General features: G+C 40.8%; 1 protein-coding gene across 1 annotated transcript; it reads left to right on the top strand.

Annotated features, from left to right (window-relative positions):
- Positions 1-7,777: 7,777 nt before the first annotated feature.
- Positions 7,778-26,625, top strand: LOC148017919 (uncharacterized). Its single transcript, XM_087662275.1, has 6 exons — positions 7,778-9,244; positions 9,426-9,862; positions 25,162-25,323; positions 25,400-25,475; positions 25,700-25,858; positions 25,966-26,625. The coding sequence occupies exons 1-6, from the start codon at positions 8,126-8,128 to the stop codon at positions 26,035-26,037; spliced, it is 2,025 nt and encodes a 674-aa protein (XP_087518401.1). The 5' UTR covers positions 7,778-8,125; the 3' UTR covers positions 26,038-26,625.
- The last annotated feature ends 45,464 nt before the right edge of the window (positions 26,626-72,089 follow it).

Consider the following 72,089-nt stretch of genomic DNA (forward strand, 5'->3'; position numbering starts at 1 on the left):
GACATAAAATACTAAGAAACCATAGCCAAGGTGGCTAGGCATGAAATGATATTACCAACGCTGGCAAACGATGAGTGGCTGTAGCATGATATGCACCCCAAGCTATGTTGGCCAAGAGTAGTCACCCTCTTAAATGGTGGGAGGTTGAGACCTCAAATATGTAATGTTGTAAAATGGCAAAAAGATCCTTCACATGTTACATCTCCACATTTTATACTTAACCCTAGCCTACCTTAGACTAAGGCATTTATGCTTTATTACGCCAAGGGTGGTGACTCGTAATATCCCTATGACTCCCAATACAATACTAGTTAAGCAACAACTATACTCGATGAGTCCAACTACGCCAACTACCTTTCAGCACCTCATGTGCGCCATCTTCAAAGACATGCTTAAGAAAGAATTGGAGGTGTTCATTGACAATCTATGTGTCCATCCAATTGGAGGGAATACCTAGATAAACTTCGCACAATCTTTGAGCAGTGTAGACTATATAATTTCTCTTTGAACCCCCTGAAGAGTGTGTTCTTGTGGGTAAAACACATATGTATCCTACGGTACGTAGTATCTAAGAATGGCATTGCCACAAACTTCTCCAAAGTTAGAGTCATTGTCGATTTACCACCACCCACAAACTGTAAGGGAGTTTAGTGCTTCCTGGAACACACATGGTCCTATCAGCGATTCATTCTAAACTATGCATTAATCACTAGATCCCTTTACATATTGTTGATTGTATTTAAGTGGACCGAGAAATGCCAATGTGCCTACGAGGAACTAAAAAAGGCTCTTATGACCGCATCGATCCTAGAGCTCTTGATTGGAACATAACATTTCACGTGCACATTAATGCATCAAAGTTTGTAGCGGGAGTTATTTTGTGCCAAACTGGTGAACATACTCTCGATTATCCTGTGAACTTTGCTAGCTTACAACTCATGAATGGGGAGATGAAATACTCCACAAAGGAAAGGGAAGGCCTAACTATGGTGTTTGTTGTAAAGAATTTCCATCATTATCTTTCGGTTACACCCTTCACCTTCTTCATTGAGCATCAAGCTTTACTTTATTTGATGATCAAACCTTGTGCTATAGGACACATAGCTAGATGGTTACTTCTACTTCTAGAATTTGACTTCTCTATGGTTGTGCACAAGATTAAGCAGCATTACATGGTAGACCATGTCCCACATACCCATGGGAGAAGTGACTCAATAGGGCATTGTAGATGACTACCCTGCTGTCTAGGAGCCAACCTGCACAAATTCATGATCCTAGAACCTCACGCCCTAAGTCTAGGAGGCAGTGAATAGATGGCTCTCACCATTAGATTGTCACTTGAGCAACCCTCCCGATCAGAAGAGTTGATAAGGAGGAGCTTAGAAGATGCACCGAGCACCCACTCTGCAATGGTAGAAGCAGTCTAAGGACTAGTTGGAAAAGAAGGAAAAGGCTCCACCATTACACCCACCATTGCCTATCATGGTTGCCACACCTACCACCACACATGAAACTATAGAAGCCACAGTGAACCAAAGTAATGTGATGGCTTGGGTGCACTACCTAATCAACACTATGTAGCAGTTTAGTTGCATGCCAAGTGGAGAAGCCCCAATACCAGGAACGAAGAGGATGACGACCGTAGATGCATAGTCAAGGAAATCCCGATGAAACCCAAAATAGAAGCCTCAATGAAATCCATACCCTCGGCCATGCCAATTCCAATGAGTTATGACAAATATGTAAAAGAGCTGCTAGCCCAACTGGAAAAGGTAAAGGAAGAGAGAAAGGCATTGTTGGTAGAGCTTGAGGTGGAAAGAGAGGCATTCTTAGCTTATCAACTAGAGAAGATGAAGCAAATAACCACCCAATAGAGATAGATAAACATCTTGAAGAAGGAATTGGAAGCAAAGGAGGAAGAAGGGAGCACAAAAGAGCCCCATGATGCAAAGATAAGGGAGGAGATAGGGCTAGAGATGGATTTCTTAGCCCTCTTACAACAAAATAAGAACATGCATAGGAGCACCTTGAGCAAGTGAGGAAAATTGGAGATGGGCTCATCGAGGAGCTGGAAAGAGTGAAGACCTATCCCTATGCAGAGTTCCACAAGAAGAAATGGCAAAAAGGAATGACTGCTGAAGGAACTACACAATGCCAAGGCATAGAAAGATGAGGTGTCATCTAAAAGGCTAGCAAAGGTGGGAATTTGACTCCACGTGTCCCTCCTAGAGCAAGAACCACTAGAAGAGCAGCTGAACTATCATAGATAGTATAAGGAAGAGATACTTGAGATTCGGAAGGAGTTGGAGCAGATAGTAATGATGTTGTCTCAATGCTAGACTCAGGACATAGGAAGGATGGGCAAGAAGGCCATGTTTTGGGAAGAAAAGATGATTGGAAGGCTTATGGACCTTGCCGAACACATTGCCTTGGCAAAAAGTGAACGAATCATGGCATTAGCAAGGGTAGAAGCAATGGAAGCAGGTATAGAAGTCCAGCAAACAAGCCTTTTTGAATACTATGCTGCATGTGACCGAGGCTAAAGGCAAAGACATAGCAGAAGGGTTAAAAAGAAAGTTGAAATTTGCAAGAAGAGCTATAAGCTATGGTCTCTAGGAGTGCACCCCTGCAGCTAGCTCTAGCCTAAGCACCAAGCAACAACAACGCTACTTAAGACAAGTTGGGTTCTTAGGGTTTGGAGAGCACGAACAACAAGTGCAGTGCCCCACTAAAGAGCCAAGAGAGCCGATGCAATAAGAGGGGCCAGACTTTGAGCAAGGTCAAGATGAGGAAGGGCAACTACGTGAACCTAGCCCATCATGGTAGGAGGTGCTACTCAAAGATCTTGAGGAAAGTGTCATTCTAGAACTTGGGTGATGGAAGCAAAAAGGAAGAGAAGAGAGATGGTGGAGCGAGCACAGAGGATACTGAGGGCTCAACCACAACAAGTTTTTGAAACCTAGATCCCGCAAACAGAAGAATGTTATCTTGTAAATGGGACCCAAGAACTAGTTGTCTAAGAGCATTGGGAGAACAAATCTAGACTACTGGCAAGACAACGTTTGGGAGATCCCAAAGACCGTCAAAAGATATGAAGCCCAAACAAAATGGCGGCAATGTGTTTGGGACTCCAACCTTGATGCTTGGATGGAGTTCTATAGCATCATATTGGAGGAGTGCAATGATCCCATCTACATGCCATATTCGTGGAGAATAGGGATAGAGTATAAATCAGATATGCATGGTAGGTATGATTTTCCCAAGATCTATAATGTGAACATAGGGAGTCCAAAGGAGTGCTTAATCTTCACTGAACAAGAAATCCACCCATCCATCACACACTTCCTCAATGAGTTAGTTTCCATCCTGCCTCAACCTCGCATTCATCACTACATGCAAATATCTCAGGGTACTCATGATTTTGCTCAAGCAAAAGCCCACATGGCTGAGGAGGCCACACTACAGCTACTCTTTTTTAATCTCAATGCAAGAATCAATAGCTGTACGATGGCTCATCTCATGATGAGGACCATGCTTCTACCTTCCTTTTGTATGGTGGCCCTTGAAGATATGAACGACAACCAATTCACCAAGTGTCATCACCCCTTTTTATCAACAACACCCCTAAACATATGTATAAACATCAAAGGCTACTTGCAAATCCAACCCTTCCTTACCAAGTCTCTTAGGCCTCCTCACAATGTAGCTCCTAAAGAGCATCAAGATGATGTCTAGCATGCTCCCCCCTAATGTATTAAATAATGGAGAGCATCAAGTCACAATGTGCTCAAGGTCCCTCCTTTTTACACATCTGAATACAAAATAATGAAGAATAGAGATTGAGCCAAAAGAAAAAATTATACAAATGAGATAGGTTATAGGAGTACTCACCTTGTAGGAGTTCCTGATCTAATTGTTTTAAGTCACGTAGGCAGGTTAGACCACCACTTTAGATGACTTCTTTGATAGTTCTTTTGGCCGATCTGTGTTGGAGTAGTTAGTTAGCAACTAACTTTTGACTTCTTTGTCTGATTGTGCTTGGTGTATTCCTTGTGGAGTTCAGACCTTGATTTTTTCAGGGAATAGGTTGAGAGTTGTGTTGTGTTATATTGTGTATTTTATTTCAAGCACCTTATGATTTATGTGTGTGGAGATTAATTTGTGGATTTGATAGGCTAAGTCACCCTATCCTGCGGTCACCAATGAGAGCAAGATTTTGAGCTAGGAATATATTAAAAATGTGCTAAATTTTGTCATTTTGAAGGAAAAATGTGATCCCACTATAAGCGGCAAATGTAGATAAAGCCATTTTAAATAGCGGTAAAAGATAGATTTCAAAAGCACTTTTGAAAACAAACCTCCTAAGAGTTGTAGATTTTAATAATTTTTTTGAGAAATAGGTTTGATGAAGACAAGTGCCAAGTAGCATGGGAGTTGCAGACGAGTAGGTAGAAATTTTCAGACTTTAAATAGGGCGCTAGTTATGTGAAAGATGGGTGCCCAAGTGGAGGGGGAAAAAAGGATGTGTAAAAGGGCTTTTTGGGAAGGAGGGGGCATGACTCTTGGGAGTCCCCCCCACCCCCCACCCAAAAAAAAAAACATGTGATGGGTGAGGGGGTTTTTTTAAATGGGAGGTGAAAAAAAAACAAAGGGAAGGGGCGCAACGATCAAAGAGAGAGGGAAAGAGAGGCCATGGAGAGCCAAAAAACAATCCACATGATGATTCTCCAACTTTTTTTCACTTACAATTTCCACTCTTCGCCCCCACAATGTTGCCCTAGTTGAAGAGCTACAAATCTAGTATTTCTCTCTCCTCCCTCTCTCTCCTTCTATAGAGCATTCATGCGGCAATTATAAAGAGAAGATCGGGATGAGATATGACTACCCGACCTTGAACCGAATAAAGATATGATGATGCTCATGCTGTATGGCAATGACCAGCATCATTTAGAACCAAATTTGGACTCATTTGCGAGTTGTGCATTCAAATATAAAAACCTGAAACATGCAAGATCGCGGTAAGCCTCATTTTGAATAGAAATTTGGTTCTTTTTGTTGTTTAATGATGCAATCGATGTTCATGTGGTATAAGAATTGATATGTGAATAGAATATGATGTACTTAAGGGTTGTCATAAATAAAATTCAAAAAGTGGCATCATCTTAATGAGTTGCTAATTATTCAAAACTTAAGAAACACTCAAAATAAGCCGTTTTTATAATAAATGAGAGAAACGATAGCAAGAAATGTTATAAATGGATGAAATTTTGTATACTAATTGCCATGATTGATCTTTGAGGCTGTGTGATAAAAAAATACATAGTAATGGGTATTTATAATAGAAATAATTAAGGATAATTAGAGACAAATAGTAAAAAATCACGAAAAAATAGTTTTTAACTTCTAAAAAATGAGAAAAAATCGTAGAATACATCTTGATGTATGGTGGGATGTAGGGCATGAGGTTAGTCTCAGTCTACACCCATTTGTGTGCTAAAGTGTCAGTTTAGGGAGTGTTTCTATGAAAAAATGACACTTAATATAAATAACCCTTTTCATAATGAATAAATGTCAAACAATGACTTAAATGCTAAGTTTTTGTATAAAGAATAATATATGATTGTGCATTGAGATGCAACATATAGGTTTCATTGAATACATATATGAATGAAAGCACGGGTTAGCCTCATTCTGCCTCTTTATTGCAACACTACATTAGGGAAAAACATGAATGAAAGCACGGGTTAGCCTCGTTATGCCTCTTTATTGCAATAGTACATTAGGGAAAAACATAAAAAGAATGTCTTTACATAATACATGGTTGGTTTTTATTTAAAAATTGTTTGATTATGCTAGGACATTCCACACTGCATATGCATTAAACATGATATCAATGTTCAACTCTTGGAGGCATAATACATGTCTTTCGAAAGATTGACCTACGATTTTGAGCGAAAGAGGTTTCCCTCGCTGTAGGCTCGATTGGTTATCTGGGGAACAATTGGGGGAGAAAATAAATCTATCTCTTGGATCGTGCGATATCAAAAGAGTGGACTATGTTTCATTGTTCGTTATGTGTGAAAGACTGCATCCCAAGGCCAATCCCTAAGGTGTAGGAGAGCCGTAGGGGCCATAGAATTCAACTTTTGGGGGGGGGGGGGGGGGGGGGGGTTTTACCTTTTATATGTGTAAATTGAGGTGAAGTCGTCACCTATGTATGGGAAGCTCCTTGTGCTTGGAGTTGGAATGGGCAAAATGTTGGACTATAGTTTGAAACTCATGTTTACAAATGTACTATATAGATAAATCAGTTTTTGTAGCATCTAGACACTCCTGGCTGTGAGGCCATGTGGTTTGTTCGGTGTGTGTAGGAGCCCCGTTAGAGCCTCAGAGCCAGTGTCGGCCCCGTTTTTGGTCATGACATCTTCTCAATGTGCGTTTTTGATTAGGGAGCATATATTCACAAAATTAGATTCACATTTTCAAAATAGTTTTGCGTGTCCATGTTTTAAGTTTTGATGCTCTTGTGCATGTCCTTGAGTTAGAGTGTGTGAATATTTAATTCATTTAACTTATCCAACCAAACATTTAAGAGCTAGAGAGAAGGATAGAGGGTACCTCTCATACTTGACGATGTTAGATTCTTGTTGTTAGTGGATGCCATTTGAGCTTTTGAACTCCTTCTTTCTTCTTGCCTCGCTTTGTTGTAGATGGTATTTGTTGCAATCCTCTTTTAGGTCTTGCACTCTCTCACTTGTCTTCTTTTTAATGCACTTTTAGCTCCCTCACAAAAACTTTTTCTCTCTTCATTTTCATCTCCTCTTCCCTTTTTCCCCAATCTACATGTGCAAGCTCTCTTGTCCCCTTCTCTTCCTCTTCTTTCACCCAACTCTATCTAGTTGGTTGTTTTAATAGACATGACAATTAGGTAGAGATGGGGAAAACAATGTTTTCTGTATAACAATAAGGGGATAAGTGTGTGCAGTTGATTGTGAAGGAAAGAAAGAGGAAGAGTCTCCAAAGATTGTGGGGGGGTAGGTGGAGTAAGCTATGGAGGTGTAGGGAGCGCCATGTAGATCATGGTAAGAAGTTGGAGGGTGGAAAGAGAGAAGAGGGGAAAGTGAGGAGGAGAGGCAAATGAGGATGAGAAGGTGTATTTGTGGTGATGGAGGAGTCACATGGAGAGAGGCTATTAAGGTGTGGCGAGGTGGGTGTCAATGGTGAGAAAAAGATGGGTGGTATCAATGAGGATGGGCAAAGAGAGGTGAAGAGGGAAGGATGCTTGAGGGGGGCCTAGAAGAAGGAGTAAGAAAGCAATTTATGTAATAGAAAGCAAGGGATAAGGTTTTCTCAAACACTTGGTGTTGCTTTCTTTCTTTTTAAAATTTATTTATTTTTGTTCATCCTAAAGTCAAAAATAGGCCAAGTTACCTCATATACCACGATCCAATGCTCTTTCTAGAAGTTGTTCATCATGGAGGGTCTCTGTGTGGAATGGGAATGCTAGATGATCTGTAGCAACACATAACACGAAAGCGCATCGAAGTTGGCTTACACTTGCACGTGTGAAAGAGATGGAATTTGTAGTTGGTAAAGAGAAGAGACAATTTAGAGTGCGAGTGTCTCGCAGAGAGTTTAATGGAAGCGTAAAATAAGAAAACAGTCAGCATTATGCATCTTGTTTATGGGCATGGGCTGCCGAACATTTGTCAGAAGGTAGCAGCCTAAACATGCATGCCTTCTAACACGCCGCCTAAACACCTTAAAGCTTTGACGACGACATCATACGTCGCACCCTCTCATCACCGCATCATGCATGCATGCACCAGGTCCTTCTTTTAAAAAAACCATGTGGGTCAAGCCTCGAGAGAGAGCGCCTCTCACTATCTCTCTCTCTCTCCACTGTCGGACACACGCACTGTGGCCGACTGATTGTAACACTCAATCTCGATGGATTTAAGCCCCGAGCAAAATGCCATGGCAGCCACCACAGGGACGATCCACGCGAAGAAGAAGCAGAGCAAGAAGAAGAGGAGGAGGAGAAGAAGAAGAATACTAACGCAGCAATCCCACAACAGAACGTTCTTGAGCGGATCAGCAGAGTCTTTTTGCTTACTCACCTACCATGGAGTATCGTGCAAGCCACCACGATGACCCTGCAACATCGACAAACAACAAGGGGAAGAGAGCCCTGCCATTGCCATCGACACAGGGCGATGAAGATTTTAAGCGAAGAAAGGAAGTGAAAAGCGAAACGGAGGAACAGGCATTCCTAAAGGCCGAACTCGAGGACCACTCACCCCCTCTCCAGCTATCAACACTTGATTTTTTTCAGAATCGGGAGGTTGACAGGCCGGAATACAGGTTAGTCCTGCAGAAGAACGCGATGAATAATATTGATCCACTTGCTTCCCCCCATGGGATGCGCATGCAGGGAGTACAAACGCAGCAAAACACAAGGGGGCCTTTTCTGGAACATGGATCAATGCCATTAGAGGAGGTTCAGCAAATAGAAACAGCTCCATTGCAGAATGTTGTTGTGAGTGATCATCACGCATGCCTGCACGGAGTGCGCCAAGCAGAGGTGGAGGCTACAGGACGACTGGCACCATCAGAAAATACAGATCACGTGGGTCGCAATATTGCTGAAGGGATTGGCGGTGGTGATAGGAATTCCCAACATTTGGATTGGGAAAGCGCAGTGAGGCAAAATGCCCGGTGCCACAGATGGCGAAGATATTATTTTCAGCAGTCCGCTAAGAAAAATGCTCATCGACTAGCAGCCCGTGCCAAGAGTAGTGATCCAGCAGCTGTTGATCAAGGCCCTCAGCTGGCTCAGCCTCCTCACTGGCAGCCAGGAGCTGGTGCCATAATATCTCCCGCGGGCTCTGCAGCAAGCCAAACAACAGGGAAGGCTCCCATCTACATAGATGTGAACTCACTGATCGGCATCGCGGGTAGTGCCGTCTCTATTAAGAGGCCTTTATGTCCCTCCCTAGGGGACCTTTGTGCGGATCTCATTGCGGACAATGTAAATGCTATTGTGTCTCTTGCAAGTGTACCTGATATCCCTAAGGCACGCATCTGCAAAGCCCTTTGTGATAAAGGGAGAATGACATCGAAAATGCTTTCTCTAGCTTTTGCAGGGAGCAAACCTGCCCTCATTGAGATCCCTGATTGTAGTCTCATTACAGAGGCAGAATTGGCAGAATTTTTTTGCAACTTCGACCCTTGCGATTTGAGGGTGGGTCATTAACAACCTTCTCTATTTTAAGCAACCATTGGACAACTTCTCAGTGAATAACCAAGCTTGGCTGAGCATTTGCATCTTCCTACCACTGTTTTTACTTGTCTGGTTCTCAAATTTAACTCTTTTACAATTTGTGTTGCTTGGAAGGCTCATTTAGCTCCATGAAAATTTTCAGGTTTTGCACTTGCGCTTTTGTGGAGTATCTGTGAGCAAACAATCTTTATCTGTACTTAATGCCAGCTGTCGGCGCTCCCAAAAGCATCTTCTCACATCTCTCACACTTTCAGGAGCATGGAAGCTTGCTGATGACTGTCTGGCAGATCTGTTGTTGGTGTATCCTGAACTCAAACGCCTTGATTTGAGCCAATGCATGGGCCTCACTGATGCTGCAGTGGAGTTTATATCTTGTCTTGTTGGAAATACCTTGGAAAGTCTTGTTCTGGATGATTGTAACATTCTGGATGCTACATTGCTCATCTCCTCTTTAATATCATTAAAGAGGCTGCACAAACTCTCTCTTGCTGGGATAACGTGTGTTACAGATGAAGTCGTGGAACAAGTAAGCATCCATTTAGGCCCAAACCTGAAGGAGCTGATATTGGCAAACTGTGGGTAAGTAATTCACTTGCCTCATAGACTGATACTATTGGTGTTTATAGTGCTCTTCTATCTTCAGCACCTTGATTGTTTGTGTGAATGTTGAGGGGTTGAAATGCTGTGGCAAGATGCATGTTTGAATGCATGTGTCCCTCATCGTTTCCAAGGAATCTTCAGTTTGTTGAGCTCGTTACCTAAGGGCCAAGGGTAACATAGAAAAGAGGGGGAAAAAAAGAAACAAAAGCTTGTTTTACTAAAGAATAGGCAGTTGGAAGCATGAAAGGGAATCTTTCATGAAATTTCAACTTTTCTAGAGGTATACATTGAGCAGTCATTGGCATTAAATAATATTTCCTAGATGAAAGAGGGCAATAAGATAGGCATGCATGATGCACACATGTATTGGTGCACTCTGAAGAATGCATACACATGTGAATCATGAGCATCGGTGAGAGTATACCAATGCTTCTTCAGTAACATGCTTTGTCGTGCTTGGTGCAAGAGATGCTGTTGTGAATAATTCGGAGTAGGATTTTGTGATTTATGGTTAATTTGGCATATTGCATCTGCATTTCTTTATCTAAAGTCTATACAAAGGCAGCCCTCCTTGGCACGCACACATGTAATATGCTTTCTTTCTCTTCTTGTGGGGAGATCTTGGTAGCTGGCTTGGGGTGAATGTTTGTGTATTCCATACTTATTACTAGCATTGGATAGCTCTTGTGTATCCCTTACTTAGTAAGTTGCTCCTCCATTATCGTGCTTTCATTTTTTGTGCTTGTTGTCTTGTCTACTAACTATTATATACATTTTGCGCTGATGTTGCTACTTACTCTTTCTTCATTTTACTTTCCATTATGAGTTTGCCATACTATTATATATAACTTCTGTTGATGTTGCTACTCACTCTTTCTGCCTCTCATTTTTCATTTTGATTCTGCCATATATTTAACATGGTATCGGAGCACGATGTTTTTGGTCCTACTCGGGTAAGTACATTGATAAAAAGGGGTGGGCAGTGGCTTTATCATTGATCATGGTCATGCATATCTATGCTTGTAGGACATTAATGGCATAATCTAGGCATTACTCCAGCTTTTCATCTCGAGTTTATATTCGTGTGTGTTTTGCATCCACCAAAGTGTGGCTCTTGCATATTGGGCTTTTGGAATTGAGAGCCTCATGTATACATTTCTTAGTCCCTTGCAGGGAAAGTGCAAGAATAGAGGCTCAATTGCTTGATTCAGCATTTCTGAGTGCTCTTGAAAGATACCTTTAGCTCTTTGACATCGCTAGCCAAATGAAGTATTTGTGACAAACATCTAGGTCGTGCCTTTTTGCCACAAACTACGCTATAACAATGAGCCTTTATTCCAACACAAAATATACTTCACGATTACATTTTACATGAATTTGATAAGGAGAAATGCTAAGGTATACACAAAGAACTGCAAACAATACAACAACTTGATGAACACAATTTGATGAATGCTTAATGGATACAAGATTGTGTAGAGGTCTAGATGATACAAAAGGGTCTCAAACCTTCGTGTGTCAAGGATTGGGATAGAGACCAAGTAAGGGTGGTGTCAGAGGCACTGAATATAGCTTTAAGAGTGTGCTGCCCTTGAGATGGACCCCAAAATGCAGCAGTAGTAGTCCATCATGGCTAAAGATGATACGGGTAGTGATGGAGAGTGTGAAACACATTCTTCAGGATATGGGATGTTGATGAAGACCGCAGCAGCAAAACACAGGTATGCTGGCCGAAAACGTGGTCTCACAAATAATAGGAGAGGTCCATGATTACGATGTTAGCTTGTTGTTAACTAGGGGTAGCTGGTGATGATGTAGGTAGGCTTTATGGCAGCTGGGAATGTCCTTCAAGAAAGGGTGGCAACATCTAGCAAGTAGGTGGGAGGGTAGACAATAGGGTTTCACTTTTTGGAAGTAGGGAAACACCTTAGGTTTGGTGACAGCTCCTCAAATGGGTATTGGTATAGTAGAAGAGTGGGTGATGGCTGTTGGTTGTGTTGTAATGATGATGGATATCATGGATAATGGAAGATTATACAGTCATATGGGATGGAGATGGGAATAGGAAAAATTAGGGGAACGGAATGGAGGGGATGAGACGTCATACATACATATCATTTTATATTCACCAAATGTCTATCTTATCATGTGGTGGTAATGATGTGTATGGATGTGGACATGGAAAATATGTGTGGATGTGCAGGTGAGTATACATCAGTGGGTGTATCATTATGATGCAGGCTATTAGAGATTATAATGTTCTGTCGTGTATATATCTACCATTAATTGATGCAATACTACTGTCTCATTCCAAAATCAAGTGCCTACACTGATACTTCCTTCTTCACACACCTTTGAATCGTTGTTGTTGTGTTTCAAGATGCGGAGACAACGACCTGTTCTTAGAGCTATTATTACTGTCTTTGACTCCTCCTTCAACTCACCTCATTCCTGATCCTTGACACGAAGGTTTGAGGCCCATTGTACCATGTTCAGCATACAATTTGATTGATTGATTCATTCACATTTTGAGTTATCTACTTTCTGTATTTGTCATACGCTTTGAGTTCTCTATCTATGTTTAAGCATTTCTTTAATGAAGCTCTTCAAAGTCCATAGTGACACCATGTGTTCGCTACCATCATCTCTTTGGCCAGGGACCTTTTGGGTGAAAAGAGGGTAGAGTACAACTCTCTCCCCTCTTGGACCCTTTTGGGCTCTAGAGAGCGGGAATTGAGATACTAAAATGAAGGCATGCATTAATATTAAAATAGTGTGTGAATCATATTTTTTCTCAAAAATAAAAAAGTTTCGGTTTTTTGTCGGTCTTTCATACACATGCTTACTCAAGACACATCCATACAAATTTAGCTAGCATTTTACACTAGTATTACACAAACAAAATATAATCCTTAGCCGAAATCTCTCTTGAGAGAAAAAAATACTCTCTTCTGTTGGTGAAAAATTGGGTGGCTTGCCAGGCAGTAAACACAGATGATGATAATTGATCAGGGTAAGTGGTAGTAGACCCAGGTGCTTGAGGTGATGATAACATTTGCTTGACGAAGATTGGACGCTGGTGTAAAGACATGCTCAAACAAAGAATGAGAAATAAAAGTGCATGACGAGAATGCAATGAACACAATAGAACTCAAGATGAAGAGAACTTAGGAGTGGAGAATGAATGAACGAATAGACTTAAGCTGATTATGAATACAATGAGCCTCAAACTCCCATGTCTGAGGTTGACCAGAATGAGGTGAGTTAGAAGAGAAGTCGGATATATTGATGATAGCTCTAAGAGTTTGTCATATCTTGAGGCTTGAATGGGTCCCAAAACACAACAGATAGATTCTGATAATGTTGATGAATAGGGGGCAGAAGAGTGTTAGCCCAAATTGCTGAAATGCAAGTCTGGTTGGTTGGATGATAATGTCAGTTGATCATGACAAGAGTAGGAGATGACATAGTAGCAAGGTGGCGGCCTGCCTGGCCATTAAAACACAGTGATCAGTAGCTTCAGAGGAGTGCTAGAAGCAAAATGCAGGCTGCAAAAGGATGGTGACCACTGCAGGAGCTAAAAATATAGCATGCATAGTAGACGATAGCTGTTGGAAACTTGGGGAAGGGTGGTGGCTGGGCACAATCAACAAGCTCAACTAACAAAACATAGTGGATAAGTTGCCTAATTTATGGAACATTGGGGAGTACACCTAAACTGAGATATCTGCCAAATGGGGTGTGGAAAGCAGTGAGAAGTGGGCGGTACAATAGATTAACAGCAGATTAATCCAAATGGCAATGGATTATATAGCCCATCAATTCATAGATGAGGAATCGGGAAAAGTTTGTGGATTTGTGAATGGGAAACAAAAGTTTGTGGATTCGAGTTTTTGGGTGTTTAAATTTAAGGTTTTAATGTATAATGGACCTTTTTAGAGCTTAACAGACCCTCTAGCATCCAAGGCATCCGTCAATAGGTTCACACGCTTCCTAGCCTTAATTTTAAATTCCTAACCTCTTTGAACCTAAGAGCGTTGAAACCTTTCAAAAACCTTATCGAAGACATTAAATCATTTATTTTCTAATCCCCATGACACCAAAAGTCATTTCCAGATGGCTTTCTTTTTGGAGAAAAGAAAATTTGATTGATAATACCTTGGAGAGAGAACTTCAAGCAAAATATATCCAAGGAGCTATTCAATGTCCTTGACCAAGATCTGATCTAGGTATTTCTCTTTCACTTGTCCACCACAACTTTTGCCATTGTTCACCATTGCCAAAGCTAGGATTATTTGTCATGTAACTTACATTCAATTGACACATGTATACAATACTTGTGTACAACTTAAGTATCCCAAGAGCATTAAGTTAAAAATCATGACCCCTTGATAGACCTTCATGTTAAAACCTTGCAATCGCCCTTGATTGCATAGGAATGATAAAAATGCATGAGTTACCACTAGAAATGCATGTGACTTGTAGTCAAACTACCATATAGATGTCTTGTGTATGCTTAAAATTCCATCCACTGAAACCAATTACAATCCACACGCATGCATCATAATCACTATTAGAACTGAAGGTAGTATATCAACAAGCTAAAAACCAACCTTTGAACAAACTAAGGCAGAGTAATGCTAGCACCCAACATAAACAATGCTACATTCTCGGAGTCATGGTGGCTTGCCTTGTTGAGGCCACCCATCTTACGGGCCTAACAAGCCCAAACTAAAGAGCCACCACTTGAGATACTCCTTCGGGAGACAAGTGACGAGGTTGAATGATGACTAGGACTCCATCGGGTCACTTTTGAGGCGAGTGAGGAAGCAGGTGGTGTTGTGTAGCCCAGGTCTCATGCCCTAATGCCAATTGCACAAGGGAACTCTCTTGCCGCGCGAAAGAGTTTGGTGAGCAATGAGGTTGCTCTTCCCTCCAAAATTGGTCTCAACTAGTGTAATTGCGAGGTGGGTTTAAAATACAATGACGCCATGGTGCACTCTTTCAAGAAATGGCGTAGCGCGTGTGGTGACATGTACGATGCCCACACTTACTCTATCGCAAGGGAGTATGCGGTGATGCGTCTGGTACCCGGGTACACTTGCCGCAGAGGAGTGTATTGTTGGGTTTCATTCACGCTTATGCTCATAGAGGAGTGTCGGTGGATCAGTAGGACATTGGGGCACTTTTTACTCTTGGTACAAGAGGTTTTTTCCCCCAGACTTATTCTCTTCTTTTGTATGTGCCTATGTTACACACTTATGGACACTTATCATGTTTGGGTGTGAACACCCCCTACAACCCTAAGGTTTTAAGGGTTGTACTTTGTACTTTCAGCTTACACTCTTTCAGTCTATTGCATTGGGTGTTGTGCTTCACTCCCCACACTGTCTACTGCACTCTCAATTGAGCTTCGATCCTCTCAGCCTCTCACATTTAGTATCAGAGCTGAGTTCAACTCAATTCAGCTCTGCTCAATTCAGCCTTTAAGAGTGCCCATGAGCTCCTGAGGTTTGCAGCTCGACCTGCTCTACTCTCAACACCTGCAGAGTGCCGCCTTGTGGTGCTCTTCCTAGAGCCTCCCAACGATCGCCAACAGTCTTGCCCACTCCGCCCGCCTGGACTGCGTGCGCCCCCCTAGACTGCTTGCGCCACCGGTCAGCCAAGGAGGCCGCCTGCCAGCCTGCCCGTATGTGCGGTTGTTCTGCGTAGCGCTGCCCTGCGCTGCCTGTCCGCTTGGGAGCCCACCTGACTGTCCTGCGCCCTCACCAGTTTGCTGCGCTGCTCTAGCCACCTGCGCCCCCTCACTTGTTTTCCAATGCCCTTGTGGCGTTGCACTGCTCTAGCGCCAACACCCCGTCCTGTCTGCCATGCCCACTACTCCCCCTACAACTTGGAAGCTGCCATTTGTGCCCACTGACGATGCAATAGCTTGAACATGTGCCACCAACAACTGGGACAGCTCCCGACTGTCAAGTTTAGGGTGAAAAGACATTTTTTAATCAAATTTTTATTTCAAATCTTATTCATAGGAAAGCTTTGTGCTTGGGCAGCATATCTCTGCATTTGCAAGTGTTTGGGACACATTTAACGCAGAGATTTTGTGAAATTTTGGGGCTTTTGGGCTTTGTGAAGACATTGGCAAAGGTATTACAATCTCAGTTTGAATTAGACTGTTTTTGATAATTTTGGGGCTTTTGCTCATACAGTGTTGGGCTTTTGCTCATACAGTGTTATTGAGCATTGAATGCACCTTGGACTGCATGCATTACAGACAATTTTGACAGAGTGTATCTTAGTGTACTAATTGTAGCAAGCTATTTGCTGTAATTTTTGGAAATTTTGGAGATTTCTAGGTTGGTCCAGCTTGGATATTGCTCTTTTGTTTCTTTTGGCATTGATTATCATGGCAAATCCAAGGAGGATAGATTAGATGGTAACAACAACTCACTTTGGTCCTTCATGATGAAGAATGTGCTGGTTGCGAAAAATCTTTGGAACTTTGTCAGCGGAGAAGAAGTTAGGCCCATAGTTGTGGCTCCTGCTACTCCTTTTCCAGGAGGATGTGGACAACAGGCACCTCAGCCTGTTTAGCCTGCTCCACTTCAGCCATTTCCCAAAGATCAGCAGCTCAAAAAGCATGGGATATACGAGATGCATAGGCTTTGTCGCTGATTGCTTTGGTAGTTCAACATCCATCATCCCTCACATTCAGTCTGTAGCTTCTTCATGAGAAGCTTGATTAACTTTGGAGTAGATGTTTGCTGGTAAGAATGAGACTTGCATCTCTTTCTTAAAGAAAGAGCTTGAGACATTGAAGATGGATGAGGGTGATTCTATGCAAGATCACTTGAACAAAATTCAAGACTTCTGTGAGAAACTTATGAATGTCAATGAGTACTACTTAGATGCATAGCTGATATCTACTACATTGAACTCATTATCTCCTTCGTACTTGGCTTTTCATACAACCCTAAATCTCACCATCAGGATTGCTCCACAACGGATTACTTTTCTTCAGTTAGTCAGTTTGCTTCTAGAGGAGGAGTAAACAAGAAGAAATAGTGGTGTGGATGTCATAGCCTTTGAGCGAGCTTTTATGGCAAGATAGAAGGCAAAAGCAGCCAAGTAAAGAATGCTCTGTAAAGCTCTGGGACTTCAGGTACTTCATAGGGTAATTAAAAAACAAGGAGGCACGCAAGCCAAGAAGAGCAAATGAATGCCCTTATTACAAGAAGCTAGGCCTTTACTGTTGAGATATTAGCAATCACACCTAATGTAGCCTCTTTGTATGAGGTAGTTTGGGATGAAGACATGCAGGCTGCAGGAATCCCATGTGCACAGAAATGGAAAATTGTACCCATTCAACAACTATAAAGCATTGTACTTGACTATCACTTTTCATGTGGAATGAATACATGATGATGATTTTCTTTATTAGTTAGTGTCAATCTTGTACTTGTCAGTCCTACACAAGATTGTGTTTATGAGTCCAAGCTTCCATCTTGGAACCTAATTCACTTGTGTAACAGTTGTGGTCTTCAGTCAATGTCATCATGAGTTTAGTCTATGCTTACAAGCCGCCATAGCTATGCTCTAGATCCTGTGTATTTTAACATGGTATCAGAGCCCAGTCGGGCATGGCACTGCTTCTCCAGCTCCATTCTACTCTCATCTAGCTCAGCTTGAGCTTAGTCCAGCTCAGGTTAAGTCTAGGAGCTCATCTCCTTCTCCTTCTCCATTTGACCTTGTGGTAGCCATAGCCACCTTGCACCTATCTTGCTTCAAGCTCTTATATCTCTTCAAACAGACAAGATCTTGACAAGCTTTCTTCTGGAGAACTGTAGCCTTGCTCCTGGAGCTCTTGTTTATCACGTCAGAGCTCAACATTAGGCCATTTCAAGCTCAGCATTGTGATTCTACATAGTTGTTGCCCCGTGTGTCTGCCATAGCGAGAGAGACCCTGGCAACTTTGAGGAGATAGATCTTGCAATAGAGGGCATAACTCTTCACGCTGTCTTCTACAAAGTTGTTCTTCTACTTGAGGCGCTTCAGGTGGCATAGAAATCAACGTGATCAATGCAGAATAAGCCCAACATTTTGAAAATTCGACGTCGTTGATAGATCTGTGCTTGGTTCCAATCGTACAGTTTGTTCAGTCCGTACACGCAATAATGTTTGATCATTATCATAGGGCTTTTGAAGCTATATATCTGAACTCTCTCTCTCTTAGAGGGTTTCTCAAATTACTACCTCTCTGAGCAGCAATAAACAAAATACCAATCACTTGTTTTGAAAACCCTAATCTGCCATAGCTCACTTTCACTGAAGCTCCTTTTTTACTTCATCTACTCACGGATTCCACTACATTGAAGGCTCTGTCACTCAGGTTTGAAGGTACCAGCATAAAATCAAGGAAGGGAAGATTGGGTTTGGAAGATCTTGAAGGCTTGGAAGTTTTTTTGAAGATCATCAAGTCAAACTCAAGCAACAAACATCAAAGTTCAAACTAGTATCTTTTGATACCACACTGCCATTGCTTGTGTCTTTTGACACATACAAAGATCAACTCATTGCTGGTTATTCTCTGTCATTTGAAGCTGATTCTTTAACACGAGAATGCCAAGCATGAAGTTTTTTATATGGATGCCACTCATGGAAAGTAACATGATTATTGTTACTCATTTATACTACATTGGAAAAATGTCTATTCTACTTACAGGAACACATGAAGTTGCTTACATCAAAGAGAAATTAATGAATCCATTTGAAGATTTTGAAGTCATTTTCGCTGTGGTGAAAACAAGTTGGTGCCATGGAAACTCACCTCCATGTAAGTGAAAGACATGAACTAATGTGACTACGAAGAAAACTTACATGACTTTCAAGTTCATAATGACAAAAGACTCCTAACTTTGGCTAGGGTCTTATTTATAGCAAACCCTAAGCCCTAGACCTCTAATCTTATTACAAAGGCTTTTAGCCTGCCATTGGCCTTATTTACTTCATTACAGCTTGATACCTTGTCCCATGAGCCGCCTGCTATTGATGATCATTTGGAACACACTAGGAATGAAATTCAACATCCTAAAAGAGTTTCCCCTTGGATCCTCAACACTCTTCGGGGCAGCGAGAAGCCTCTTTCTTTGGCTACTTGCACACGAGTCGCTGCTTGCCCAAAACAAGGTAATCTTCTTACATGTGTATTGGTGGCTACAACATACAACAAAGAACCCTCATGCTATAGCCACGCTTTTTGAAATAATCATTCGGTGAAAGCCATGAACATAGAAATTGATTCCATCCATTAGAATGATACTTGGGAGCTATGTGACTTGACCTCCAAAGTGTGCAACATGTACCAAATGGGTTTATAAAATTAAAAGAAAGTCAAATGGTTTTATTAATAGGTACAAAGCCCACCTAGTTGCTAAGGGCTATGCCCAGTAGCAAGGAATTAGCTTTGAGGAGATCTTTGCTCCTACCATCAAGAGTATTATTGCCCTTCTTGCTCACTTCTATTGGAATGTACATCATTTGGACATCAAGACAACATTTTGCCATGAGCATCTCACTAGAGAGATATATGTTTCAAAGCCTCCATGATTTAAGATTAAAGACTTCGAGCACAAAGTTCGTTCTCTCAAGAAGGCTTTGTATGGTTTAAATTGAGCTCGATGGGCTTGGTATGCCTGAAAACATTCTCATCTATTGTGTCTTGGCTTCTAGAATAGCCCTAGGGAGTCTACTCTTTGCATTCGACATTAGGGATCTAATTTTATTATTCTCCTACTTTATGTTGATGACATGCTATTCACTAGGACCAATGGTGGTCAAATTGCAACATTCAAGGCTGATTTATAGTAGAGATTTGCCACGATAGCTCTTGGTCTACTCTATTACTACTTGGGTATCCAATTTATCAACATTTAGGGGCATTATCATGACACAGTCCAAGTATATTAGACAACTTCTTTAGTCCTATCATTTTGAGGGTTTCAATCCCGTGTCTACTCCCTTAGACTATTTATGCACAGGAGGCCCGATGTTCAGTTTACTGCCTCATAGTTGAGCATGTTTATGCATAGCCCTTCAATACTTCTTTGGTAGGTAGTGAAGCATGTCTTTCAATATCTTAAAGGCACCAAGGATATTGACCTTTTCTAGTAGGTTGATTCTTCACTCTCTTTGCATGGATATTTGGATAATAGTGATTGGGTTGGATGTTGAGAATTCTTTCTCTCTCATAGTGACATATGCTTCTTCTTAGGTATATATCTTATTTATTGGTTTAGTAAGAAGAGAAATACAATTGTTACTTCTAGTTCTGAGGTTTAGAGTAGCGTTGACAACTACAGTGGAGTGTATTTGACTTTGCAAGTTACTTGTAGGTTTATGCGCAGTGTTCTTAGATATTACCATTCCATGGAGGGGAGCTTGTAGGCCATCACTTGGGATCCACATTGATGCTCTTTAGTCCATCATCCAGCCTAGGCATTTAAACTATCATTAAATGTAGTTGTTTCCCCTAGTATCCTAGACACTAAGTGACACTCGGTTGGGTTTTCCTATGACAGTTAACCCATTTAGGATTAGGTTTTATTATAAAAAGACACTTTATATGTTACTAGCACATGAGTGTGGCATTATTCATTGTGATTGCTGAAACCAGCCTTCCTTCTCGGATAGGGTGGTTTAACCTGATTAAGCACTTAATTACAGCAATGAGCAAATGAACATAAATTGAAATGCTCACTTTACCTTTATAAACTTGGACAGTGGACACCCTGTTGGCCCCAAAACTGGCGTCCCTTTCGGTATTTCTTTAATTTCAATTGTTGATGGATAAATTACAAGCCGAGATTTCACAATCTCCTTGGCTGATTCAAAAGCCCTTTGCTGTTCCAATAATCAGCAAAGCATTCAGGCGAATTGCCCCTTGATTTTCACCTAGGACTCGCTCTAATGGAACCCCAACTGGTCAAATGCTGCCCCAAATTCACAATAGATGGGCTGGCATCTGAAATCCTCACAATTCCACGAATTTTCGGCGCTCATTTCAGTGTACAATGCCTTTGACTGATGGCACGAGTCCCAAGGTGGCTGCTAAACCCTAATTATTGCTGTAATTTAGGGTTTACAGCAGTAAACTCTCTGTTGTCCACCAAATTTGGCTGTACTTTGCTACTAATGGTTGAGAATTGCTGAGAATGCTTGAGCATAGATTGGAGGAGATGAGAGAATGCTGTAGAAAGAGAGAAAATCAGCTGAAATGTATCTTTTGATTCGTAGCTCTGATGACAAATCTGATGGCACCAATAGCTTCGAAAGGGGGGTTAAATGCTAGCTCGGCTGGCCACAAGCTCGGTTGGTGAGCACTTCTCTTCTACTGCCGCCTCTCTTGAGGCGGAAGAGAAATCTTGCTGCCCTCTGTCCTGTTGCGGCGGGCAATCAGTCCGTCGTCGCCTGTCAGAGCCAAATCTGATCACCTCCTCTCCCTCTACCAAGCTTCGAATGGCTGTACTTCAGCTTTCACCACCCTCCAACAGCAATTTCAGCCCTTTTGACCCTGCCCAAAATTGAACATGCCTATCTGTAGTGAAATTGGCTAGGCCATTTGCAACTTGGAGTGGTTCCCAACCTCTGTTGAGCCTTAGATTAGCATTAATTAATTAATTAACGCTAGTCCCTAGTGTCACCACAGACACTTAGTGGCCAAACAATTGTCCTAGGGTCCAACCTGGCACCAAACTGACCACCAAAACCCAGTTGGCATAACTTAACACAACTTTTGCCTTTAAGACCCACTGCATCCTTCGGGTCCTTGGCCCATTTGCATGAAATAACAGCCATGTGCATCACATGTGCTAAATAACCTTGCACATTTGATTAATAACTTAATCAAATGTTACTAGCAAAATTAAAGCATCTCAAAATTTCACGTCCCCGTGACAATTGCCTTGAGCCTTGTACTCATTCTAACTCATTGCCTCTCATTTTATGATTGGGTTATTGTGCATTGATTAATTCTTAAATTATATTTAATTCTTTATCAATTAATCGTGCAATTACTTCACACCTCAGCCAACAATTCCAACACTTCCTTTCTTGTTGTACATTGTTCACACTATGTGTATGTGTAGTTGAGTATTGATCCAACACCCGTGAGGATGCATTTTACCTAGAATGACCTCTCAAATTGTAATTCTGATGTCAAATCTAACATTGCCAATAGCTTTAAAAGATGGGCAAAGCCCTAATGTGCATGTGAGCTGTCCTCTTGTGCCTTCACATGTCAGGCATATAAAATATCTGCTCTCTCTCTTCTGCCACGTGGAAGATTATGTCAGCTGCACATTGGCTAGAGATATCCTCTCTCTCTCTCTCAACGAGGGCTTTGGATCATTGAGGCAGGTGATGGACTATGAGGACCAGAGATGTCCGGGCCTTTTCTTATTGGAGCTCCAACGGCAGAGAGTAGCATTGTCACGGGATCCGAGGCAACCCCATCCACATCCACCCCTCTAGAGAGTAGTTACAGGCTTTTTCAATATAGTTGACCCCCCGGCCACTGCCACCCTTACACACTACATCTCCTATTGACAAGCGCCATGGAGGGACATCATCAAGTGGCATCATAGTAGACAGAGCTACAACGTTATGTATATCAAGATGCCATAGGGTACTTGCTCGGCAACTTAGGTATGCTCTTATGCAACACATTTGCATCATGATTGCTTGTTACAAACAAAGATTACCACGATGACTTAGTCGGAGGTAGTTTGCAAAGCCTTGGTGGATTTTGTACATTGAGAGGAAGATACTCTATACTCTTTTCAGTTTTCCATATTTTTCATTTTCCATTTCAATTTATCATGTAGACCTAGATATAATTCTGTTTTCTTCTTTGATGAGAGATGATGAACGAGTTTTATTAGTTATCGTCTCATAGGCCGTTCTGGCCTTCTAGAGATATTATAGATCGTTCTTTCTTTCTAAAATGAGTGTATATGTGACACCTCCAAAAACAAACAAAAAATCGAAGATGTGGAGTGTCTAAAGAAAAGAAGTCTTTCCACAAACTGTTTTATCACTTTTATGGGGTAGAATGATTAGTGGAAGAGTTTATATAAAATTCAAGTTGAGTCCTCCATGGTTCAAAACATAGATTGTGGGACATCTCTTAAGGCAGGTTGGGATTACTCTCTCTCTCTCTCTCTCTCTCTCTCTCTATTTCTCTGAGGACAAAGCAAAAAGGTTTGTAGCCAAGCTCTCTGATTTTCATCAACCATCAATGGCATTTGCTACACAAGCAAGTGGGCTAGGCAAAGCATACCTATAAATTAGTCACGGTGGGATGAAGTCAATACCGAACACCCTGCCCGTAGGCCATAGATGGACATGCAAGGCATGCCTTTATGGGTGCATGAGCATAGTTGACAAGGTGCATGCACATTTCTTTGAGGAGTCAGGAAAAGAGGTGAGGTTTCACACAAGAATGACATCCAAATGTGGAATGGGAATGGCACAAGAATCGGGAACAAAGTAGGAACAGGAAGGCCTCATTTTGGGAATGAATACTTCAAAACAGGTAAAATTAAGATATTCTCATATGTTTGGAATACAAATTTGACAAGTTTACAAAGACACTTGAAAGCATCACTTCAAAGACCAAATTGCACTACTGCAAAACCACAATGATTCAGCCCTAAGATCTGAATAGTGCTCCAGTTCAGCCAAAATGATTCAGCCCCAAGATCCAAATTGTACTCCAATTCATACAGATGATTCAGCCCTAAGGCTTGACTTGGAGTCCAATCATATTTCCATACTTGTCTGCACTTGCGGTGTGGAAAATTGGTCTTGAGAACCTTGTCCAGTTTGGACAGATTGTGGTAGTTTGTCTGACTGGGGATCCAGAAGTCTGTCTCATCATACCATTAGAGTTGGAAGATAGACAATTTTCCCTCCTTGTCATGTGATCCCATTGCTCTGTGCTAACATCTGTACCTAATGTGTGCATGTCATGATTATCATGTCTAATTTACACATGCAAGTACCTTAATCCTGACTGATATATCAGTCCTTTTTTTGTCATTTGTATGTCGGTTTTGTTTTTTGAAACAGCCTCGTGCACTGGAGAGCTCCTGGACAATGCATGTAGAATCGCATTCTTTCACCTTGGAAAGTCATCAGTTTAAAACTAAGATACCAACAAGAAGTTTGCCATCAGAGGTGTTGTTCTACTATTATAAGTGAAGATTGGATTGATGCTTTTCCCATTTCTTAGTCAAGATGTTCCTACAGTAACGTCGCAATGGTTAGTGTGTGCAAATACAGAATTAAGAGGATCCCTTACTCCTTGTGGACTCTCAGTTTGCAATGGTAGGAGTGAAGGGAAAGGAGCCTTCACATTATGCAGCCCCTGGCCTTGCTTTCAAACCCATATGGACAAGAAGTCTCCCATCATAGCCGTTATTCTACCACAATGCAAAAAGGTTGCATTCATATTTTCCCCCTTTCTCAGTCAAGATGTTCCTACAATGACATCGCAACGGTTCGAGTATGTTAATACGACATCAAGAGGATTCATAACTCCCCATTGTGGAGTAATAGGAGGAAAGAGGAACAATCCTTCACAGTATGCATCACAATCTCAAATAGCCTCTAGCCTGGTTGTCATAGGAAAGAGGAACCATCCTTCACAGTTTGCATCACAATCACACAAACAGCCTCTGGCCCTGTTGTCAAAACCCGTATCCTTGCCATGTTTGGAAATATGAGGTCCTCTCATCTTTAGATCCGTTTCCAAGAAATTTCAAGGATGGCGTGGTTGGCCAATGCCTGCACGTTTTTGGGTCACCTTCAATTGTGGTTAGTGTTTGCTTATGATGTAAAGGCACCCTAATATATATACTTCTGACTTCAGTTAGTACAATACTTGTCTATTGCTTGTTTTGCTTTCTTAGGCAAGTCTGTGAGTGCCTAAACCATTTTATTTGAGTTTTTGTGTGTTCCATGGCTATCTGTGTCCTTACCAGTGATCAAGCCCTGTCAAGATTTAAGTATGGCAAAAATTCAGTTTCCTTTTTGATTGATAGGAACAATGCAATGTTTGACTTTCGGCGCACGTAGAGCATATGACCATATCTCATTAGCACCATATTTGACATTGTTGAATGAGAATCAAGTGTCATTCTCATCCTGTATCTGTAAGCGAGCTTGCAGGCGATGCTTTTGCATTCAAGAGTCCTGATTTCTCTATTGTGTTATGGCAGCTCCCTGTCCGATAAAGCAATGGTTGCTATTGGTACCTGTTGCCCTAGTCTGGAGGTATTGAGTTTGAAGGATAATATTTCACTCACTGATGTCGGCCTTGCTTCCGTAAGGAATGGTTGCCAGACACTCGAAGTTCTGCTCTTGATGCGCTGTCGGTTCAGGTTTGGAATCCTTTCCCACGCCATATTACCACTGGTTTTCACTCGTAGTTCTAAATTTGGATCATTCTGTTTGCAGTGGTGAAGCAGTTGCTTCATTTATAGCTGCTTCAGGTCATAGATTACGGAGGCTTTCCTTGAATGGTTTGACAGAGGTAAGGTCAGAACAAGGGTCTCCCACAACCAGTGCACCACCCCACCACACTTCAAAGTTCACATTACAAGGCAGTACATGTTCTGGTGCGGAATTCTATGGTTTCCAATACTTTTCCAGCTTGAAGCTTACGGAGTATACCGAGTGCAAGAGAGACATTGAGAATGTGTGCACCATTGTGTATGGTTCCAATTTCTGTCCAGCGCCTAACAGATGTGTTTGCAGGTTACCGACGAAGTTCTATTGGCCTTGGCAAGACATAGCAATGGATTCCTGGAGCAACTAGATGCATCTTGGTGCAGACAGCTATCTGATAAAGGTCTAAGCACTCTAGCCGACTGCTGTCCGAGGCTTTCCAGCTTGAAGCTCTTTGGCTGTACCCAGGTACACACAGCATATTCTATTCTACATGTTCGAAACCTTGGCGCAAAGAAGTGTTTCTGTATCAACGTATGAAAACTTATGGAGGCCTGGTGGGCTTCTGTCGTCAGGTGACACGGAGCTTCATCAGAGGGTATCAAAGCAACCGCAGCAACTCGAGATCTTTGAAGATTTATATTTGACGATGGCTGGTGAGGAGGCAATGGCAGCGCATGTCCTCGTGCATGGGCAGTGCGAGGCTCGCATCAGAGTCTCTCTTGAACTCAGAACTTGGAAGCGTAGGAAAGTTTTGCTTGTTTGATGGGTTTTCATCGTTTTGTAGTCATTTTCAACGCACTGACAAATTCTTTCGAGAACTGGCAATTTTGCACTCCCACATTCATTGACGGGCCAGATGCCCATCTTGATTATTGCATAGTAAACATGGGTCTAGAAGGGCGAAATGATAAATATACTTGTTTAGGGAAATCACCATTTAGAACTCGTGTACTGGTGTTGGTACGAGAGAAATCCATAATGTAGCCCTCAAATAAAATTTTAAGAGGAATGCCTTACGAGCAAGGGCAAAGAAGAGGTATCAACAATATCATCTTGTAAGGATCCATTGTCACCTTAAGGATCTAGAAACCACAAACCAACACATTTTCTCTTGTTGGTTTCTGGTTTCTTTTAAGAATACCCTTCAGGGTCATAATCTCCTTCTAAGGATCCATTATTGTATGACGATCTCTTAGATTTTCCTAGCCTTATTGAAGATCACATTTGCATGATTAGACATTTATGACAATTGTTGAATTTTCTCAAAGACTCTTGGAAGTTGCCTTTGATGGAGGAACCTATTTAAGCATTTATTTTGAACTTCCATCTCCTTGTCATAATCTACCAAACTTGATTTAATGGAGAATTTTATGCTTTATTTTTCCTTCACAGTGTGGGGATTATGAAGGAGAGTTAGTGAGTACTTGCATAGTAAACCCTAGGTGAAACGTTTACGTGCCACTTCAAGGCCCGACTCCTAAATGCCAAGAAAGTGCCTAGGGGCATTTATATCAACGCTACACTTTCTCTCTTGCAAAATTGTTTAAAGAGCATTGTATAGGAGAGCACATTGCCAATACATATGGATTTCTTGTACTTTTTTTTTGTCTTCAAGAGTGTGGATCCTTCCCTAGAACCATTACAACCATACCCAGATACCATGAGCAATGCAGATCCACATACCCCATGATACTCGAGCAAGATCTTGCCATGGTAGTAGCCTTGGTGAGCGTGGGGAAGTTGCTTCAAAGGGGGCTACTCCTAGGTAAATCTTTATGCGTGTATATGTGTACATGCGCATGTTTGTGCGTGTGCTTGTGTGCATGTATGCATGCATATGTGGGAGTTGCTTTATGTTTGTGTTTGGATGTCCGAAGCCAAATGAAGATTGGGGCAGTTGGGGTTTACTTTTGCGGCACACCAAACATAGTAGTTGGCAAAAAGAGATTACAATATATTAAGCAACAATCCTACTCAAAGTAGACGACCTGTTGGATAGGTTGCATTCCTTACCAAGAGTGACCTCCAACATTGTTTTCATTTTTATATAATTAATTGCTACTTATAAAGTTGAAATCTACCACATATCTTGTTTTCTGTTACCTTTTGGGCTTATGAATAGTGCATTCACCTCCAAGAGATAATGACCTATCATTTGAAAGAAATCATTGTGATATTGCATGGCCATACTATGTGCATGGCCAAATTCTTGCACAAGAACATCTTTGGATCCTCTTGGGAATTCTAAGATGAGAGAAGGTTATGCCGATCAAACTGTGATTTCTAACAAGGATTCTTGGTCAAGACATTGGATTGAAGAGAGAGAGAGAGAGAGAGAGAGGGCTCTTGTAAGACACACAAGACACAGAGAATGCACACATAATAGGAAGTTGAAAACCCGAGGCTTTCTTCTTCTTCTTCTTCTTCTTCTTCTCTAGAATAGACTCAAAGTGTCCACAACTAGTGCATGTGTGTGCTTGCCTCAAGCACTCCAAAGAGAGGGGTTCTCCACTATGATAAATTCATTGTGTATTTTTATAGGGTAAGGTTGGGATAGTTTTAGGGTCTCTACCATTACTAAGAGCTCTTGCTTCCGTTTTTTCACATCAACCATAAGGTGTAGGTCATCAATATGGATTGCTTCATTGAGTACATTGTTGATGCTAGAGCTATTTGGGCATGAGTTTCTTGCCATGGTTTCATAAGTATTTCCATCACAGAGTCCCTTGATGAATGCTTTGGTCACAGCCTTGGCAATATGCCTTTTAGCAAGTGGTATACATTAAAAGAGGCTTCTTACTTTGGAGATGTAGTCTCATATGCTGTTCTCTTTCTGATGCTCAATGTTCATTAAGTGGATAGTGAGGTCATCACCATATCCAACCTCTACAAAACTCTTGATAAACAGATCTTTGAGTAGGATAAATAAGGATTTCTTGATGGCATTGGGCCCGGGTTTGAATTCTATTGCTTAGTTGCTAGATTCTCTCGATTTATTTGGTTAAATGTGTATGTGTGCACGTCGTGCAGTGATATGTGGAATTTTGTGAAGTATGTGCCTATTGTGGAATGCGTGGTTGTGCGCAGATGGGCTGTGTGTGTTAATCTAATAGCAATACACTATGTGCATGATGAACATGGAAAGTATGCTACGTTAAATGTGCATGCTGAATTACAATTTATTTAATGATGTAAGAAGATTGAAAACACTCATATGCCCTAATAGTGTTTATGGAATGCATGAATGATAATGTGAAAAGAAAAATGTGGACAATGAATGTACATGTGTATGTGTGCATTGTGCACGTGCATACATTTGTTGGATGCACGTATGTGATTGCATGCAATGTTCTATGTGTGACTATGGCCTAAGGGTTCCATAGGTTGGTCTAAGGTGGGTTGTATTAGGTGAATAGACCTAGGTGTGGTGTGTTGTGCATGTGTACCATGCATCGTACACTATGCATTATATGCTAGTCTGTGAGCACATATGCATTGTGCACTGAGGTGATGAATTAGCAAGCTAGGATGCACTATATGTAGATGGGTGACAGGATGTGGTTGTGCGCGAGGTAGGTTGGGTATGAGGTCTTTGTGCATCCATGTGTACGTGTACTAAATGGAGGGTACTAGTGCACTACGCACTGTGCACTATGTGGCCTGCTCTATGCATGTGTATAAGGTTGGGTGTGAGCTGCTAAACGATATTAGTATGAGGTGTGGTGCACAATGTGTATACTAGGTGAGGGTGATGGTTGTAAATGGGAGTGCTTAATGGGCATCTGTAGTGTGTGCCCTTTGCACGTGCAATATACATCATGTGTCGTACAACTGTACACTGTCCATTGATTCGTGTACTAGTGCACTTTGTAGTGTATTGATATAAGACGAAGGTGGTACAACAGTGAGATGTAGGTTAATCAGTGATAATGTTTTAAGCTATATGCAAGAGACTAATGTAGTGGGTTACATATGTGCTATGTGGGCATACACGATGCACTAGTACACATATCAATGCAAAGTGTATACTAGGTGAGGGTGATGGGTATAAATGGGAGTGCCTAATGGGCATGTGCGGTGTGTGCCCTTTGCACATGTGCAATGTACATCATGCACCATACACTGTACACTATGCACTGGGCATTGATCCCTGTACTAATGCACTTTGTAATGCATTGGTATAAGACCAAGCTGGGACAACAGTGAGACGTAGGTTAATTAGTGATAGTATTCTAAGCTATATGCAAGAGACTAATGTAGTGGGTTACCTACACGCTATGTGAGCATACTTAGTGCATTGCAAGGTGTCCATTCTTCCTTCCTCGCTTCCCTTGGCTCCCCCTCGCAAACAAGATGAGTGTCTCTCGAGTGTGAGAGAAAAAATGAGACCACTAGTAGGTTTGTAATCATGTGCCTTTTTTCTATTCACTATAGTGATGTGCAATAGTGCACGTATATGTGTACATTGTGTATTGTGCGCCATACATTGTGCACTATACACTATGCATTCGGTGGGGGCACAGGGGTGCTATATAAGTAAGTTGATGTCCTCATAGGCTAGGGTATGGGTGTATTATATAGTGGGTAATCTAGGTGGAGCTAGGTAGGTACACTAATGTTTATTTGTGTGTGGATGCACTAGTGCACATGTGCACTAGTATGTGCATGCCAATGTACATTCATTGTGTACGTGTCCATTGTGCTCTGTGCATTGACGGGTACACTAGTGCATTGTGTATTGATGGATGCAGTATTGCAGTGGTGAATAATTATGTGATGCAATAGTGGGGCTTTTGCATTAGGTCTAGGAATGTAGTGTTTACTTGTAGAAGTGAATGATGTGCATATGGTCGTGCAGAGATGTAGTACACTAGGGTGGCATGCACCTTAATGGGTTTGCTGTACAGGTTGTGCACATTGGGATGGAATCTTTATGTAAGTGACTAAGTGCTAGATTCTAGGATGGTACACATGGCACTATGGGTTGCCTCATCCTCTCTTTCTCCTACCCATCCAACCCTCCTTGTAAATAGGGTGGGCGTTGGATAAGAGACAAAAGAAAACATAAGACATGACAAGCATACTAGTGTATGTGTGCAAGATTGTGTATGCGTGGCTAGGTAAATTAATACATTACAAGATAGTAAAATCCCTTGCTAGGAAAATACAACTACATGAGTTCAATACTTTGAACAAACTCTCAAGAAGCCCTTACCTCTTAACCAATGATCAATTAAAGCTCTCCTTGTGGCTCTAGTGGCTCCGCTTCCTTCTCCTAGTGATTTCCTCCTTTGTGGTGGTTCTTCTTCTCTTTCAACTATTCCTCCCCTTGTCTAGTGGTATTGTATGTGTAATGAATGATGTTGAGAGGAAAGAGAAGAATGAGCAGAAGAGAGAGAAATATTAGAAGAGGAGAGAGAAAGATATGAAAAGGAGGAGGAAGGAAGCCATGGAAGCTAAAGGAGAAGGTGAAGAGTCAATTCTCAACTATATTTGGATCCCTAAACTGGGTCTCTTACACCTTACTTACCCCCCTCAGTGTGATTGGGTATATAACCCCTAGTTCCCTTGTATCCCGCTCGTTACATTTCATTCTGACCTTGAAAGTTTTTACCCTAAAAAACAAAAGACAACTACAGATACTGGTTGATAGAGGGGCTAGGGAGTGGGGATACAAAGTAATACTCTAATCCTCATTATAATGAGAAGATTGGGTGAAAACTATGGATACCATGTTGTCCACTACAAGCATGCTAAGGTAAATCTGCCATACCTTTTGATTTTGGCTACTGCAAATGGGGCATGCCATATGTCAAAACGGAGCTTATGATGAGTACTTTCAGTACATCTTGGAAACACATGGTTGTAATTGAGGCACGTACAAAATTTTTCTAAAACAATGTGTAGCCAGTAGGTAGTATGTGGTCAAAGGGGGTATAACTAGCTAGTCTTTAGCTCCTTTGGCCTCTTAGACGTGAGTAAATTCATCCACACTGGTGCCTAGGCACTAGGCGGCTTCTTCCAGGGGTAGGAATTGCCATTTGATGAGGTATTACTCCTTGATGGATCAAGATTGCAAGTGTTTATCTTGTCGCCTAATGATTGTCTCAGGGATATATGAATGATGCCTTCTTCATCTATGGGGGATAGCTCTTCCATATACTCTATTGAGGTGCCAATGAAAGGATTTAGCACCTGGCTGATATGAAACACATTGTGAATCTTGGTGGTGGGGGGAATTTGTAATCGGTAAGCCAAGCCACCAACTCTCTTGAGGATTCCATAGGGGCCATAGAAACGGTGGACTAGCTTGTTATTGTTGCCCTACTACTTGAGAGTGGAGTAATGGGACTTAGGCACTTTTAAGAGGACAAGCTCTCCCTCTTGGAATTCCAAATGTCTTCTTTTCTTATTAGCATAAAGCTTCATGTGGTCTTGTGCCTTTTGAAGATTCACTTTGCATTATTGAAGCAGGACCTCCTTATGCTCCAACTCCGCGTTACTCTAGGGATTGATCTTATCATTGAACAAGATCGTAGGGTGAGGATCCTTATACTTGTATACTGTCTCAAAAGGAGAAACCCCATGCTAGAGTGGGTGGAGTTGTTATATGAAAATTTAGCCAAGAGGAGCTACATATCCCAACTGTGTTGTACATCATGGCAAAAATGCCATAGGTAGGTCTCAAGCCATTCACTTACCCTTTCGGTCTGGCCATGAGTTTGTGGGTGGTATGCAGTGGATGGAGCAAGCTTGATGCCAATAGACATGAAAACTTCTTACCAAAATTTATGCATATACTTGACATATGGATCATGCACTATGACTTGCGGTAACCCATACAACTCAAATATATGCTCCATAAACTGAGTGGCTATCTAAGAGGCAATGTATTGGGTCTTAGTTGGGAAGAAGTGGGCAGCCTTGGTGAGGCACTAGACTACCACATATATACTGTTCCATCCTTTGTTGGTAATAGGAGACCAGTGATGAAGTCCATAGTGATATGTGACCATTTCCTTTTAGGAATAGTAGGGGTTGTAAAAGGTCAGTGGGTCTAAGCATGCTATTCTTGTTTTGAACACATTTAATCACAAAATTCTTGACATCCCTCCATAAGACTTTCTAGTGAAAGAAGCATCTCTTCCACAATCCTCCATATGAAGGGAGACGTGTGGGGGATGTCAATCTTGTCATGGGACTAAATAAGGCCATGTTTGAGCTGCTATTCGGAGTTTTCATCCATTACCCATGTAATTTTTGAAATATGTGGATGAAGTCCTCATCTAACAAATAAGCTTCTTGAAGTTTCTCAATCCAATCACTATGCAACTTTGAAATGGAAGACACTCTCCATGCCCACATTCGCGAGAGTGAATGAGCCATTATGTTATCTTTGCCCCTAGTGTGAGAGATATCAAAATCATAGTTTTACAAGGTTGCCACCCATCTCCTCTACTTAGGAATCAAAGTAGACTGAGTTAGGAAGTACTGGAGGAATCGATGGTCACGTTTCACTCTAAAGTGGCTAGCATATAGGTAGTGGTGGCATTTCTTGATAGCCTAGAGGATGGCCATCTCCTAGTCATAAACATTCATTTGCATCTCCTTTTCATCAAGCTTACGACTCTCAAAAGAAATCACACCATGCTCTTCTAGTAATAAAACACCAATTCCTCAGCTATCGCACTGAATGGCAAACTTCTTGGAGAAGTCAGGGCATACGAGGATGGGGACTGAAGTAAGCATTTCCTTTATCAGTGTAAAGATATGATCAGTAGTAGCATCCTAAAAGAATGATGCCTTCTTTAACCGATTAGCCAAAGGTGCTGCAATGGTGGTATTGTGCTAGATGATGCATCTATAAAATGAAGACAGACCAAGATAAACCACATAATGAGGTAGTGGTGGATGGTGTGGCGAGTCCTTTATACATTGCACCTTTTTAGGGTCAGCCTCCTGTATGCCATTCTTACTAACAATGTACCACAAGTACTCCACTGATGTCTACATGAAGATACACTTACTTTCCTTAGCAAATAGCCAATGCTCTCTCAAAATATCAAACACCCTTTCAACATGTGCCAAGTTCTCCTCTTGTGATTCACTATAAATGAGAATTTCATCAAAGAAAATGAGCACAAACTTCAATGAGAAGGGTTGGATGATTTTCTTTATGTGAGGCTCTAAAATGTGGTGGGGGTATTAGTCAAACAAAAAGGCATCACTAGAAAATGATAAAGCCCATGATCAGTCCTGAAAGATGTTTTGATCTTATCACCATCTCTCATACATATTTGATGGTAGCTGGAGCGAAAATCAATATTACTGAAGAACCGTGCCCGATTCAACTTGTCCAACAAGTCATCGATTCGTGGGATGGGATACCGGTTCTTAACTATGATCTTGTTCAAGTCTCTATAGCAAATGCACATGTGAAAAGAGCCAACTCTCTTCTTGACTAGCAGGACTAGATATACATAAGGAGAGGAACTCAATTCAATAAATCCCATCTCAAGTAACTCTTTTGCTTGCTTTGGAACTTCTTCACATTCACACTTGGAGAGTCTATAAGGTTGCTTGTTCACTGGCTTGGAATGGGACTCTAAATCAAGTGGATGGTCTACTTGCCTCAAATTTTTTACCCAAGACAACATCAATGGGTTCCATGTCTAATGCGATTAGATCAACTAATGCCACATGATTTTTAGCCAAGCATAGGGGAACTTTGGAGTATATATTTCAACCGATCAATGTTCAACTTATTGACAAAACCGTATGTACTACCACTATCCACAATGATAATACCTCATAAATACATGCTTTCCATTAATACTGCTTTGAATGTGTAGATTGCTAGGGCTCCTGGAACCAATCCAAGCATCCTGGGAGATAGAGCAAAGGGAGATGGTAGTTGAATGGGGTGTAGTAGGGGTAGTCAAATCAAGAGTGGCGGATGGGCAACTACTCGGGTAAAAGGAAACTCATCCTCACGATCATAGAAGTGCTCCTGGTCCAAATCCTCACCATACTCCTCATTCTTAGCATGGGCAAGTGCTTGGGTCAAAGGAAAACCCATCCTTTGAATCATAGAAGTAATATTGGTCCAAATCTTGAGCATACTCCTCATTTTCAGCATGTAATTCCTCATTGTTTCAATCTTCCATCACATACATGCTATGAACTTTGAACTTGGTTGTTTTGTAAGGGAATTTTGAGGCATGGTCAGCTGTGTACTTGCCACCACATTTAAAGCATAGGCCTTTTTCTTTCCACTCCTTTATATCATCTTGGGGAATGAACTTTTGACCACTTGCACCATTTGAGGGCTGATGGAGTTGGGGTCTATTTTAAATATATTTACTCTCAACATTAGAGCTAAATTTTGTACCAAAGGTATCCTATTTTCTTTCAACATGGAAGGGGGGGGGGAGGTTATTAGGTATTTTGGGGTTGCTACATACTACCATGGGGTTGCCTCGAAAAATACCTCCATATGGGGCCGATCTCAATGGGACGTGGGGCTACTTATAACCTTGTTGAAAATTCTCATTTTTATGATACTTTCTTGTGTATCTTTAACCAATTAAATTGCCTTAAATAAGGTAGAAGGCTTTTGAGCCATGACATCCGTGGATACACATAGCTGTACTTGTGCGATTTTGCATCATCACTAATGCTTTCAATATACATGGTCAAGTTCATAAATTGATTTGTGTACTCTTGCACAATGAGGTTGTGTTGGTCAAAGAGTGTACCATTGTCGTGCAAACCCCTCTTTTTTCACGGGGGATACAAATACTTGAACCATGTGCACTTTAAAGCCTTCCCAATTATTAAATTAATGATTCTCTCGATTAATATAGCACCACCATGTGTGGGCAAACCCTTCCAAGTGGAGAGATACAAATATACATTTTCGATAATCCGTGTAGGGGTAGATATTGAAAAAGAAATCCAATTTGGGAGTCCATTATTCCAAGTTTGATGGGGATGGGGACTACCCATTGTACTTGATAAGAAGGATTTTGTCATTGACATCATTAAGGCCTTACTATCCATACATACCATGATGCCTGTACATACCATGTTTTCTATATATACCATGTTGTGCATTTGTCCCATGTCACCCATTTTAACCATACTGTCAATCATTGCCATGCTGTCCATTATTTCCATGTTATCCATGATTGGGCTGAGCCATATAAGCCATTGGGGCTCCTAGGGAGAGTGGGGGATCTTCTACCAATGGTGGGTGGGGGTGCACTAGAGGGTTGGCTGCATGGATGATGGGAGATTTGAAGAGAGGCTCAGCATTGGTATTAGAGGGCATTTGGAATTTGAGGAAGGGGAATTGGTCCTCTTGAAAGTGCCTAAGTCTTGCTACACCACTCCCAAAGAGGGGACCAATAGTAATAAGATGGCCCACCACTTCTATGGCCCCTACGAGATCCTAAAGAGAGTTAATGACTTGGTCTACCGATTGGAGCTTCTCCCTACCATCAAAATCCACAATGTGTTTCATGTCAACTAGCTGAAACCCTTCATGGGCGAGCATCATTCAATTTTTCCTTGAGGCAATCATTAGGTAATGAGATAAGCACTTAAGGTCTCGATCCATCAAGGAGTACCTCATCACAAATGGCAAGGCCTACCCTTGGAAGAAGCCTCCTAGCACCCAGCCACCATTGTCAATGAATTTCCTCACCTCCAAGAGGCCCAATGGAATAAAGACTAGCTAGTTATGCCCCCATTTGACCATCCTCTGCCTGTAGATTGCACAATGTTTTGGAATAGTTTTGTAGTTTCCCAAATCTTAGGCATGTGCATCCTACCTAAGCTGAAAGTACTCGTCATAAGCTCCATTTTGACATGCAGCACACCCCATTTGGAGAAACCTATGAAACGTTATGATAAATTTACCTTAACAGGCCGGTCATGGGACATCATGTTGTTCCTAATCTTTACCTACCCACTTTCATTGTAATGTAGCTCAGAATAGTACTTTGCACCCCTCCCTAGGCCTACCCATCACTCCCCTCCAGTTCTGTTTATAGAAACTAGGGGTTAGACACCCAGTCACACTGACTATGGTATATAAGTGTGCATCCTACCTAGGCTGAAAGTAATCATCATAAGCTCTTTTTTGACATGCAACACGTCCCATTTGGAGCAACCTACGAAAAGTTATGATAAATTTACCTTAGCAGGTTGGTCATGGATAGCATGTTGTCCCTAGTCTTTACCTACCCACTTTCATTGTAATGTGGCTCATAGTAGTACTTTGCACCCCTCCTTAAGCCTACCCATCACTCCCCTCCCATTCTCTTTATTTTTTAGGGCAAAAACCTTTAGGGTGGGGGATGGACTGTAACAAGTGAGATACAGAGAAACTAAGGGTTAGACACCCAGTCACACTGACCGAGGTATATAAGTGTAAGAGTCCTAGATTAGGGCAACTAGTTATTATCAAGAACATACTCTTCATCTTCATATTCAGCTTCCATGGCTTCCTCCTTTCTTCTCCCCTCTTTTCTGTCTTTATCTCTCCTCTTCTAGTCTTCTTTTCTCTTCTTCTTGTTCTCTTTCTCTCTCTTCAGCTCTTCTCCTCTCTCCTCTTAGCTTCATTCATTACATCATCGTCCCAAAGGAGGGCACATCAATGGACCCTGTGAAGGTCAAGGATGTTCAGGATTGGCAGCCACCCTAGAGTGTTAGAGAAATTTGAGGATTTCTAGGTCTCATAGTATCGTACAAGATTTTCATCAAACGTTTCTCCTTAATAGCATCACCCTTCACTAAATTTCTTAAAAAGCAAGAAAAAATCACATGGATGTTCTGAGAATAGGAGATCTTTGATAAACTAAAGAAATGTCTCGCTACTAACCTTGTCCTATGACTATTGCCAGATTTTATGAAGAAATTTGAGGTTATTATTGATTTTAGTATCTTGGCAGTTGGATGTGTTCTTACTCAAGAAGGGCATCTACCCCTACAAGAAGAAATACCCTACATATGACCTTGAGCATTTAGTAGTCATTTACCCCTAAAATTGTGGCATCACTACTTGCTCAAAAAAAGATTTACTCTTATGATAGACCACAAAAGCCTCTAGTGGATTTTCACCCACCAACTTAATCTCAGTATGAGGCAAAGGAGATGGATTGAGGTCCTCTAGGCTTCAACTTTGAAATAAAATTTTGACTTGGAAAGGACAATGTGGTTGCTAATGACCTAAGTAGCAAGTCCTTCCTTAATCTCTTACTAATGGAGGAACTAGTGAGCAGAGGATTTATTGTAAGTTTGATTTCTATGCCTAGCAATCCTATTTTAGAGTTTGTATCTATGGGAGTTCTTAAGGACCCTGATTGCCTTGAGCTAAAGAGGCCCATCCAATCTAGGTGATAGATAAAATGTAAAGGAAAAATTCAAGCATTATCACATTTAAGGGAAAGATTATATACTACCAACATAGATTTTGTGTGCCCAATAGTTAAAACCTCAAGAAAAAGAACCTATGAAAGGCCAAATGTTTGATAGCTACATCTCGACTACAAAAAGGCTATAAATGTAGTAATAAGATGTTATCATTTTCCCAGGAATGGAAGGTGTGCTAAGATATGTCACTCAATGCTTGACTATCACTTATCATCCTCAAACTAATGAGCAGACTGAAAGAGTCAATCAAGTGTTGGAAGATATTCTAAGAGCATACTATACCAGGAAACCCAAGAAGTGGATAGAGTAGTTGCCTTTAGTGGAGTTTGCCTACAATGCCTCGTATCAACAAAGTATTAGGTATGACTCCTTTACAAGCAATGTATAGGCAAGTGTGCTTGTTCCCTCTCAATGTTTTTGATCCAACCTTGAGGATTAAAGCATCCAAAAAATACTAGAAGAGACGGAGGATCATAGAACAAGGCCATCCAACATGGCATTGAAGAAGCATAAGACTAACAAAAGGCCTTTAGGCTGACCTCAAGAGAACTCCTTAGACTTTCAAGGACGAAGACGTGGTGTTCTTAAGATTCGACCAAAGAAGAGTTCTTTATATCTAGAAATTTCAAAAAACCTAGTCCAACTTATTGTGGACCCTATAAGATCGACAAATGCATTCATAGAAATGCAAATCTCTTGGTAGAAATGTTTATAGACTAGAACTTCTATCTTGTCTCAAAATTCATGTAAGCCTTCTCAAACCTAATGTCCCCAATCCTAATCATGTCTTAGATGATGGATGAATTTGCAATCCCAACTCAAATATTACAATTTTTAGTTGGAAGTGATTTTGTATACGTGTGTGGTTAGTTTTTCTCTTTTTAATTGTTGGGATTTTTTTGTCTTTTAAAAATCAAATGAGGATAAAAATAAGTATAATGACCAAACACAGATTTGTCATGGTGCATGTGAAGGAAAAGAAAAACAATGTAGTGTCGTGTGGGACACCCACCACAAGGTCTGATTGCAGATAGAAAACTAGATGGCAAATATATCTATAAAAGATATCATAGTGACAGTCAAGAGAATTTATCCAATGAGAAGATTAAAAAAATATGAATACTTGCCAAAAGGAGAAAAATAATGGTATTTAGTTGAGAGTGATTTTGTATGTGCATGTGGTTAGTTTTCCTCTATTTAATTATTGGATTTTTTATATTTTTAAAAAATAAAATAAAAATAAAAATAAGTGTAATGGCTAAACAAAGGGTGATGTCATCATGGAGGTTTTTGTTTTATGTTTTAAAAATGGTGTGCTATTGTTTTTCATAATATTGTGTGGCCATGATGTTGATTGTTTTTGTTTTTGTTTCATTTATATGCGTGCTATTTATTTATTTTAAAAGATGTTTCAAGATATATTCTTTGTGGATTTTTGCAAGTTTTCTTTGTTGAATAAAGTTTTGTTATTTTTATTTTTTTGTGTTATTTTTTTGGTTAATATAGATATCTGTTTGAAATTTCTTGGTCTATGGTAATGTTATTTCTTTTTCTTTTGGTTTTTTATTTGAAAAAAATAGCGGGTTTTTATTCCCCTTATTTTTTCTCTTTTTTGATTTTATGTTTTTGAGTATCAATTTATAATTTTTATGTTTTTTTCCTTTTTGAAAATACATGTGAATTATGGGGATAAGGGTAACTACTACTGAGACTATAAATGCATGTGAACATCAACTTTGTGTAACAATTTAGTCCATAGTTGCATGGTTAGCAAGAGAAATTAGCATACGAATAGTGGTTAACATGTCCATCATGCACGCACATTGACTTGTGACACGCGTGAATATCAATAATGAGGGACACCAAGGAAATGATAACCACATGTGGGTGAACATCCACTAGCCTCGATAGTGTTCTTGCATGGGAATGGGAGCTAAGGGGAGCTCTACAAGTTGGGTTGGGGATGCATCTTTTGGGTGTTTGTTGATAAGGGCAACATAGAGAATAGGCACCTTGTGGGGGGTTTTTATGATGAGGACGGGGAAAAGGGGGGTTTGTAAGTGGGAATGGGGCTTATGGGGGAGATGTGGGGATAGGTTAGGTGGGGTAAAGAGGTTTGGTGAGGAGTGGTGGGAGGGTGGGAAATAGGTTCATCGAGGGAATGTTCAGTGTAGGGTTGGGGGAGGTGGATTTACTGATAGGATCCGAGGACTATGATGATTGGCAGGTGGGAAAAGTAGGAGTGAGGAAGAGGAGAAGGGAGAAGGAGGAAAATGTGGTGGAGAAGAAGTGTGGGAAGAATGAAGGGTTGCAATTAGACGGGGTGGGCATCAATGGGACAAAGAGGTTGCAAGGCATCGACCTAGAGAAGGAGGGTGTTAATAGCCATTGGAAACTCCACTAGGGTAGGTAGTCGGTGAGCCGCCAAGAAAAGGTGATGACCAAGTGGCATGGTGGGGTAGTTGGGTTCACGAGGAAATGCTGCAGCACGTTACAAGTGAGAGAAGGGTGAATACGCAATGATACATCTAACATTAGCGACAATGAGCATATAGGGCAATTGAGATTGTGAGTGATGATGGCGCTCTGGGAATGGAGAGGAAAAGGAGAAGAGACAAGCATGGAGGAAAAGGAGATTGTGGGTGATGATGGCGCTATGGGAATGGAGAGAAAAAGGAGAAGAGACAAGCATGGAGGGAATTTGTAATGAAATTATATTTATTATTGTCGATTTTTGCCTATGTACTACATAATTTGTGACTTATCGTGCGAACATGTACATTGTCGGAGGGGTTTTAGTTGTGAATCAAAGCACTACGTAACTGATAAAACTTGACAAGATAAACAAAATCCTTCTTTGGGACTACTTGGAAGAAATCTCTAAGCATTACATATCTTGGAGCTCTCTAGTAGACAAAAAATGTGCACAAAACATTAGCTTCTTCTTTGCTGCTCAAATTGCAAATTTGATGGCTCCGTTGGCTTCGAAAGGGGGTAAAACTCTAGGACACCTGCTTAGAATTCTTCCAAATCACTCCTTCTCCCAGTTTAGAGTGCTATTTGTTGCCCATAAACTGCGATCATGTGCCGTGGCGCTTTTGAATGCCCTTCTTTTTACATGAAATCTCCAAAACTGGTTGAAAAAGCAACTTACTTTTTACATGTCACCCTATTTTAGAAGTTTTCTACAGCTTTTTTGGATATTTACAATAAATCATATCAAATTTATAAAAAATAGGCTAAACTTGTCCAAAAATCTAGTATTTTTAAACCTCCATACTATGGAAACTGACACTAATGATTAGTAAAGCATTGACTCTCTAGATCAATAAGAAAGTTGGATGATGATGCACTCTAGAGTTTTTCACAGTGTGTGCACGTAGTGGCACTACATCTACCCCCTCTAAATTGTTGGGACTTCAAGCTCAACTACTCATATGTATGTGTGTGTGACCGACATTACCTATAGCTGTGTCGAGTTGTACTCATATGTGGGATATTAAATAAGTCGGTGTTGACCTAACCACAATTAGTCATGGTTGGTAACCTAGTTGTACTATCTCTTTCAGGTTAGTAGAGATTGAATAATAAAGATGAATGAGATGAGCTGACTGCTCACTCTTTGGCTCCACTCTATCTCTCTTATCTTTGAACATGGTATCAGAGCCAACATGAATAGACTCTTTGGAGCATGGCATTGAATGAGTCTAGATGTGGAGCTTGAAGATAAGAGTCTCTACTTGAAGAAGAAAGGCTGCCATTGTTCCTATCAAGGCATGCATCAGGGTTTATGATTTGTGCCTGTGCAAAAGCTTGTTATGGCTTATTTGGGAGCTTCATAAGGCTTCATTGAACATTTGTGAGTGGCCATTTGACATTAAAAGACATTAGATCTGAAAAAACGTCATCAAAGGAGATTATGCCTGCAACCCATTTTTTTGCAGAAGCCATATCTTGCTACAGAAATGGATTTTAGAGAAATGGCATGTAATTCCTTATGGTTTTGACATGGTCTACAACCATACAAAAGAAAGTTTTTTCAAATTCTTCATAGATTTGAGATATTTAGCACAGACATGTGCAGACTAGCTATTTACTGTAGTAAATAAGAGATGGTTTTGGAGGAAGTTACTATATGTATATCCTCTACATCACGTGCATTCAAGGCCTATTTATAAATATCCTTATCTGTCAAAATTTTTTGAATAAAAAATAACATTTTTCTATTCAATTTGTAGATAATCCCTTTATATTATATCCTTCTATATGTAAAAAATGATATTTCTAAATACCTTTTTTTAAACCCACATGATGCACACATATATTCATAAGTAACTTACACGAGAGGTGGTTCTAGGGCATTGGTGGCTTTTACCCTAATAATGTATATACCCTTATTCTCATGTATTTGAGCATGGTTCTAGAGTATCAAATACTCAGCTTTGGAAGGTTTTAACAGGCTGGAAATCTGTCCTGAATTGTGGACATCAAGCATTTATTACTTCTTAAAGCAATCTATGATATTGGATAGTATTTGTGGACCCTGATTAGGGGCATATGTATGTTGGATGTTGTATAATCTGAAAAGAGAATTGAATGACGACTTGTGGAGCTGAAAAACAACTGTATTGACATGATTATTGGCTATGCATGAATAGTACATGAGTTATATGACATTGGTTCTTGAAGGCATGGTATGTATGCATGTCAGTATGATCATGTCTTGGTCTCTACATGTGTTGGCATATGTATGCTATGATTCGGGAAGCTTTTGAGCTTGGATTGCTCTTGTTTTGGCTATGTATTGGTTGACTCTTATCAGCCAGAAAGATATTTTGCATTTGTAATCCTTGTACATGTACTACAGTGTTCCGCTTGAAAGATCATGTATGGACTCCCATATATAGTGACAAATGTCTAGGATATTTTGGGGCATGTTTGATACATAAATATCTCTATTTTGACTGAGAAAAGGCTATTGATCATTTACTGGTTGCTAATTGCAGACTATATGTTTCACTACTGTCAATAAGATTGAATGTACATAGGGTATGCATCAACTACATGCTCTATGAACTGGTTGATGTACCTACATGTTGTGCCACTTGACTGTGGGTGTATCTGATATGTTTGTGGGCTGAAATATTGTGATTTGAGCAAGGATGTTGTTGCAAAAAATTGTCATAAAATTTGAAGAATGAAATTGGTTAGTAAGACATCTTGGTTTGCGAGGAGTCGTGCATTGATTAAAAACTGTCTCCTGCAATATGGAAAATGCTCAAGGCACTAATAACATCACCCAAATTGTTGCCTGATAACAAAAAATTCGCACTATTAGAAGTTTAGGATGTAGAATTTTCTGATTGGCAGAAGATACTGGGATTTATGCACGGGGTTTGAATTTGAACGCGAATTACTTGAACGGAATCCAACATAAGATCAGCAAAGAGTTCATCGATAGTGGTTAGAAAGAGCTAGCAAAGTACTACATTGGTTCTCTTTGTGCATTTCTGATTCAATGGCTATGCAAATTACCAATTGTCATTCCCCGAAAGATGCTTGGGATACACTCCTGAAAAATTATGGTAATGTGATGCATGCAAGGAAGATACAGCTTAAGCGACAATTTAATAATATATCTAGGAATGGTAGGAGCATTTAAGCATACACGACAAAGATAAAGACCATAGCCAACCCGTAGGCTACTATTGGGTCTAGTGTTTCAAAGGATGATATGATCACAATGACATTGAATGGGCTTGGCCAAGAGTACAATGCATTTGATACTTCTATTTTTGTAAGAGCTGAACCCCTTGATTGGGATGAACTACTTGCATTACTGCTACATGAAGAAGTAAAGCTTGGTCTTAACAGAGGTTCTAGTTCATCTCAAGACAAAGACATTGTTCTCTACTCTAGAAAAGGTGGCAAAGGTGGTAGAGGCCGTGGTTCTTTTTGAGGTAGAGGAGACACTCGAAATACCTATGGACAACAATAATAGAATGCATGGAATAGCTCAAATGGGCAGTCAAGTGAGTAATCTAATAGGGACAAAGACTGTCATTATTGTGGCAAATATGGGCATATTGCCAAAGATTTTCATAATAAGCAAGTAGACATGAAAGAAAAAGGTAGACAACATGGAAATTATGCATCTTCTAGTGGTTCTAAGAATGATTAGGGAGACAAGTTGTTTGCTATACAGAATGTATCAAAGAATGTGCCTAAGCAAGGCAAAGATGAGAAATGGTATATAGATTCACGGGCCTCTAATCATATAATACCCCACAGAGAATGGTTTGATGTGTTGGTTGTAGGTTCTCATGGATATGTTTACACTCGAAATGATACCTAGCATGATATTTAGCATATAGGTGTGGTCCCATTTCTTATGCCTGCTGACGGCAAGAAAAAGAATCTACATGATGTTCTTCATGTGCCATCAATCACTAAAAATCTTTAGTCGGTTGAACATATGGCAAAGCAGAATTTGCAAGTCAAATTCAATAAGGATGGATGCTTAATTGAGAAATATGGTAATGGCTGCAAATTGATTGCTAAAGGCAGAATGAATAGCAGGATGTTTATATTGGATGCATCTATTCCAAAATTGAAGGCAGCCATGTTTGTCCTTGGTGATGGAGTTGTATGCGATGTTGAAATTTAACATCAACATATTGGCCATGTAAATGTTCAGAAGGTGAAATCTATGCAGCAAAAATATGTTGTACTTGGATTACCTAAGTTCAAATACAATGATCTTGGACATGTATGCTCTGCTTGTCAGTTTGAGAAACAAGCAAGGTTTCCTTTTATGAGACATGTCAAGAACCGTTCTCATCCATTAGAGTTAGTACAGTTGGATGTATGGGGTTTGTCTCATAATGCTTCTTTTGATGGTGCTCGATATCATGTTGATCTGGGTTTTTTACAACCCGGATTACTACCACAAAATTTGGCCAAAGCCCCTATGAAAAGCTTACCATATCACTTTGGATTTACTCTTCAAGTACTAGGTATGCTACATTGCTTCTCGAATATGATAACTCTAGCAAATGGGCGGAATAAGTTCTTAGGAGGCATGTCAATGTAAAGGGTAAAAGGGATGGTTATCTTAGTGAAGATGAAAATGGATTACACCTAGGAGTTGAGTGAGTGCATAGATTTTTCAAAGGACTAGCCTCCAACTACACATGGGCTCCATCCGCATCACTAAGATTTGGAATCTATCACCATCATTAGAGGACACCTTTCACCACACCAACTTTCCACTCTATCCTTCTTGTAATTATATTATAATAATGTGCTTTGGGCACCCACCTCTTGTAATCTAGCTCCATTTCTCTATTTTGTCTATAACCACCATTGGCTTCTTGCATGATGACCAAGGTGGGGACTTGTCCCATCCACTATTCTCCATATTTTCAAAGATGCCATACATAATCTAGGATTATGTTAATCAAGAAGATTAGCTTAATCTAATCCCTCATGGAGGCTATATAAAGAGCCCATGGAGAATGAAGAAGAGGAAAAGGAGAACAATGACAAGCCCATGAGAGTACTCTAGAATACCCTCATCTCTTTGAGGTGAGCTATGAGTGAGTTCTCATTCCATGTAGCATAATGGCAAGCTTCCTCTACCTCTTCTCCTATTATCTCCCTCTCTTCTCATCTTCTCATTCCATGTAGCATAATGGCAAGCTTCCTCTATCTCTTCTCCTATTATTTCCCTCTCCTCTCATCTCTCTCTCATATTCTAATATGGTGTCTAGTACATATATTCTCTCTTGTAAATTTGTGTCTTGGTTCTCTTGATTCTCTTTGAGAAAAAGGATGTCCTAGCCCATCCTCCCTTTGGCTAGGTGGTGCCCCTCTTTAGTTCTCTTAGTGAGGATTGGAGGTTGGATGGGTAAGAGGCAACTCGTTCATCATTTCAGCCCTCATTTTTTGTGCCCCCACTGAGGACATTCTCAACCACAATTCTCTACCTCCTTATGTGGGACGATACAACACATGGTGGTGCATCCTCTACAACAAGTGCCCCAAGTGGCTCTTCTCCAACGTCTTCACCCAAATTTTTTTGAAGCTGGTCAAATTCCACGACTCCCACAATGGTCTCCCAAAGAAGCCTAAGAAAGGAAGTATGCCTATCGGATGACGGCACGTATGCGGGTAAAAGGTATTCACCTTAGAAATTCCATTCTCTCACAACCAAAAAAATCATGTTGCCATCAATTTCTAGGTTCTCATAATTGTGGTGAGTGTTTTGCAAACAAAGTGAAGGCCCTTCCGAGAGGTCCTCGTCTCCAAATCATCAAATCCCTCTCTCTCTGGCCTAATCCACATCAAAGGAGGACAACTATGCATGAACATTGTGGAGTTTTGTAGAAGTGCAAAGTATGAAGACTGCCTTCAATTGTTGTTAGCTCGAAGATTGGGTGTGGTTGAAAAGGTGGCCATAACACCTTATGAAATATATGTCGCTGAGGATGGACACACTAAGGCAAGAATAATCATTGGTGAGCAAATTCTCTGTATAGCAAAGTTGGTGGGTTCCAGAAAGAAACACTTTGGGAAAAATCCTTCATAATTCAAGAAAGTACATTCCCTCTACTCCCTTAAGTAGTCTCCACTCATGAATAATAATAATGGCCCAAATTTCTACACCTTCCACTCTATACAAAACATCCGAGTTAATGTATGTATCAGTAGGAAGATATTCTTCCAGCAGCGCCTTGTCATGTACTTTGGGGCTGAAAGATTAAGGGAGATTCTTGTATCACCAGAACCTATAATCTTCCCAATGCTAGACTACAATGCATCATTCAATGTACATGCCTTTATCTTATTATAATAGTTTCTCATGAATCACCACGAGTTGTATGGACCTATCCATCCACTTGCTATGCAAACTGTGCATATTGTAGCCAGCACAAAGCTTAGATTCCAAGGCATTATTAGAAGCATACTGGGGCCTAGACATCTTGCTGAAATCAATGCATCTGTGAACCCATTCATACTTTCCCTCATAAAATAAAACTTAAGTCTAGACGTGTTCGTCTTCATACTCTACTAAGGCAACATGGCATTTCCAAGTTTTTTTGGGCACAAAGGGGAGAAAGCTCTAGACTTTTTGGATGACTTAGAAATGGCCTTCCTAGTCACAAGCCAAGATGATGAAGCAACCAAAGTATGGGCCTTCCCTTTAGTTCTAAAGGGTGATGCTTGAGTGTGGTATCAAGCTCTCTCGGAGGCTACAAGGGGTAATTGGGAGGATCTCAAGACCGCATTCATGCACAAGTACCAAGATACAGAGCCACCTGAAGATATTTGGAGACAACTCTTAGATCTTCGCCAAAACTTACTCGGGGAGTGCCAAGCATATGAAGGCATGTTTATAAAATTCTGGGATAAATGGACAACCTTCTTAGCTGAGGGAGAAAGAGTACCTGATTGCCTTAAGAAAGATTGTTTTCTAGTCGGACTCCATCCTCTACTAAAGGAGAAGGTCAAAGGAAAGTTTCCCACATCCTATGAAGAATCAGTCACTTATGCGAGGGAGAAAGATAGAAAATTGAAGTATCAAGCCCAATTGAAGGGGGGAGTTGAGCCCATGCAGGTTTTACCAACCATGCCAAGGCCTAGAGAAATAGCAGAGGCCCCACTTGAACTGGAGATGCCATAGCAAGAGCTCCTACAACGCATTACTAATCAACTTGAAAGCCTTTCGTTAAATTTGATGCAAGGATACGACCCCCTCCCCTCATAAATGAAGGCAATTGAGGTCCAAGGAGACAAGAAAGAGAGTATGTTTGCTATAATTGTGGAGAGACTGGCCATGGTATGTACTTTTGCCCTCATCCTAGGCGTTTTCCAGGAAATGGGTTCCAACCAAGAAGGAGAGGACAACAAATGACACCACCTAGGGAAAGGTTTTTTCCACCGAATTTAGGACCTCCACCACCAGTTCAAGTTCTCCTGCATCCTCGACCACTTGCAGAGGTGCCGCCCTTGCCTATCCAGCCGCCAGAGAATCATGATGTCAGGATAATTAGTTTAGATGAGAGTGATGTCAAAGGGAAGGCCAAAGTAGTAGAGGTTGAAGCAATGCCAGTGAAGAAAGTCCGTAAAATTGAGAGAATGGAGCCTACACCACCAAAGGAGGTTGAAAATATGGAAGAGGAGGCAGAGTCATCAATGGCTGCAAAGACACACAACAGTAAAAAGAGGAGGGCTTGCTCACACCGACACATTGAGCCAGATGATTTTTGCCTAGGTAAAGGTACTAGAGCTTATGATTTGCTTGCTGATGTGAGGAATCAAGGGCCAAAAATTTCATGGTCACAATTACTACATCTATCTCCAACAGTGCGGCAACAATGGTCCAAGATGGTAAGCATTAGACCCATGAAGAATAGACATGTGAATGCAATCCAGACTAGAAAGATGAAAGATATTGTGCCTCTAGTGGAAGCCGAAATCAATGGGCAGAGAGTATCAAAGACATATGTGGATGGAGGTGCAGAGATTTGTGTCATGACGGAAAAGTTGATGCATCGTTTGGGATTAGAGGTATATGAAACTACTAAATTTGGGGCCAAAATGGCTAACAATGTAGTAGTAAATTGTTTGGGAGTTATAAAGAAAGTCAAGGTAAAGGTGTGTGGAGTGCAATTGGAGCTTGACATGTATGTGATGCTAGTGAAGGGGGACGGCTATCCACTCATTCTCGGGCGACCATGGCTAATGGGAATGAAAGCCAGACAAGATTGGGAGACAGGGGCTTTAGAGCTAAGGCCACAAAAGGGGCTGCAGAAAAAATGGAAGAGCACTATCTACAACATGAAGGAGGGTCGACAGGAGGATCTTGTGTTAGAGACCACCGTTGATGAATGGAGTTCCAGCGAGGGTTGGTCATCTATGATGACAGAGGGAGAGTCTTCTAATGAGGAGGAAGAAAGCTCTCTAGAAGTGATGGGGATTACATTAAAAGGGCCTTCTAGTAGTGAAATTCTGCAGCAGCTTCCAAAGGTCGAGAAGGAGGGTTTAGAAAAAATGTTGGCTAAGGATCTATCAGTTGAGAAGAAGACGGTCTACATGGAAGTGGTGATAAAACACTCTGCACTTTTTATTTCTGGTTATGAACACATCACAGGTATGACAGCAGTACAACATCACATAATCTAAAAGAGGGAGCATGGCCAGTGGTGCAGCGACTACGACGATTGGGAGACATTTCCATCTAGATGTACTCTACCACCTTTTTAATATATATATATATATATATATATTCATTAGAAATGCATGTTGAAAGCCTAAGTCATTTAAACTATGCAAATATTTTGTTTTTTTATTGCTTTGAGTCATATGTAAAAGGCTAAAAATTTTATATTCCTTTACATACATGATGATTAGTTTTGGTATACTAGCATTTTATATTATATAGATCATTTTAGGCCGAAAGCTAAAAGCATTATGTTGAGATAAATGCTCGAGAAATGTGTTGAATATTTGACCCATATGATCATGTGTATAACCCACCATCAAAAATCCACTTTCACTTTTTGAAATGCCCCCATGTGTGTAACCATACTAATCCAGTGTTTCATGCACACACCAAACATATAGAGATCCAGTATCACTATGTGTGTGATTTGATTGAGGATGGGATAGTGGAACTAGTCTATTGTCCAATAGAGGAGAATGGAGTGGATATCTTCAACAAAGCACTTACGAAGGATCTACTTCAAGTTCATCTTTAGAGACTCACCGAGGAGATAGTTCACCTGAGCGTGGAAATTGAGGGGGGGTTTTAGATATGCTCAATGCCCCACCCTCATAAGGTGCCACCAATAATCCATAGTGCTCAAAGTTTTAAGGTCCCCATTATGAGGACAAGTCATATGTGAGCTCGGATATTGGTTAAGTCTTGATTTGTATGTCAGATGAGGTCTATGTGACCAGATGGTAAAAAGGTAACCATTGTGGGTCTAATCTTTGGGTTAGACGCAGTAGTTAAGCTTGTAGCAACTCAAGGCACATTTCATCGAGTTGTGGGGTAAGGAAGTTAAAAGGAACCCCTATTTTGGGGTCTGGGGGCCACGGAAGCGGCCCCAGGCTGGCGCCCCCAGCTGATGAAGGGAATATTCCCTGGCCGACTAGTGGAGGCTCATATGGTAGGTCAACAGGCCGACCTAATCGCCTTCGCATGCTATAAAAGTAAAACCCCTTTACAACGCCCATCCATCATCTATCTTTCGCTTAGTCAGAGTTGTTTCAACTAGCCTTAAGCCCTTCACCTATCTTCTGTCTACATCGCCATCTAAGCTTCATAGGGGAAGTGCACGGGTGGAGAGAGCCATCTTTTTATTAGTTGTTTTGAGCTAAAGAATTTTGTATTCTCCCCTTATTTTTTGTGTGCTCTCTATCTCTTTCTTAGATTCTGTTCGCTGCACCATGTAATTTTTTACAAGATGCTGGTAGAACTTTAGAATGACCATCTATCCTTATCCAAGTTTAATACGAGTGTCCAAGCAGTTGTACTTAATCATCTTTCATGTGATTTTTTCTAGCACTATAGTAATCATGATGAGAATTAATTGGGGATTAAGATGAAAGGAGGAGTAAACTTTGTAATTGCTAGCTTTATTCCTAATAAGATTTGCTATTGCAGTGCAATCAAGGATTTCATGTGGCCTTATTTCTTCTATTTGTCTTGTAGCCACATTAGATTTGGTTCTTAACAGTTCTCAGCAAATACTATAGTTAGTCTTATGTAGAGTCTCCCATAGGTCATCATAAAATAAAATTCAAAAGCGGTCATTAGGTTGCAGCTCATGTGAGTGGCTCAAGCAAGTGGCGATGATCTCAAAACCACTTCATCAATGGAGCTAGAAACCTAAATTATGACATCACATGCCGCAAGTATACAACAAACTTTATGCTTTAGGAACACAATATGTAACTCATTTGGATGACAAGATTCTTGCTCTTATTGAATACAAACAATTCTCTATAATTAGTCCAAACTTCTTGCCAACCCTTCCCAAGACTCAAGGTCTAAACCCTAAAGCACCCAAGATTCTCTTCCCTTCCTACCCAAACCAAGTACTCTCTTACAGTGCACACCATCCTGTCTCATCATGCCATCCCTTTCCTCCATCACCACCATAAACCACTTGGACCCTCCAAGAACATCCTTTCATGTGCTACTTATTTATTTCTCACCTTACCTTTTTAGCTACTGTTCACCTCTTGTTTTCCTCTCATGCAACATCATCCTTAATCCCATAAAGGTGATAAAATAAACATGCTCTATAGCGTGCTTTAATCTCCTTTACCACATCTACAAAACCTAGAAATCCTAAGATTTTCCACGTCTCCTTTGATCAATGATGACCTAAGTATCCTCCAGTCAACCAGTGGAATAATTGTATTGTGCCCTTCATTGTGAGGTTGTCCCAATTCATGTAACATCAAAGATTTCTTACAAAGAATGATAGTCCCCATGACATCCACCCTCTCCAAATATGCACATTCTCTAAATGTGCCACCTATGCAACCACCCATGTGAAACACCCAAATAATGAGCTCTTCTCTAATTATGTAGATAAGTAACGATCCACCTAGATCATGGATCAAAATGGTAAGCATCTACTTCACTATATATCCAATTCAAGTATCCCCTCCAAGATCATAAGGCCTCACATGGATCTTATATACTTGAGGCTTTGGAACCTCCATATGCATTCTTGCAATGCACCCAATAACAAATACATACCAATATCTCTGCTCTTGTTTAATCCATCATGTGGGATGCTACTCCTTTGACCACTTTCTTCCCATATCCAACATAATTCGAGCATTACTTGCATTTAGCACACTTAGAGAATCACTCAAAGCATATAAACATTCAATGTCATGAAGCATCTCTAAATTTCATGTCAAGGCATCTATCATAGCATACAAAACATTCTCAAATTGTATAGCGTTACATTCATGAGCTCTGCATAAATATCCTCCTACACTTGAACCTTTCTATAGTCTACAAGTGTATCTTGTGAGAGTGTGCAATAGAAAGGAATGGAAACACAAAGACAATGGAACACAGAGAGGATACAAGGAAAGAAGAAAGAAATTTGAACTAAATAATATAAAAGGAAAGTAGAAGGAGACTACTTGTTCATTGCACAGATCCCATCAATTTTAAGTGAGGACAACTAATCAGGCTAATGATGATGGTAGCACTAGAGATGGCGGAAGATGATGGATTCGAAACATTGTATTAACCTATCAAAACAACATATGTATGACAAAGACTCACCAATCAATTTCAGCCACCTATTTTGGTGCCAATACAAAATTGAACCGTTGCAAAGATATTTTCCCTACCCTATGTTGAATACACAAGACCCATTCAAACATCACAAAAATCTAGCCGACAACCTATAGTTTCACTTTTTCACGCAGTAAAGTTAAAATACATTTGGGAAATTATCTCCTTGGACGATTTACAAGAGTTAGTGCATGTCATGCATTTGGGCTACTTGTATTTCCATGTTGCAAATCCTAAGCACATATTGCATAGGTTTAAAAAGATGAATTTGTTTAAATGCATCTTCGATTGGCCGTAGAAAAGAAAAGCACATAAGGCATTTTCGGTAGTAATTTTCTACTTGTAGATTCGTATGATGTAATCATTGTCGCTATTGTCCAAGTAGTTGCATTGCATGGAAATGAAACCATGAACTTGCATGTTACATGCAAAGATTCTTACATTTTAAGACGGATTAAGTGCCGTAGAATGGATTAAGTTAACATTGGTCTTATGACATTCGTCATGCATGAACTTCATTTATCAAAGTTGTATCTAGAAAAGGTTGCATGTCATATTAATGCCTAAAATTCAATTGCATTAAACGAAAGGTTGTAGGCAAAGCTCTTGATGTAAATCCATGTAGGTTTTACGCAATTTATTCCCCAAATTGTCAATCATCATGATTTTAGCAAGGAGAAGAAATAGTTATTGCAAACCTTATAGTTGCATAGAAGTAATGAATCGCATATTTACACGTAATGTGATGTCTTGCAACTATTTACACCTTTAGAATAAGTTTAGAATCTCTAAGAAACGATCGTTTCTTGTCGCAAGACAAGTAGACCAATTTAGCTAAATCACTTGTAATGTTATAACCCTCAAGGGATTTGTAAAAGCATAACTTGTTGGTATGATGAACACTTCAAAGTGCTAGGTAGGGTTTAGCACGTTAAAAATTCTGCCTAGTATCGCACTTGGGACGCCAAGTCAAGACCTTCAAACCCAAAGGTCCTACCCACATTCACAGGATGTTTGGGTTAATTGGATGCCCATACAATAATGATCTAGGGTTTTACCCTAAGGATCGATCGACCTAATACTAAACTTCCGATTAAGTTTAGAACCCCTAGGACCAAACGTTATTGGCCTAGTAAGGTTAGGGATTGGGTTGGGTAAAAAGACACCCCAAACCCTACATCTTGACTAAACATCTTGACCAAGGAGCGTCATTGATGAGAGATTGATCCTACAGTTAGATGTGACTCCTGTGCAACAAGTTGCAATGTCGCATGGCTTTGTGTTTAAGTCACAAGATGGATTTGCCACTCTTTAGAACAAGGGTTGGTAGGATCTAAGTACAAGATAATTTGCAAGGGGATGAGTAGTCATCCTACTACATCACCCTTCTTGGGTGGAGTTGCCATGTTAGGGTAACTATGAGTTGCCTAGAAAGTTGACAAATCAAGTTAGAGCGACAAAGTCGCCAGGATTTAGTGTCTTAGTTTAAGGAACCTAATGTGTTGGTTAATTTGGATTAACAGGGTATAATCTTAACCCAAGGTTATAAGGGTACACAAATAACGAAACCCTTGGGGATCTTGCCAAGTCGCAATTGATCCTGGATCAGATGCTAGATGCATTTGGAGAGAAGGATTCACACCTTAGCATTTGGCCAAATAAACGACCACTGGATTGTTTGTATTTGTATAAGTTAGGAGCAATGTTTGTATTGCTTTGCTCAAGGAACTAAAGATTGAAAGATACTTAATGCTTCAAGTTGAAGGCCTAGAGGGAGAGGCAGCATCACTTACCCCTGACTGTGTGCCTAACCCTAACCAAGGGGGTTGCTAGCCGTGCCGGGAATGTGGACCGAACTCACCGCGAGAGGTCTCTCCGTTGGGTGCTACTTGGAGCAGGAGGACGCTTGGGTGCCAGGGGGATCTGGTCGTGAATCCCTTGCCTTTCGGGTCCTGCGCAAGAGGCCGACGTGACTTGAGATTGGATCTCCAGGCCTGCATACTAGTGTACGGGCGAAAACTTGGATTAGTAATCCCTGCTGAGGATTGTTGGATTGCCTTCGGGCGAATTATGGATTGCCTTTGGGCATATCTATGGAATAGCCTACGGGCTAGATTATTATGATGTATTCCAAAATTTGATTAATAAGATAACTTTTTGAAAAGGAACTTGTTTGATACTGTTCTTCTATGTCAAGTGCTAAGATTACGTGAAGGAACTGGTGACTAATTGGCTAATTAAGGAAACTATTTTATACGTGTCCAACTAAATGTGGTAGGTAATTAGACAACTAAAGCAACCCCGAGGAAAGTGCGGTGGATGTGGCCATGGGTCCGTTCTATGGATGGGTGGTCCCAGTTGGCTAGGAACTTTTCTCGAAGGAAATGAATAGCAAGGAACGTTGACTTAGAGTCTAGGTTACTAGAATCCAGATCTATGCTGTTTTAGGGGAACGGAATGGAACTATGCCTTATGGGCAGAGAGGTCGAGCTTTGCATCCCTCTCGTTTCCCATTCTCCTTAAACCAAGTGCAGCATGAATCCGCTTTGACCCTGATGTTTTTGCGTAAAGTAGTTCGCCTGGGGTTCGACATTAGTTACTCTCTAGGAATTTGACCACTAGGAAAACCCTGATTCAGGTGATCCTAAGTGGGAATGGCCGGAATGCTTCCGCTTCATGGTAGACTCGGGAGGGGACCTAGATCGCAAACCCCGTAACATTCCATGGGAGTGCTAAGCATCACTTTCTAGACTCTCTTCTCGATGGGTTGCTAAGACGTGTCTTGCAACAAGTGAACAGGTGGACATGTTACAGTTGGTATCAGAGTGAACCAACGAAGGATCTGTCTTTTACAAGGAAACTTAATAAGGAGAAGTAGAGCAAATGCTGCTGTTAAGAACATTTCCTTACTTATCGATGCTTTCTTGCAGAGTCACGAAGTATGGAACAAATTCTTGGTGTTCCAAGTTATGTTCATGACTGCGATGCGTGCTTCAAATTATCGACGAAGGATCGATATGATGAATATCCTAGACTGCATCTACAATCCTTCACCCCTGTATGTGGAACGGAGATGGACGGGTGATTCAGGAATCTATTACATAGCTGCCCACGGATTTGCATACCTTTGAACCAACCTAAAGAGAATCAAGTGGTTGGAGAACCTGAAGATTGTGAAGCTGTTCATCTTTGTTGAGGCTCATGCAAATGCAACCCTACATATTGGAGGACGGAAGGTCAAGCAAAACACATATGTGTACGAGGAAGTGACCCGAATAATCCTTGCCGACAGAATCAAGGTGTTGGGACGTTACGAGAAGAACGGGTACCAAAGGAAAGGATACCCTAATCTTCCAATAACCTATCGATTCCTAAAAATCCATGACCCCAATCCATACTATTACTCAGTTCCAGTAGCTCAATGTAACACAATCTTATTCTCCCCGAATTAATGTATCAGCTTGTTCCATCTCCCCAAGAATAATTGTACTCTGAAAGGGCTACGCCCATGTGAATGAAATAAGACTCTTTTTATCAATGATTGTCTTGACTGTGAGTATTGATACAAAAGTTAAGTGATTAGGTCTCTTGGTTGAAAGCTGAATTGGGCATGAAATATAATCTGAGAAACTTTTAGCAAGTTGTTAACATTAAGAATCTTAATGTCCAGGCACAACCTCAAGTGCAGATCCCTAGTCCGGCCCCTACACCAAGTACGGCCGTGATTTAGGAGAAGAAGTTTCTTCTCGAGCAAATCAAGCCACCAAAATTTGATGGCAAGGGAAGGACCGTTCAAACTGATGTTGAAATTTGGATTGAGTCCATGGAAGATTACTTTGAAGCAGCAGGTACTGCACCCACCAACCAAGCAATGCTCACCAAGCTGAAGCTTACTGGCAAAGCAAGACTTTGGTGGAAGCAATGGTGCAGGGACCAAGGGATCTCCGGAAGGGTCCGTTACTTGGGAGAAGCTGAAAAGAGCTGTGCGCGGAAGATATTTACCACTTGCATACTGCACGCAGAAGATGAACGAGTTCTATGAGCTGAAACAGCTTGTTCTATCTCTTGATGCGTACTACTCAAAGTTCGTCTCTTTTGAAGTACGCGCCACAAATGGATATGACACAACAGGTGTCGAAGTTTTGTGCCGGATTAAACCCACCCGTAAACACACACCTCGAATCAATGCACCCAACAGATCTTCAGGACGCTCTCATTAGAGCTATGCCTATAATACAAGAAGTGCAGACCAGGCCAAGAAGTAACAAGACTTGGTCTTATAAGGATTAGAACAAGGGAGTGTATAGGTCCCAGGCGAAGAGAGTTCAAGGTTGAAATCGGGGACAAAGGAAGAAAGCTAGGACCAACAATGTCAATAATTTTGTTCCTACCCAAGGTAATGGCCGCAACCTTCGTTGCTTCCATTGCAACGAGCCTGGTCATTTCAAAAGACAATGTCCCAAACTTGGCGGAGGACAACGTCAAGGACCATTCCAAGAAACCACTAATGGCCAAGGAGCCGCCACCCATGGCAAAGGAAGAACCGCCTGTGTTCCCAACAAGGAGATGTGCGATGAAGAAGACCCGACCATGGAAGCAGACTTTGAGAGGGCAACAATCCATGCCGCCCTTCACAAGAAAGGCCCGGATCGCCAGTTTTCGGTGATTCAAACACCATCGAACTATCAAGGTAAAGGCTTCAAAACCTTGATTGATTGTGGTAGTACGCATTCCTTTATTTCACCAGCTTGTGCAAGAAGATTAGGAATAGCCACAAAAGATGCACCTACCTTGCTTATGGAATTAGCAAATGGTCATGAGGTCACTTGTACCAGGCAAACTGCTAAGGTGGAATTCCTACTGGGGGGAAAAGTCAACTTTGGTCAAATTCAGGGTTATGAACCTAGGTATCCATGAGTGTTTACTCGGAATGGATTGGCTTAAACCTAATGATGCCCATATTCACTATGGAAAGGGCCAAGTTTCCTTCCAAAAATCTGAAGGGGAACTGGTCACAACTCAAGGAGAGGCTGGAAAGCCAAAAATTCAATTGGCCAAAGCATCTCGGATAATAAAGGGAGTTAGAAAGGGGCTACCTGTCTATTTGATTAAGCTTAATAAGCTAGATCAGAACTAGGAGTCTAGTGAAGAACCTTCATGGCTAAAGGAGTACGTAGACGTATTTCCTGAAGAGCTGATAGAACTTCCGCCTCAAAGGGAAGTTGATCATGAAATCAAGCTAGTGCCAGGAGCTATACCAATTGCAAAGAGGCCATATAGAATGTCCATCCTGGAAGCGATTGAACTGAAGGAGAAACTCAAGCAACTATTAGATCAGACTACATCCATCCTAGGAGTTCGCCATGGGGAGCTCTAGTGCTGTTCCAGAAAAAGAAAGATGGAACACTTCGACTATGTATTGATTACAGAGGGTTGAATCAATCAACCATTAAGAACAAATATCCCATTCCAAGAATAGATGAACTTCTTGATCGTCTTCAAGGTGCGAAGATCTTCTCCAAGCTTGATCTCAGGTCTAGATATTATTAGATTAGGATCAGGGAAGAAGATATCCCAAAGACGGCATTCAGCACAAGATATGGGCATTTTGAGTTCTTGGTCATGTCATTCGGGCTAATGAATGCACTTTCCACCTTCAATAGGTTAATGCAGGATATCTTTAGACCATATCTTGATGACTTCGTACTCGTCTTCTTCGACGATACCTTAGTTTACTCCAAATAGGAAGAAGATCATGAACCCCAGCTTCGCATTGTCCTTGAGACAATGAGGGCACACAAGCTTTATGCCATGAAGAAGAAGTGTGCATTCTTCAAGCAATAGATTAAGTATTTGGGATTCATTGTATCAGCGAAAGGAATTTCAGTAGATCCGTCAGAGATGTTCTGGAGTGGCCAATACCAACAGCTATCAAAGAAATACGTAGTTTTCTTGGATTGACAGGGTGGTACAGGGTCTTTATCAAAAATTATGCTTTGATTGCAGTGCCACTGACCAATCTACTGAATAAGCAAACATCAATTTTATGGTCAACTGCTGAACAATCTAGCTTTGATAAACTAAAGCAAAGTTTGGTATCAACACCTATCTTGAAACTTTCGGACCTTAATAAGGAGTTTGAAGTAAATACTGATGCTAGTGTACTTGCTTTTGGATGTAGTATCTCATTTTCAGGATTTTCTGAATGGTGTCTACACTAACATCATTCATATGCAGAACAAAATCTAAGCAAAGCACTGTCTTGCCAAGATTGGAGATGGGATCGCAAAGTTTTGTAAAAGCAAAGCTACATGCTTTTTCAGGCACTCAAGTATGCAAGAGGAAAGGGAGAAGATTGGGATGGACATGGCTTCATGGAAGGATTGTTGCATGAATACAAGAGCTATCTTGTGATTTTAGGGTGGAATATGTGTTGAATAAGTCGAGGGACTATAATCTTTTGCGAGGTGGAATAGCCACCCCTTTTTCATTGAGTGGAAAGCATGATTTACTAGTTCCCATGTTCATCATGCTGCAATTTAATGGGGAGATAGTCGTCATTTTTAGGAGTCTAGTCACCATGATTTGAGGGACTATACTCAATGATCACACTACTCATGTGAGGGTGGCACTTACTGCAGCACCCTATAGTCATGCAAATGTTGCAGGTGCCAACGATGATAGCCCCCAAACTGGAACTCGATGGGCCATCTTGATAGTTGGCTTTGTGCTTTTGGAAAGCCAAAGTGCCTTGATTGGAGGCAGTGGAAAGGTAGTCGATAGTTCATATTCTATTCAGATCATGGGGATTGTGGAGTTCTTGGAATGCCTACCAACCCAAACCTTTATGCAAGTGATTTCAAAGAGGCTTTACAGATGAAGCATGATGCTGATGAAGCATGATGCTGGAGGTTATAGAGAAATGGTGATTTATATTGAAGACATGATGTGGTAGCAATAGACATGATGATTTATATTGAAGACATGATGTGGTTTTCAGCCAAGACATTAAAAGAGATGAAGATTGGGATCGAAGATTTTTTACTTCTAGTAGAAGTGAAATGTTTTCAGGAGATGTTGAGTAGACATGCGAGAGCCTTTGCTTTTTTTCCACATGAGATTGGATGTGTTGATCCTAGGGTAGTGATGCCTATGGTTATTTTTACCATTCTACATGTCCATTGGAATCTACGGCCTATTCTTGTCCCTAGGGATCACTTGCCTAAATTTGTGGAGATTTTGAATGAGTGAATCAGGATGGGGATTCGAGAACCATCTTCACCTTCATATTCTAATAGATATTGCTGATGAGTTCATAGAGGCTTTTTCTAGACATGCTATCTATTCACTTGGAGATCTTTATTCAGGCTATGACCAGTTCCAGCTTTCCCTTGAGAGTAGAGATTTGACTACAATGAAGACACATTTAGGTATTGTCTGGATGTGTACGCTTCTGCATGGAGCTAATAATTCCATTTCCCATATGATGAAAGGAATGAACAGGGTCTTACAGGATTTTATTCCAGATCTTACCATGCCTTTCATTGATGATCTACCTATCAAGGGTTGTTTGGAGAAAGAGAAGGATGAGACTTTAGATGATCATGGATGTAGGTACTTTGTGGCCATGCATATCAAAGATGTTGAGAGGATTCTTTGCAGGACAGAGGAAGTGAATTTGACCTTGTTGAGGTTGAAGTCTGTTTTTGGTGCGAGAGAGGTTTTGATTGTTATGTGGTTATTATGGCAGGAGGCCTTCCTTGCAAAGATTGATGCCATAGAGAAGATTGCGGAGACTTGCTCTTCTACGTCGCAGGTTTCTTAGAGCTTGTGTATTTTATCCTACTTGGATTCCTCATTTCACCCACATTGCATATGATCTCTACCAGCTCTTGAGGAAAGGGCAATTATTTTCTTGGGACATGAGACACACTAGAGCTATGTAGAAGCTGATGAGATTGTTGAAAGTTGCTCCAACTCTTCGAGAAGAATATTATGATTGTGGGAGTTCTATTATACTCATTGTTGATACTAGTCCTATTGACATTGGATGGACTGTTGGCAGGATGATGCAGATGGGAGTAGGTATACCATTTGGTTTAGGGGGAGAGTCCTAAACGAGCAATAGCACAGGTATCCACAGATTAAGAGGGAGCTCTTGAGAGTTGTTATGGCTCTCAAGAATGATAAAGAGTACTTCATTGGTGCTGCTGCGGTGGTCAAGATTGATTGCTTGCCTCTTCTAGGTATGATCAGGAGTTGTTCTACTCCAGACATTCCCATGCTTACATGGATTGGGTACATAAAATCCATGAATCTTGAGTTCAAGTACATAGCAGGTAAAGACAACCGAGTAGCCGATATGCTTTCACGAGCGAGGTATGATCATATGGACTCTTCTTGCACTGATGATGTTGATGATGGGGCTGATCTTTCAACCATGTATGCTAATCATACTTGTCATGTACTTGCTTTGAGGAGCTTTGATGAGTCTTTGTATACAGGAGAGTATTTGTAGATTGGCCCTTCTTTGAGTAACATGCTCATAGGTGCGAATCATGAGAGAGGGTCATGAAAGTCTTTGGGCATGACATAGAGCTGTTTGGGTGACCTATGAGAATATTAAAGAGTGCTATTAGTGGAGAAGCATGTATAAAGATATCTCACAATTTTTTGAGACATGCACTAATTGTCAATTGTTTACTTTAGTGAGGGATAGAGATGAGCTTCACCCTACTTACCCGCTATGTATTAACTACAAGTGGGTTCTTAATTTGATTACTCTGCCTATTGGATTGTGGTAGATGTGTTACATTGTTTTGGCACGAGAGGATCTCACGAATCAAGTGGAAGTAAGAGCATTGAGGATGAAGACCAATTTAGTGGTTTTTAAGTTTTTGTTAGAGGATGTTATTTGCAGGTATGGCTACATTGGGAACATTATAGTAGAAAGAGGTGAGTTGGTGTTGAGATATCGAGCTCCACTCGTGATACGCCAGGGTGACCGTTGTGTATTTATGTCACCGACTTGTCAGTTGCAGATGCGGTTGGTACACCGCCCATGAATAATAGCTACATGATAGCTATCCTTATCTACTCTAGTTCGTGGCTCAGTTAGTATGCCACCTTAGTTAGTTGAGTTTGGTTTGAGACCCATACATAGGGTTCTTCTATTTCTTTGTACTTGAGTTCTTTTGGCTTACACAACTAAGAAGAGAAAAACTGTTTTCAGCCTCCACCCTTGTGTGTCTTCCCCCATTGTGCAAGCAAGAAAGCTTCAAGCGAGACTCCTTCCTTCTCTCCCACAATCTTGACATGGTATCAGAGCCTTGTTCGTGGTAAGGAGCTCAAGAAAGCAAGCCAAGCTCGCGGTTTTCTGGTAAGAGGAGTAGTGTTGCTTTCATTTTCTGTTTTGGGAGCAGATCTCTGCAGGTAGCACAGCCGGAAATTGCAGGAGTGCATTGTCTCAAGTTGAGACGCCCTTCGCGCTGAAGCAAGAGGGCAGTATATGCTGCGGGTAAGAGCTTTAGCTCTTGGCGACCCTGTTTTTTTGATTTGAGGCCATTTCGGGGCCTGTTTTGGAGGCGGAAGTTTTCTGCACGCACTCAGAAAAAAGCCCTGTTTTATGCTGTGCAGCCACTGTTCTACAGGTCGGTGAAAAGTTACTGTAGAAATTGCATCGTATGCTTATGTGCAGAGACATTGGGAGTTACAGAATCATCCTTGGTTCCTGTTTATGCAAAATCGTCACTAGGAAGTGACTGTGTGGTCAAATACCACCTTTGCCAGTTTTGCAGATTTGCCCTTGTGAGGCTGAAGCTGTGTTCTTTGCAGTGACAGAACTTTTTGCAGTATTCTGTAATGGCGTCTGATTCTCTCTCACAGATTGTCACTGAAAAGCTTGACAAGAACAACTTCCAAGCATGGAAGTTTAGAATGACGAATTTCCTTATGGGAAAAGGATATTGGGAATTTGTTGCAGGAAATGAAGAAGAACCAGTTCTTCCTGATGTTCCCAATCAACAGCAAATGCAGGCATTTAAAGCATGGCATGAGAGAGCCAGGAAAGTTATGTATTGGCTGTCTATCAGCATTTCAGACTCTATGATTGTGCATATTCAAGATGCAAGTACGCCAAAGGAGGCATGGGATACTCTGTCAAAGATGTATAGCACAAATACACAAGCCAGGAAAATGCAGCTCAAGCAAGAGTTGCACAATGTGCAAAGAGAAAATATGAGCATCAATGACTACCACATGAAGGTGAAGAAGATTGCAGATGCACTTGCTTCCATTGGGTCGCCAGTGGAAGATGATGATTTAGTTTCCGTGACCTTGAATGGTCTAGGAAAGGATTATGCACAGTTTCGGACATCCATTTCAGTTCGTGAAAGATTTCCTGATTTTGAGGAGTTGATTGCTCTTCTAATTTCTGAGGAGCAGAGAAATGGTGGTGCATCTTCTTCAGGAGGAACTTCAAAAGAAGCTGTCTTCTACTCAAATGCTGGAAGAGGTAGAGGCAGAGGTAGAGGAGGCCGATTTGGAGGCCGTGGTAGAAATCAGAATATGCAGCAAACTCAAGAAAACTAGTCCTATGGAGGAGGACGTGGTAACTCTAGAGGCAGGGGGAGCCAAAGAGGTCGTGGTGGATGGCAAAGAGGCCAAAATGCAAACAGTAATGTTGAATGCTACTATTGTGGTAAAATGGGTCATATGGCTAAAGACTGCTATAAAAAGCAGAATGACATCATGAATGGAAAACTGCAACAAGGGAATTATGCATCTTCTAGCAGACAGGGTGATGACAGAAATGAGCATTTGTTCATGGTGCAGCACATGAACAATTCTGTGACAAGTGCAGAAGAAAGCAATGGTGTATGGTACGTTGACTCAGGTGCATCAAACCACATGACAGGTCATGCAGAATGGATGGAGGATGCAAGGAAAATGGAAAAACCAGGATTTGTGGAGACTGGTGATGATACTGCACATCCGATTGTGCAGATTGGAAAAATTCCTTTGTCTATGCAGGATGGGAAAAAGAAATACCTGTCCGATGTATTTCATGTCCCGAATATCACCAAGAATCTGGTTTCTGTTGGTCAAATGGTTGAACAGGGCTTGCAGGTCAGATTTAATCCTCATGGATGCTTTGTTGAGGATATGAAAAATAAAGGTCGCTTGATAGCAAAAGGAAAGAAGAAGGGCAGAATGTTTACATTGGATGCAGACATGTCTGAATTGAGTGCAGCAATGTTTGCACATGGGACCGGTGTAGTTGCAGATATTGATATCTGGCATAAACGCATTGGTCATGTTAATGTACAGCGACTTAAATCAATGCAGGCCCAAAATATTGTTGTAGGATTGCCCAAATTCAAGGTTGCAGAAATGCATAAGGTATGTGAAGCCTGTCAGTTTGGAAAACAGGCAAGGAAACCATTTCCTAGACATGTTCAAGAGAGTGAGAAGCAATTGGAATTAATTCACTCTGATGTGTGGACAACTAAAGCTGCATCTCTTGGAGGCTGTCATTATTTTGTCAGTTTTATTGATGACTATAGCAGAAAAGTTTGGGTGTATTTTATGAAAAAGAAAAGTGAAGTTTTTGGGCATTTCAAAACTCTTAAAGCTATGGTTGAAAAAGAAACAGGTTTGCATATAAAATGCCTAAGGTCAGATGGAGGGGGAGAGTACCTCTCAAATGAGTTTGCAAGGTTCCTGCAGGAGCATGGCATAAAGCAGCAATATTCATGCAGTCATACCCCACAACAAAATGGAATTGCAGAAAGGAAAAACAGGCATATTGGAGAGGTATCTCGTGCCATGCTCAATGAAAAAGACTTGCCAGATTTTTATTGGGCTGAAGCAGTTGCTACAGCAGTCTACATAATGAACAGGACTCCCACTGCAGCAATACATGGAATGACTCCAGAGGAGAGGTATACTGGTAGGAAACCAGATATTTCTCATTTGAAAATTTTTGGTTGCATTGCCTATGTACATGTGCCAGATGAGTTGAGATCCAAGTTGGATCCAAAAGCTGAGAAGTGCATCTTTATTGGTTACTCTCTGCAGCAAAAAGGGTATAGATGCTATAACCCTTCTACTCGTAAGTTTACAGTGAGCAGAGATGTTGTTTTTGATGAGATGAGTAGCTGGTATAAACCAGTAAATGTGATTGATGATGTAGATGCACAAAATGGTAATGCTGCACAGAATTCACAGCAGCAGTCACAAAATATTAGTGGACCTGGAGCGTCCTCTAGCAGTGGTTCACATTCTTCGCCATGGACAGGCAGATTGAGATCAGGAGAATCTTCTCAAAGTAATGCAGATAGTGATATGCAGGTATCACGAAAAGGAAAAGAGAAGGTTGATCAGCCCATGTTTGATGTGAATGCAGGTCACTCTTATGTGGATGGTGAATCCAGTGGCTCAGAACAGAGCATTGATGATGAGTTGGGTATTCCTTCTATTGTTACACCTGGAGTAAGGAAGACCAGGGATGTTTTGAGAGCACCTGGGAGTGAACCCACTTTGCGCAGGTCTACCAGAGTTAGGTATCCTGTGGATAGGCTGAAATATGATGGATTTACAGCCATTCACTATGCATATATGGTCAAGGTGATACAGGAACCAGAACCCACTTCTTTTGAGCAAGCCATGGGAAAAGAAAAATGGGAGAAAGCCATGGATGAAGAAATGGATGCCTTGGAAGCAAATGCTACATGGGAATTGATACCTTTGCCTAAAGGTAAAAATGCAATTGGCTGTAAGTGGGTTTATAAGGTGAAGCACCATGCAGATGGTTCTGTGAACAGATACAAGGCAAGATTAGTAGTCAAGGGGTATGCACAAACATATGGTATTGACTATGAAGAAACATTCAGTCCGGTTGCAAGGATGGCAACCGTAAGAGCAGTCATTGCTATGGCTGCATCAAAGGGATGGTCTTTACATCAGATGGATGTAAAGAATGCCTTCTTGCATGGTGATTTGCAAGAAGAGGTCTATATGGAGCAGCCACCAGGTTATGTGCATGCTGTTCATCCTGAGTTTGTTTGCAGGTTGAAGAAAGCCTTGTATGGCTTGAAGCAAGCACCTAGAGCATGGTCTGACAAGATAGGACAGTATCTTGTCACTATTGGCTTTCAGATTTCCAAGGCAGATTTCTCACTTTATGTGAGAAAAACAGAGAAAGGTATTATGCTGCTTGTCATTTATGTTGATGATTTGATTATGACAGGTGACAGTGATGAAGATATCCTTCATGTGAAAATGCTATTGAAGCAGAAGTTTGAGATGAAGGATTTGGGAGAGCTGCGTTATTTCTTGGGCATTGAGGTGATTAGATCACCAAGTGGGATACAGCTCTTGCAGAGGCAGTATGGATTGGACATGCTGTCCAAATATGGGATGACAGGTTGTAAGCCTATTTCAGTTCCTTTGGAGCAAAATGTGAAACTGAGCACAGATGCAGGTGAGCTTCTAGAAGACCCTACTATGTATAGACGCATAGTAGGAAGTTTGATTTATATGACTATTACCAGGCCAGATTTGAGCTATGCTGTTGGATTGGTAAGTCAGTTTATGCAGGCTCCAAGGAAACCACATTTGGATGCGGCTAGACGCATACTTAGGTATGTGAAGTCCACATTGCAGTATGGACTATTTTATGAGACTGGGGTTCAGATACAGTTGCATGGATACACTGATGCTGATTGGGCTGGTAGTATTTCTGATAGACGATCTACCAGTGGATATGTATTCTCTTTTGGGAGTGCTGCAGTCACTTGGAGCAGCAAGAAACAGCCTACAGTTGCCTTGTCGAGCACAGAGGCTGAGTATAGGGGTGCAGCAATGGCTGCATGTGAGGTAGCTTGGTTGCATAAGCTACTTTATGATATGCATCAGTCTACAGATGGGCCAGTTGTCATTTATTGTGACAACATGAGTAGTATACACTTGGCAAATAACCCAGTCTATCATGCTAGAACAAAGCACATTGAGGTGCATTATCACTATGTGCGAGAGAGGGTTTTACTAGGTCTTATTGATCTAGTTTATGTTAGCACAGAGGATCAGGTAGCTGACATATTCACGAAGGCATTGGGCGCAGAGAAGCTGCGCAAGTTCAGAGACCTGCTTGGTGTGCAGGAATTGGGATTGAGCTCGAGGGGGAGTGTTGAGATATCGAGCTCCACTCGTGATACGCCAGGGTGACCGTTGTGTATTTATGTCACCGACTTGTCAGTTGCAGATGCGGTTGGTACACCGCCCATGAATAATAGCTACATGATAGCTATCCTTATCTACTCTAGTTCGTGGCTCAGTTAGTATGCCACCTTAGTTAGTTGAGTTTGGTTTGAGACCCATACATAGGGTTCTTCTATTTCTTTGTACTTGAGTTCTTTTGGCTTACACAACTAAGAAGAGAAAAACTGTTTTCAGCCTCCACCCTTGTGTGTCTTCCCCCATTGTGCAAGCAAGAAAGCTTCAAGCGAGACTCCTTCCTTCTCTCCCACAATCTTGACAGTTGGATGTTGATGAGGCTAAGGAAATTTTCTCTTGCCTTGGTATTAAACTTACTTTGAATTCAACATATAATCCATAAGGCAATGGGAAGAGTGAGAGAGGCCATCCGCCGCTGATTGGGAAAGCCGTGGCCAAAGCATGCACTAGATGTCACAAAGTAGTCTATATTGTTGCCTTATGCCATATGGGCTGATCGCATTACCCACAGTGTGACCATAGGTTATATGCCTACCAAGTTGATGCATGGACATAAACCAGTCATGCCTACAGAGACTTGCACACTCACTTGGAGCACAGGATGATATGATTAGAGAGGATCTTTAGGCTCGGATGGAGGACCAGAAGCTCGGGGGGTTCACTATATGTATATTCTCTATATAACATGCGTTCATGGCCTATTTATAAATATCCTAATCTGTGAAATTTTCTTGAATAAAACACAACCCTTTTCTATTCAATCTGTAAGTAACCCCTTTATACGACACCCTTCTGTATGTAAAAAAATGGTCTTTTAAAAACCCCTTATTTTGAACTCACGTTATATATACATATATTCATGAGTGACCCCCCTCCCCCCCCTGAGACCAAAAGTAGTGAAATTGGAACTCAATGGGCCATCTTGATAGCTAGCTCAACAGGCTATAGTAGTTAGTGACATCAAGCTGATGTTTTCCAAGCCTCTCAAGTACTGAAATGAGGTGGTCTCAAGGAGGAAAACATTATTGTCTTCATGCATGATGACATTGTGGATAATAATTATAATCTATGCCCTAGTATAATCATTAATAATCTTGCATGTGATGATGTTTATGATGGAGTCCTAGGGATTATATAGGGTCAAATGTTACAACTGACAATTTCTTTGCCATGCTTTTGGGAAACCAAAGTGCATTGACTGTTGGAGGCAGTGGAAAGGTAGTCGATAGTGGCCCCAACGATCATATTTTCATATTCTGTTTGGATCATGGGGGTCTTGGAGTTCTTAGAATGCTTACCAACCCAAACCTTTATGCAAATGATTTCAAAGAAGCTTTGTAGATGAAGCATGATGTTGGAGGTTATAGAGAAATGTAGACTTATATTGAAGACATGATGTGGTAGCAATAGCATATATAATTCAGACTGAACTAGAGGAGGTGGTGATCAATTCATCATGATAATAGCCATGTGATAACAAGCATGTTTGTGGGAGACAGCTTGGTAGTGGATCTAGTAGCATCATTAATTTGTAACAACATCATCCAAGAGTGGGACTGCAGTGTTTCAACAGCCATCAATTGGGCAAGAGTAAGAGCTATTGGTTGTCACCTACACGAAGATGACATAAGGCCTCAACAAGACCAATGATTTAGCAAGTTCATAACTTTCACCAAAGCATTAAAACAAGGATGCTTAATCATTGTACTAATCATCAAATTGCTCTCATGTACTCACTGCATCTCATCTTACAATTGTGATATCCTCTATCCACACCTTCTCCATAATACCACTTTACTTCTACATTTTAGTGCTTATACCATGGAGTGGATCTCTTACCTTGGAAGATCATTTATTTGTATCTTGATCTCAAATGTAAAGTAAGTTTAAATGGATACATGAATTTTTCTATCTTACCTTGCCCACGTATGTATTTGATTGAATGTGAAACCTAACCATTCTTCTTACTCCATATATTTGCCTTGAGTTGAGTACTCTTCATCATCATTTGCTCCCATATTGCAAAGTATCCCCTTGGCAAGCAACTTTCACGAACTCCTACCCATATTCTGTGCGATAGCATTTGTTGACATGGTCAATATCTTGGAGACATACACTCATGTCTTGCTATTCAAATTCAATGCTATGGAAAAAATGGTGTTTTATTACTGTGTCAAATAAAAATACTTAAAGATATTATTCAAAATTTTGGTTTGGGTTTTGCACATCCTGGATCTTGTGAGATCTACCAATAACTCACTTTTTGTAAAATGATGGACAATTAGCATTACATCAACCTTGTGCTAATCTTGTTGGCTTAAAATCTCACCCTAACATTCTTTTTGCTACAAATTTTTCTTGAATAGCATCTTAGTTCTCCATGCCTTAAACATTGGACTAAAGATAAACAAGTTTTGAGGTATTTGAAAGTCAATAAAGATTTTGGGTTGGTTTATTGGTGCGAACAAAACTTTGATTCTCTACATTCACTTCAACTTCTAGGTTATACAGATGCAAACTAGACAAGATCTCACTTATCTATGCATTCTACAAGTGGAAATTGTTTGTTTATCATGATTGTCTTGTTTCACGTGGTTTTGATAGCATTTGCTGAAATCAAATAATCTCTATCTACAACACTCTCTACCCTATTACAAACAATCTCCCTCCTCAATACTGTGCTACAAGATATCTTCCTCTTCAACACTCTATACCGCAAGCAATCAAGTGATAATGGAGGTAACTTTATTTTTTTAATCTCTGTGATGTTATTATTCTTCCTAGTTGTTGTTTAATCCTTAAGTGTCAATTCATAAAGAGAGAGAGAGAGAGAGATGGGGAGAGAGAGAGAGAGAGAGAGAGAGAGAGAGAGGGGGGGGAGAAGGGAGGGGGAAGAGAGAGGACTGTGTGAGATAAACTAGGAAAATAAGTGATAGAGTGATAGAGAGTAAATTAGGGTAGAAGATAAGATGATGTTATTGTTCTCCACTAGCCAAGCTTCTGTATAAATGTGTTTAAATATCTTTGATCAAATCTTCCTGATAGAGAGAGAGAGAGAGAGAGAGAGAGAGAGAGAATATTTTGGATAGAATAAAAGATAAGATTGGATGCTAATTAGAGGTAGATTAAAAGCTAAGACTATAGGTAAATTAGGGGTTGATTAGGATCTATCATGACTGAAATCAAGAGAAAGAGACAATATCCAACTAGGTAAAAAAGAACACAGATATAGTGAATCAAAGAGGTGTAATTGTGTGATTTGAGCCAAGCCAGAATTAGTTGCATGCTGCTAGATTGATGCTGACCTGCGGCTCCTAGATATTTAGACGTTCTTGCTATTAATTAGAAAATTGACATCGACTCCTTAGCTTACTATTAATCAAAGGGATGTAATTGTGTAATGTTAAAATTGGCATATATTTTTCTTTACAGGATGCAGGTGCAGGACGTACCAAGAGAAATATAGATATTCACTTTCAATTGGAGGATGAATATGCACCAATGTTCAAAAGAATTGCAGAAAGGGATGATGCAATAAGGCTTTTGGATCCAATTTATTACTCTTTTCATCACAAACATGCATGTAAGCAATGTAGCCAAACACCTTAAGATGCCTAATGCCAGGCTTATGCCCTTACAAGTTTTCATAGGGAGTTACATCATGAATTGTAGTTGTAGGAGTTCTATTTAGCACATAAATAGTAGTAACCTACTTCAGCCCTATAAGAATTTGGCAAACATTTTTTATTAAGCATTGCCCCCCTTGCCGATTCCATAAGCACACAATTTTTCCACTTTGCTACACCATTCTGTTGTGGTGTATAACTGCAAGTTGTCTTTTTATACCATATTTGGCAAGATACATGTCAAAACTCTCTGGATATATATTCATCGCCTCCATTTGATCTTAAACATAAGAAATAATAGCCCAGTTCATTTTCAGCATGCTTTTTGAAGTCTTTAAAAGCATCAACATCTCATCTTTGTGTTTCATAATGTACAGCCATGACATTGAGGGCTGAAATGATGAACGGGTTGCCTCTTACCCATCCAACCTCCAATCCTCACTAAGAGAACTAAAGAGGGGCACCACTAGCCAAAGGGAGGATGGGCTAGGACATCCTTTTTCTCAAAGAGAATCAAGAGAACCAATACACAAATTTACAAGAGAGAATATATGTACTAGACACCATATTAGAATATGAGAGAGAGATGAGATGAGAGGGAGATAATAGGAGAAGAGATAGAGGAAGCTTGCAATTATGCTACATGGAATAAGAAGATGAGAAGAGAGGGAGATAATAGGAGAAGAGGTAGAGGAAGCCATTATGCTACATGGAATGAGAACTCACTCATAGCTCACCTCAAAGAGATGAGGGTATTCTAGAGTGCTCTCATGGGCTTGTCATTGTCCTCCTTTTCCTCTTCTTCATTCTCCATGGGCTCTTTATATAGTCTCCATGAGGGATTAGATTAAGCTAATCTTCTTGATTAACATAATCCTAGATGATGTATGGCATCTTTGAAAATATGGAGAATAGTGGATAGGACAAGTCCCCACCTTGGTCATCATGCAAGAAGCCAAGGGTGGTGGTAGACAAAATAGAGAAATGGAGCTAGATTACAAGAGGTGGGTGCCCAAAGCACATTATTATAATATATTTACAAGAAGGATAGAGTGGAAAGTTGGTGTGGTGAAAGAGAGAAGCAAATTGCATATAGTCAGCAATCTGCACCTTGGTAACTTCAAATCCCTGAAGAATTTGAAAAAAGTTTCTTCTACAACTTTGTAGACCAGGTCGAAACCGATCGGTTTACACGAGAATTTTCTTGAAATTCTCTTTTTCTTGGGAGTTATCAAGATTATAAAAAACGACTTCCAAAAGCTGCATTGACTTTAGTCCCCCATATATATATAAATACATATAAGCATGTGATAGAAGGGGTCCATGCTTGTAAGCTTTTATGTAAGATCCAAATGACACCATGATGTGGATATTGACTTGTGTGCTAGGGTGAAGTGTCCTCTAATGATGGTGATAGATTCCAAATCTTAGTGATGCAGACGGAGCCCATGTGTAGTTGGAGGCTAGTCCTTTGAAAAATCTATGCACTCACTCAACTCCTAGGTGTAATCAATTTTCATCTTCACTAAGATAACCATCCCTTTTACCCTTTACATTGACATGCCTCCTAATAACTTGTTCCCCCCATTTGCTAGAGTTATCATAATCGAGAAGCAATGTAGCATACCTAGTGCTTGAAGAGTAAACCCAAAGTGATATGGTAAGCTCTTGAAAGGGGCTTTGGCCAAATTTTATGGTAGTAATCCGGGTTGTAAAAAACCCGGATCATTAACCCTCCCCTTAGGCTAGAGGTATTCATGCCTCTAGCTTGATAATGATGGTCCAATAGAGCAAGGAGGACTGCACCCCCTCATTGGTGGCTCTTCATTGAATGACTGCTCCAAAGTGTTCATATTTCTTTGAAAATAAGGCTTCAGTCGCCATCCATTTACCCTTGTCTTGTGAACCTTCCCATCCATGCCACCTAGCTTATAGCTGCCAACGGATATCTCCTTATGACCATGAATGGCCCTTCCCACTTGAACACAAGTTTAGCATCCTTTCTGTTATCAAAGTGGTTATCATAGCGTAGCACAAGTGATCCTTCCCTTATGTATTTGCT

The sequence above is a fragment of the Lygodium microphyllum genome, chromosome 21 (genome assembly GCF_053477565.2).
Source record: "Lygodium microphyllum isolate KBCC chromosome 21, Lygodium_microphyllum_v1.1.10, whole genome shotgun sequence".
Taxonomy (NCBI): Eukaryota; Viridiplantae; Streptophyta; class Polypodiopsida; order Schizaeales; family Lygodiaceae; genus Lygodium; species Lygodium microphyllum.

Bases quoted from the DNA above. Each gene is read 5' to 3' on its own strand.
- LOC148017919 (XM_087662275.1), top strand. From the start codon at position 8,126: ATGGAGTATCGTGCAAGCCACCACGATGACCCTGCAACATCGACAAAC. The intron at 9,863-25,161 runs GTAAGTAATTCA...GTGTTATGGCAG, and splicing joins CTGATATTGGCAAACTGTGG to CTCCCTGTCCGATAAAGCAA. The intron at 25,859-25,965 runs GTACACACAGCA...TTCTGTCGTCAG, and splicing joins AGCTCTTTGGCTGTACCCAG to GTGACACGGAGCTTCATCAG.